Source organism: Chiloscyllium punctatum, chromosome 5 (assembly GCF_047496795.1).
Source record: "Chiloscyllium punctatum isolate Juve2018m chromosome 5, sChiPun1.3, whole genome shotgun sequence".
Taxonomy (NCBI): domain Eukaryota; kingdom Metazoa; phylum Chordata; class Chondrichthyes; order Orectolobiformes; family Hemiscylliidae; genus Chiloscyllium; species Chiloscyllium punctatum.
Genome location: NC_092743.1, coordinates 97,938,455 through 97,992,898, shown reverse-complemented (window position 1 = coordinate 97,992,898; position 54,444 = coordinate 97,938,455). Strand labels below are relative to the sequence as shown.

The following is a 54,444-nucleotide window of genomic DNA, read 5'->3' as shown; positions in this document are numbered from 1 at the left end:
GGTGACTCATATGTCATTTTATCTGTGCCACTTCTGGACCACTGAGACACAGTGTCTAATGTTAAGAGAGTAACTCCAGAGTGCAGCAATCTCTTCTCTAGCAGGCTTGATGATACATGGAGTATTGCTCCAAAGCTATGTCAAGACAAGTTTAAGAAGTGCTCGTTGAATTCATTGGACCTAGTAAGTACTTGTAATCTAAAAGCAGTGTTTATGTTAATGATTTTCGGGAAGGCAGATCCTGCCACCTGTACTTAATACTTTAAATTTACTGCGTGAAAACAGAGCTCTTTCCTGGCTGTAAGAGTTACATTCATAGCCAGGCATTAAAAATGAAGGGCTGCTGGCTGTGCATTGATACTGTAGCTGCTGAGATCAGTAGCTACTGTATAACGACAGCCTTAGGGTTTATGACATCACCATGTCCTGTTGATTGAATTACAGCCTTTTAATATATACAAGTTACTTTATCTCTTTGCATCTTCTGAAAATTATCTCCCTGTAACCTATGCAGTCATTGGTCAGAATGCATAAATTATGTTTCTGTAAGTTTTCCTCCTCTGACATCAGATACCTATCATCGTCTCATACTTGTGACACCACAATCCCACTCCAAGTTATTATCTAACATGATGAATGACATTTTTCACAAAGAAAGTGGGAATAGGGTGAGAGAGTGACTGGGGATAGAAGATGGGGAACTTGTATGTCTGTTGGTGATCAATTATAAATATGCATTGGTGCAAATCGGTGACTGGGGTGCATCTAGTCAGTGGTGGATTTTTATTTTAAGAAGTGACCCACATGGATCTGTCGACCTGCTGGAGCATCTGGTGCTATTTTTGGACAGATATTGAAGGTTGTCGAACAAAGTTTGAGTAACAGAAGTGGTGAGGCTGACTAGAGTCTAGCCATAGTCTAAGCTTGTCTATCGTCCATAAACTTTGTCGCTTTTATGTGTGGCATACAGAATTTGCTCCAAACCACCAGTGCATGTCCAACATGTTTGTAATTTGCTCCTCACTGGTTCCTATTTGACATGAATTTATTCAGCTCCATCCCTTTATTTTGAACAGAATTTCTTCTGCCCTGTCCTTTATTCAATATCTATTTTACAGTGTGATTCTTAATACCATCATATTTTTCCTTTGCTCAAACCTTCATTCAATATGTGTCATGACGGTATATTTTCTGCATTGTACTGAAGGATTTCTCTCCACACTAATTAGGAATCACTATCCATTTCCTGATTTTGCACCACTCCCTTTCTCATCCTTCCACCAATCCCTGCCATGTGTGTTATCTAGCTGATTTATTTGATCCCTGTACCCTTCTCTTTTTAATGTTTATCTCTGAGGCTTTCTTTGCACTGCTCTTTATTCTCTTCTATTCTCTCCTATTCCTAATTCTGCTTATACTTCTGTTGGCTTTATTCATTGTGATTACAACAGGCGTTGAGTGGATATACACGTTTTAAACATGTAAACTAGTGCATATGGATTTCGAAGCAAATGCAAGATTACCTCTTACACGGCAATGCGTGCAGGATAACCAACCATCCTCTCTCTTGCTGGGATATAGCTAACATCTGTTCATGCCTTGCATGACTTCCAACTTGACAGTCCTGCGTTCTAAAGTGTGGGGGCGAAACTGAACTCTTCTCTCATGGGCGACATACCCCATAATGGAGGGCTAATGGACTTTTAGGTGTACCCTGCTTGCCCGTTTTGCCTGGTTTCGATATCAGCGGCGTTCGAGACTCAAGTGTACTCGATACTGTGCCAAAACTGCATGTGAATACATTACAGGGAATTTAGCGACAAGAAATACGAGAAGAGCAAGAGTTAGATCCGTTTGACAGATTCCAGGTGCTGGTTCCAGCCTGCCAGTTGCGTTGTTGCAGGTTTTATCCTGCTCAGTGATTGTCCAAATCTACTCCAATCATGCATTTTGATTTTGCAGTAATTCCGCCCTTGTAGACAAGTGTTTTCTCCCAGAACTGCATTTGTTCCTGACGCATTGAGGCGAGGGTTATGTTCCCGGTCTTCTAAAAGCGTCAGTCCCCACTCACTAAGGGACATCGGTGTCTGGGTAGACTGTGCTCCACTGACATTCAGCTGGTCGTTTCCTCCATTCAGCAGATCTTGGTGCATGTATCAAGAGACAATGAGCGAATGGAATTGGATTAGTTGACCATTGGGAACTTTATTCGACAGCGCCATCCAAAACTGCAACACAGCTCAAAATCCTTCAATGTCCACCTAGTTTTACTGGGCCTTTGAGGTGCCCGTTTTGTCCTGGGAGCCCCTGTCTCTTCTGTGCCATCTTTACGTCTGACACCAGCTGTAAGTGGCTTTCGTTGGCACAAATGTGCAGCAAAATGGACTTCACAATGTTCAGGAAACTCCATCCGCCCCACGCACAATTCGCAACCACAACAATCTTTCAAAGAAAACTGCATGTACACGAGTTAATAGTCAGCACTGGCCTATTCTGGGCGCACTTTCACGCTCTTCACATTTACAGATACACAGTAGTATTACAGCGACAAGTCGATAGGGCGTAACAGTAAGTTTCTTCTGGCGTAAACCAGACAAACCCAAATCCCACCTGCCCCACATTTCTGCTGCAACAAGGGCATAGACGCAAGCAAACAAGTGTACCTTTGCATAATTAGATTGGAGTTGAAAAATGTGGTGCTGGAAAAACACAGCAGGCCAGGCAGCATCCGAGGAGCAGGCGAATCGACGTTTCGGGCATAGGCCCTGAAGAAGGGCTTATGCCCGAAACGTCAATTCACCTGCTCCTCGGATGCTGCCTGACCTGCTGTGTTTTTCCAGCACCAGATTTTTCAACTCTGGTACTCCAGGCATCTGCAGTCCTCACTTTCTCACAATTAGACTGGCCTGTGCTCAGTACGCACGTAAATGGGATCTGGATAGGTAAGGTTTCAAGTGCAGACGTCTGCACTTTATACTTGTCTGCGTGGTCAGATTTCAGACTCCCACCAAACAAAAATCCGCTTGAAAAGTGAAACACGTGCTGCAGGATAGGTTGCACCGACAGTGTCTCTGCTTCATTCCAATACATTCACTGAGTTCTTCAACTCCACCCGAGTTACACACCAGGAGTTCTCTTGTTTGTGGAGTGTGTTCAATATGCATATATTAACACCCTTTAAATTGTCTCTCGTAATGTATGGAAGGCAGCCTGATGTGAGAATGTAAAATCTTTTGTTTGTCTAAAGGAGGCCCACTCTGCACCAATAGAGAGCGTTAAAATGGGGGCAAATCCTGCAAATTAAAGGGCGCTGAAAAAATCCTTGACCAAAACTAGAGCGCATGGACTTAAGGTGAGAGGGGAAAGATTTAAAAAGGGCCTAAGGGGCAACTTTTTTCACTGCAGAGGGTGATGTGTGTGTGAGTTGCCAGAGGAGGTGGAGGAGGCTGGTACAATTACAACATTAAAAGGCATCTGGATGGGTACATGAAAAGAAAGGGTTTAGAGGGATATGGGCCAAATGCTGGCAAATAGAACTCGATTAATTTAGGATATCTAGTCGCCATGGACGAGTGGGACCGAAGGGTCTGTTTTCATGCTGTACAACTCTATGACTCTATAACTGTGACGGAGACCTCGCACACATTGCACTGTTGAGATTACATGTGTGCTGGATGTGAGCCATAGGTAGTACGTCACCTGATTCGAATCCCTTGAATGAACAGTTCTCAATATTTTGAGGAGGCTTGAGGTGCAGTTATATTTTAATAATTGACTTCACATGCAGAGAAAGGATGACACGTAAATTACATTAATCAGGGTGCAATGAAAAATGGTCATTGCGAATTTGAAGTCCGCGTAATTGGCTGCAGTTTTTCCAAGACAATCAGCTGCTGTCTGTATCCTGGACTAGGACCAATGTCAGAATGCTCTCACACTCTCGAAACATTTTGATTTTCGTTTTCAAAAGGCCCTGAAAGTATTTCTAAATTTGTTTTTAAGAGCGAACACCTAACGGGCCATTTTAAAATATAGAGCTTTTTTAAAGTATAGGTGTTTGACTGTGCTATCGATGTATCGAACTCTTCTCAATTGCGTTGGCTCGATTTCGCTTCTCGATGCGAATGCAGTCATTTCGAGATTGTTTTCTGAGCATATATGAAGTGTCTTTAATGTGGAAACGGCACCTCAGCGATGACTTTCAAGGTGCAGAAATCGCTGGGTAAACGAACAAACTGCCTTACAGAAACATTGGAGAACGGGATGGGGGTTTCTAACGCGATGGTATCGAGTTGAGGAAATCGCCTTGTGTCTCTTCCAGCCCGCACGGCCAATCTCTGAGGCAGACCCGGTGGAATACTGCATTGAGGCGCAATTCCCAACTAACCGGTTGCATTTCTTGCAAACGCAGGCAGTGAGCAGGATGCTCCTTCAATCAGATTCCGAATCGGGCTGTCAATTTGATGCTCTCCCTGAAACAAAGTTTTGACCCACGTTGCATTTTGTACAGCCCAAGTTAAAGTTTCTGATTTAACAGTGCTACCTGAGTGAATCAGCGGAAGAGAATTAAATAATTCATATTATTACAGAGTGCACGTTTTAAATGTTCTATTTGTGACTAAATTCGATCGTTTTCTTCAGAATTATATTCACACAATTGTGATAACGAACGTTTCAAACCAAACACTGGGAGAGCCGAGCGGTGAAGTTAAGCTTTCAAAAGTCCACTCACTGTTTCTAGAGCGTGACCCGGGATCAAACCAGATAAATAAAATATGAGCATAACATCATCACTGCAAAACCAAGATATCATCGTGCACATACGGATGATTCCAATTTGTTTACGAAGAACGAAAATTCTATGATTATTAGATCCAATTGCCTTTCATCGAAAGTTATAACAATTTGAGGTGGACTATATTTTAAACAAAAACAAAATCTCCCGTCCCCGATGCACCATTTTCATATTTCTTTGGCTGTCTTCCAGTCCTTCTGACCCTGTGTGTTCCTTGCAGAGTACATATATCACAATGTGCAGTGATGCTGTTGTGTGATTTTTTGAAGAGGAGCCATATTCGCCGATATTATACCCTGTTGATCAGCAATGTTAGAGGTAAACTGTTAAAATTGGTGCAACATTAGCTATGGAGAGTTAGTGCAGCACACAGGTAGCTGAGAATGTCCGTCAGTGTGTGCTGAAAGTTTCTAAGTTTAATTACAAACTTTTGAGCAGGTTGTTCAGTGACTGACGAAGGCCTGGAGAAGACTCTGCTCATAAAATGTAAACAGAGATTCGCTTGCCTGGTTCTTATTCTCCTCTCTAAACGGTAACAGAATAAGTTGATGCCAGCATTGTAATTAATTTGTGAACTGTGCTAATTCTGGTAATTTGAACCAGCCTCAATAATCTGGCTAAGTGCAGGCAGCCCCGGTGGGATTCACACATTTCATGCTTCATTACTCAAGTCAAGCACCTCCTCTCAGTGTAACCTGAATGCGGACTGCTCTTTGAGATGAAAAGTGAGAAAAGAAAATCACAACAGAATTTTAAATTGAAACTTATCTTTAAACCTCCTCCACCACCCCCTCCATCCCCACCAACCGAAATCATCCGATTCAGATAAGATTAGTGATTTTCCATGGAATTTAAGTTCAACGTTACCTTGAAATTATAAAACAATAGGAATACTGCTGGTCGCGCCTGGAAGGTGCATCTTTAAATAACGAGGCTGATACACCTCAGAGGAGGTGGTAACTGCAGATCACAGACAATCCTGCACTCAGGAGGATTTCCAACATGACATTAAGATTGGCCAGAATTTGGTCCATCGTGGCCTGGTCTGTTGTACTTAACATTATAAGGAGAGTAACAGAGACGGTAAATCTATTCCACAGGTACAAATGATTGCGCAAGTGTCTGTTTGCCGTTTCCAACAACTGTCGCTTGCAGAGAGAACGGTGGTTCCCAATGTTAGCCATCCAGCAGTGCGCTGGCAGGCACCTTTTGATATTTCACAAGACTTCCACCAGGTACACATGGCAAACATGGAACGGCCCGAAAATTCCAGTGTACCTCCACTAACACGCACTCCTTGGTAGTGCCACTCGCTTAACAGACATGCACTACAGAGCTAAACCGATCTAAAATAAGTAAGAGAGATAGCGTCGTGAAATGCATTTATTAAGAATTCTGAGACCAACAAGATTCTTGTGGAGCGATTTCCTGCTGCACAGAGCGCATGATCTTGTGCAGTTGAAGTCTGATATGAATATGCTGAGAAGCGTATACATCTAAAACTAGAAGCGTATCATTAAAATAAATATATCTACTGAAAGACGATTAACAATTAACCTCCAACATATACACGAGCAGGTAGTTCACGTGCAGGGAAGGAAGCCATGCAAATATTATCAATACTTTAGTAGTGAGTGGCTGTTTAGTTTAAGCACGGAGGAGATTATATCTAACATGTACACAACAGAATATGCCTGAAAATATACACAAAGACATTGTGCACTGGACATTATTGAGTCGACCTTTTGCATTAGTGCAACAAGTGTCGGTCTGTTACAGTGCAAAGAAATGTAATTGATACTGGAGGGGACTGCTGAACAGAGAGAACAGAATTACAATGTTTCAACAAGCAATCTGCTTAGAGCTAGCAGGCTTTAGTATAAGTGCGGGTACATTATGAGGATATCCCAAGGAATTTCCTCAGAAAGTTGGAAAATAACAACAAAAATTCTAATTGCCTGAAGTCACCAATGCTTCCACTAACCCTAATTGGATTAAGTGATTAAGGGGGATGGCTTTTGCTAAATAGCTAGAGAATCGAAATGTGAGACCTGGGCAAAAAATGACCATTTTGAGCAAGGAGGTTATTAAAGTAGCAGTAACTAACCTTATATTACCTAAACTTTTTTTAAAATTATAAACACCAGGAGACTAACGCAAAGCAATTGTAAAGTTGACGTAAAACACCTGTCGATTCCAAAATTAACAAAACAGTGAACATTAGTAAATAATGAAACATTGATTAAAATGCTTTGAAACCTTATGCATATCCAGACATTGCTTTCTCACTGGATATATAATACTGCTTAAGTATTGCATATCATTTCATGGAGCTGGAATCATCCGTTATCCGCTCCAAACGTCCTCATTGCAACTATGCATCTAATTTCTGACCCTGCGCCTCACAGTGTACTTGTCAATGGTGATTAATTTATTTGGCCGACTTTTATTTTGACATGAGCGAATCCAATCGCAGAAATTACCCGCAATAAGAATTCGATTAAAGTTAACAACGTCAAACAAACGCCGACGCCAGCGCATTGCGAGGAATTAGAGCAAAATCAAAAGGCACGCTGGTTCGATTGTAGAGGAGACCCAGCGGGTCGCATTTGTCCTTTATGTCGCAAACAGGTCCTTTTTTGTTTGTATACAGGTAACACAATACACGAGCAAAAAATGAGCAAAGCAAAGAAAGACAAAAAAAAAAGCTACCCAACCATTCGGTGCATGTCGATTCATTTCCATCTGCCCTCTCTTTTCTCTCCGAAAAGCAACCTCGCCAGTTTTGTTTTTGCATAAATTCCGCCGAGCGTTTGCGCTTTCATGCTGATGCTTTCCATTACCTGAACCGCCCCCCCCCCCCCCCCCACCCCCTCCGCTCCTCCTTCCACAACATCCCCAGTCATTGCAGAAGCCTCTGTCTATTGTAGGCGCCTGGAAGACAAGGAAGCTTCCCCCAAATTCACCGAGGTGTGACTCCTTTTTGTCATGAGTAGCCTTTGTTGGTGTTGTTGGTTGTCATTGAGGTCTGGTTGCCGATGGAGCTTCGTGGTACATGGCTGCTGTAAATCCATCAGTGCTGAGACAGGCGATTTTTTTTTGAAGCTGCTAGGTGCTGACATTCCTGAGGAGTACGCAGGCGCGGACAGGTGGCACCCAACACTTTATGACCAGGTGAGATGATCCTGGAGAGGTAAAAGGAGAAATTACTCAACAGCTCGCAGATCTTTTGACGACACCACGGACAACTCGAGGCGATATGTCAATACTGGGCAAAATGGGGGACTGGCAGGTATGCGAACTTATCTATTAACTGCACTCCTTTGGCATTATTACAGAAGTCCCAGTAGCTATTGAAAGTTGCAGTCTGTTCCAGCGGTGCCTAATGTTTTATTATGTAGATGCAGCTCATTGATAAAGCCAAGGAGTTGGGACAGTTACAATTTGTAAAGCAGTCAATGAATCCAAACTTTCTATCAGTATCTGCATTATGTTTACCTGCATGACGTAACTGATACAAACTCTATAAAGTTTGCGGTTGAAAAAAAAAGATTAGATATCCAATTTACGGTACTGCAGGCGAAACTCTTGGTTTAGTTGATTTGTTTGGTTTGGTTGATTTGTTTGAATGGGCCCTGAAAAGGTTAACTCCATAAATACGCCTCAAACCTTTCTGTCGTTTCCCTTTTGCGATTTGAATTAATTTTCCTGTCAGTTTACTATCGCCACGGTGCTCCAGATCCACATAAAGTAGCAGCCTACTGTAATCATCGCCATGTTACAATTTTTCCAAACTTGGAACCAATCACAATGAGATTAAAAACAAGAAAGATTAGCGTCTAGTTCAACATAGCGATTATATGACTTGTATTGGTCTAACAGTTTCTTAGAACAACACCTTTCTTGGGCAAAACAACTATCTGATGAAGGAGCAGCACTCCGAAAGCTAGTGCTTCCAAATAAACCTGCGGACTATAAAATCTTATGTGAATTTTAACTTTGTCCACCCCAGTCCAGCACCGGCTCCTCCACATCATCGTTTTCTCAGGGCAGATTAAATGATGTTAAATTTCATATTTTCTTTTACATTTCATTTTTAACTACTTTTCAGATTGAGGAATGGCAGTTTGTCTGTCAACTACCTTTTCACAAATACTCACGCTGTTTCAGGTTCTTTGGAAATTTTACTTAATAGTCAATAATTTTTACAACGGGATTGAAATAGCAATGGATTTAACTATGTTTAGTGTGTGCGTTAAACTATATTAACTAATAGAGTATCCATTCAAATATATTTCTGTGAAGTTTATGTACTATTTGATCCGTACAAAATGTGTAACCTAATCCCATTGTTTCATGTTTCCTAGATTTTCTGAAAGATTGAAAGTAGTCTGAAATAATGTGATATTGCTTGCGGGTTCCAATTGAAGAGTCATGCTCTCTGTATAATTTCCCAAACATTTGAGTGTATTTTCTAAACTGGAGTTATATAAGCTAACTTTGTTAAATAATTTAAAAGTTAGAACAAGTTTGACGTACCTAAAGTTTTGAAATGAGAAGGGATATTCTGTTTTAGCTGACACAAAAAGGTGTGCACCAAAGATCGTATTTGTTAGATGCTGATTATTAACGCAGGTATTTATCATATTAGAATGTATTGAAATCCATCGTTCTATACAATAAACATAACGACAGCAGCATTCAATCAAAAGTATTTGCTGTACCGTATGACTATTCTCTAGCTTGTTTATGGTTTCTCCCGCAGAACGAAAAAAAAGTCAAAATATCTAAAGCACACGTATGACCAGGTACTACAACGTTGTAGGATAACTGGACCTTAAAAGTCCTCTTCACCTGTGCACCAAGTATGTGAATGCACAAATATCACGTACTTAAACATTGATTTAATAATCAATGCAGACTGCAACAGGTGTTGAAAAGTTATTTTCTTTTTGCCTATTTTGAAAAAGCAAATCGAGCAAATATTTTTGTTAAAAATCCGTAAGGAGAAGATATTATTGTGGTTGATGGCATTTCTCCTCCCTTCTCACACTTTAACGGAGAGGGCTACATTTATTCTAGTCCACTCTAACAAGACCTTGTGACCAAATGAACAGATGTGAATATTTCCCTCACCGCAAAAAAATCGCTGGCATTTCTAAACGAAGTGAACCTTGTTATGGCTACATGTGTATAGAATTACATTTAATTAAAAGAAGTGCAAATTAGGGAAGGGAGGAGCTGGAATACATTTCACCGGTTTAGGCTGCTCAGAAACTGCTCCACAAAAGCAGAAATAAAATCAGCATTATCAACTCTTCTGATAAAAAGCGCTTCCACTCGACAGGAGCAAAAATTTTAATTATTCATTGTATTTGCTATAGCGATCGATTAGAAGTTAATTTCATACATTATTCTCAAATGAAATCACTCACTATGTTCTTATACTCCATGAGTCTGTCAGCACAGGAATGAACATTAAATGATTTCTAAACTAACTAGCATCAGTTTACCTGAGATCAGCAACGTATCAGTTGATAAAAAAGAGGGAGACCTAACAAATATCTGTTCTTCAAAGTAATCGAGATTTGTACACAGGTAACATAGGAAAGCTGCAAGTTCTTTGATTTAAATCAATGATCATGCAAACTCGTTATCTGTTTTAATACGTTGTTATTTTTAAAAGGTTACATCCCCTTCACAGCTCATGCAAGCAGCTTGTTATGAATAAATACTTCACAGTGGAAAGTGAACAAATTAGGGGGGGAAAAACAAATAATTTTTAAAGGTAAAAATGCTGCCGGACTATTTGCAAGCGCCTTAGGAGAACAGAACGCCATCAAGAAAAAAAAGACATTAGATGCGTGATACTTTAATGTCATTGCATTGATAAATTTAAAAATCCAGGTATAAACAAAATATCTTCGCTCTTTAAGACCAAAGGGTGATTGTGACTCCAGCAATAAAAAATATTTTGTATTTAAATTTCAAAGTGTTCAGCCATTTGGAGCGAGGTGTTCTGAATCGGTTGATATGTCGGGCCATCTAATTAAAGACAATAGATTCTGATGACATCTTTGTCCTAGAGCTCCACCAAAAATGGTAATGAAGATTAGCTGAAGACGACGCCTAGATCTGGTCACCCAGATTACCTGGTTTGATAGTTACCCTTACACACTTTCTCACCTTGAATGAAAGACTGCGATGCAACCTTCCGTCTCAATTCATAATTCATCGTCAGTTAGGCATATATTATGATAATAGCTTTAATGAAGCGGCTGTGAAGAGGTTTGCAATACGACGTTAGGTCAAAATAGTTTGCTTTTAAATTCCCTGTTCATGCATGAATTGAATAGCTACATAACAAACATGATTTCCACCTCAATGGTACCAAACCAACAGTCTACACGCTTGTTGTTCAAAGCCTCCAAATATCAAAGAAAGGTGAATGCCGAAAGAAGCTCTGGCGCACAGAACCTAATATCTCACAGATTAAGGAAAAGGGACTCGGCCACCGAAACAATCTAGTAGTAAAATCATCTGATTATCAATGCAATTCAGCATTACTGAGGTTTTCCACTCTGGTAAGCGTAAACGTGGAAATGACTTGCTGAGGGAATGTTAAAATTGCCCCTACTTTACCCTGAATTTTCCTGAGGAAAGTCAGCAAAAAGCAAGGTTATCGGAACCAGCTCGAAATCGGTTTAAGTACATCCATTGTGAAATGGGTTTATTCTAAACTGCTAACTTAGTAAAAGGGCATATGGATGGAAATTGGGTGCTTGATGTGCAGAGGAATATGAAGTTAACAGTTGAATGAAAATATGGGTAATAATTATGTGTTAATAATTATCGTTATTTAATATAATGAAAATGTGAAGAACATGTAGTTACATAGTAAACGATTGAGTTCGGTGTTTCAGCAAGGTTATTACCTTCATTAGAAGGCACAATCAGGTAATGACAAAACAGTGCATGATCTTTGTGTCTGCTGGGAAAAGAGTTAACCAAAGAAAAAAAGAAAGTCACATCGTATTCTGTGCATTGGTACAATGAAAGGTAAAGGGAGGGTTTAACAAGTAACAGAACAAGTAGCTCCATGTACATTTATTAACTGTTGTCCACCGCCAATGTATTTATGTTGACGTCCATTGCCAGGCGGCAGGGCAAGCTCTCTACCTGTGTCCATTGGAGCAATAATGTGGTTGAATGAGTGTTTGGCTGGCGTTCATATGCTAATTGGGCTGTTATTAGCAAGTTACTAAAGAGCTGAGAGGGGAACACGATCGACCATTAGAGGGAGATCTCAGAGCACATTCAGAGCGCTAAACCAACACACACTCTCTGTACAGGACTGTCCGCTCTCTGAGACATCCAGTCAGCCACTTTTACACCAATCCATGAGAATGCTGTGGAAATTAGCGGACAATATCAAATATGAGGAGTGTGAGGTAAGCGATTTCATATTAGCTTCAAAAGAATTAAAATGCAGCTTTCAAAGCCCAGTCGAATGAAAAAAATCAGCTGTGCATCACATCTCATTTAAACCGAATATTGCAAAGTTTATTTTAAACATTAAGCATGTTTCACAATTAAATATTTTACAGAAAAATGTAGCATGTTTAAAACAAATGAAGCACTAAGGCATTCGGCTTAATAATATTGTAAACTAATGCAAACGCCGATTGCAGTGTGCGTACCTCAGCTCTATTGTGTTGCAATAGCTCACGTTTGTAAACAATACAGGAATCGAGAGTTAAGAAACGACGTCCACTAGATTAAGCATGCGAAACGACAAATGTTTAGCCAACCTGGCTGAAAACTTTCGTATACAAATTCTTAACAGAATCCTTAAAAACGGCCGAACTGCTGGCGATGTTTGTGAGAGTCAAGTCAAAATTAAAACATTAAGTTTGCTGCACTTATTGTCATAGAACGCTGTGGAAAAGTAAAAATGTGGTCAAGCGAGGAAAAGGAGTTTACTTTTGTAGTCAATTATCATGAACCAGTCTAAATTGTATATCGGTCTGCGTTTGTTGCTTAAACGTTCGTAATCCCCAACCCCCACCCAACCCCCTCCCCCAAAAAAAACCGCACATGGAAACATTGAAATCTGCACAAAATTGTGTCTTGGTCAAGATGAAAGGTTTTTGTGTTGTTTTTGTGTGGAAATGGCAGAAGGCGTTATAGATGGTTCTGGCTTAAAGGCCGTGATTGTGCCCGGATTGAGAAAGTTGATCTAGAGTTTGCGAGGTAATATTTGGGGAGTTGTTTTGAAGTTGTACAGCCAGTCAAACGGGTTTTGTACAGCAGGCTAGAAGACAGTTCACACCACGGGCTAAACCAAGCAGCCGTTTAGTTTCACTTTATTTCTTTTTGTTTTGAAAACGCGGCGAGGATATTAGAAAAAAAATCCAAGAAAAGTATGAAGAGTCGGCGGGAGCTTCCGGCGGAGTAGGTTAACGATCAGAAGTGAAATCCGTTTGTTTGGAGCCGGTTTCGAGTTGGGTTTAGACAGGAGTTGTTTTTTTAGGATCGCAGTAGGGGAGCAGCTTGCGTAAAAGTGCGTGAAAACGAATGAGGGCTTTGGAGACTCCATAGTGTCTCTGTCGCTCCCTCTGTCTCTTAACTTTTAACCCATTGCACGATGGATCAGACTACTAGTGACCCAGGATCAGGGCAGCAGTCACCTCCGGATAAAGAGCTGAAAAGGAAGAGAGCTGAGAGCGCAGGTAGTCGCTCACCAGCCAGGAAGCGAGTGGCCGCGGACATGCCTTTGGCGTTTGCTGGATTCTCACACGATAACGAGGTGCAAATTCCTTCCCGCATCACTCTCTTTCTCTCTCTTTTTCCTTCCCCTCTTTCTTTCTCTTCTCTCTCTCCCCCCTCTGACTCTCACCATTCCTTCTCCCCTTCCCTCTCTCTCTCTCTCACTTTCGCATGCCCTCGTTCACTTGAAAATGTTCTCTTCTTCCCTGTGATTCGTCAGAAGCAGCAATGTGTGCCCCTCTATTCTCTCTCTCTCTCTCTCTCTCTGATTAGATACACTGATTCAACGGACGTCATTTATAACAGACACAGCTTTTAGTTGCTTCCTCGCTTCACGCTCGATTTCCGACCATTCTCCCCTTATTAAGTATTCGTGTAATATTAATAGTCATGAATATCTGCTATTATGTGCTGAGTGAAGCCACGGCTCGTCCTTAGAGGAGGAGAAAGAGAGAGAGAAAAAAAAAGTTTGAAAAATCTACCGACGTGACGCCCTGAAACTAGACACAATTCTGATCATTTTTTTTTGTTTGTGTGTTGTTTCCCAATGAAGAAATTGTTCAAGTTCTGATGGATTCGCCTGCCTTCCTCCTGCATGTGACTCCCCGGCGTTGTGATCGTGTTGTAGTTGTATAGTACTGGACTGTTTTTTCCAATTTTCCACCTCTAGGTCTCTCTATTTTTTCCCCCTGACGAACTCAGATCAGACTGCCCGCAGATGTTAGTGCACAGTTTCTCGGCCATGGTGAGTTTCAGTGAGATGACACTAAATTTAAACCGAGCCCCCGCCCCCTCCCCCCCCCCAAAAAAAACTGATAGCACTTTCGATTTTGAAAATAAAAAAACCCTAGCCTACCTCTTAGGAGGATAATATTTTGCTGAATTCTACCCCGTGTGATAATTTACAATGACGAATATCGGCAGTAAAACGTACGCTTACCACCGCCAATGAAAGTGTCATGCCAGTGATGTTTCTTTAAAGAAAATAAAATACTTTTTTTTGTTTTAATGCAACTTTACATGTCTGATTTCGTTGCAGGACCGGCACGACGGCACGAGCAATGGGACTCCACGGTTGCCTCAGTTAGGGACGGTCAGCCAGTCTCCGTATCCGACCGCCCCGCCGCTCTCTCACACTCCCAACACGGACTTCCAGCCACCCTACTTCCCTCCTCCGTACCAGCCCATCTACCCGCAGTCGCAGGACCCCTATTCCCATGTGAACGACCCTTACTCGCTGAACTCGCTGCACCCGCAGCCCCAGCCGCAGCACCCGACCTGGCCTCAGCGGCAGAACCAGGAAGCGGGCATCCTTCACCAGCCCCGCGGGCTGCCCCAACTCGCCGGCCTGGACCCGCGGAGGGAATACCGGCGGCCCGAGGTCCTCCTCCACAGCACCCATGGACTCGAGTCCGGCCTCGGAGATACATTGCCCATCCACAGCATCGCACACGCCATCGAGGATGTACAGGTCGGTTGCCTGCAAACCTTTTGCTGTTCTTACGTTATACTGCTGCCTTGAGTTGCAATTAACTGTTTTCGAATTAGGGGAAATTCTCAACTCCTTCCTCAATCGCACCCCCCACTGCTGGCAAAATCTGCTTTCGTGCACCCTGCATCTGCTTAAGATTTTGAAAATAAAATCGACATGTAGGGATATCTGTCGTATTTGGATCTCTTTTTAAATTGCCAATCAGGCGAAACAACTCTAAATTTATTTCTTTTCCAAATACCCAATATATATCAGCGTTATGTGATAACGTGCATCAAATGAGAACAAATTTGTCGTTTGCGTTGTTAGAAATATAAATTGCATCCTCCCTTAATTAAATCCAGCACTTGCCTTTTAACGCTGTCAATTTCTCTCATTCATATAAACAGTTTGGAATAGAGTAAATCAAATTGTGTGGTGCGCCTTATTCAATATTTCAACTTTGATAAAACAGATTTATCCCAATCTGGACTCTGCCAAGAGCTGCAAAATTGAAATAATTAATTTTAAATATATACATAATGCTGAAGATGTTTTAATTCCTCCCTCCACCCCGCATCCCAACGAGAAAATAAGAAACCGTTTATTAGCTGTGGCGAGTTACAAAGACCTGGTTTCAATGCCTGTGGTCATTGTTGAGTTACAGAAACGAGATTGCAAAATACAAAAGGCATGCGTCCATTTATACTAAATTGTTCGTTTTTCAGCGCCGTGGTGAACTGTGCTTTTGAATTATATTATAATATGAACGGGCTCCTTCAGCAATAATCTGGAATAGTTATTAGTGTGTTATTACTTACCTTGCAAACAAAGGATGCATATTAATGCGGAATGAAAACCATCCGCCCTCTTGGTAGCTGCATTTAAGGCTATGCTCACACCCCCTCCCCAAATGTTACTCTTAATTTCGTTTAAAAAGTGCCGATTTTAAAGCTCTCGTAAAATATTCATAAGCAAGAAACCGTCATGCATTCATTTCCAAACAAATACTCATTATGAATGCTTAGAGCGATTGAAAGCTGTTCAACATTCTACTTAATACCTGCGGCAATACTTCACCGAAATGTGACTGGCTCTTTAACACACACACACACACAATCTGCTGTAAACAAGCTTACAAATGCAGCCTTAACTGTATGATATGCGTCCCCACTACTTTAGGAGAATATTTAACAACAAAGGCATAATCTGCTCACAAAAAAGGTGCTACATAGAGAAGAAGGGGAGAGAATAAAAGTCTAAATGGTTCAGTTTGTTTTGGTGCGACTGTGTTTGTGTGATACCGGAATTAAAAAGTCTTTGCCTTAGTAAAGTATTTGGTCGGTGCTTTGTGTTTCTGTGATGTGTGGGGAATCTGCCGATCTGGTTTTAGAATGCAATGATTATTGATGCTGATTATTGAAACCTCTTTTAACACTCTGGTGTCAATTGTTCAGATTGTCCAAGTGGTGCCAATTCTGTACATCTTTGTGGTGTTGCGAGTGGGTGTTAAACGCTTTTAGCCACCATGATCTTTTATAATACTTGCATAAAACCATGCAGCCTCCCAGATTAAATTATTTTTCTAAAAAAAATACAGACCTGATCTTAGTCATGAAAAAAATCAGAACCCCGACAAATTCAGTCACTTTCCGGGTCGTTTTGAATGTATGGTTGATGTGGACAGAGTGCCAACATTAATTTAAGCAGCCGATTCAAAATTAGTTCGACTTAAAATCAAAAATCACTCGGGGCAAGTTGCGTGTGAATGGTTGAACCACGTTTTGAGAAGAAAGGATAATGGAAACTCTCCCAATGATGTGATGGGGAACTAGTGCTAGCTTTAGATGCGGAGCATATCATAAATAATAATAAAGAGAAAAATCAAAGCTGCATGAATAATGTTAGATGGGTCGCTGACATTGCAGCGGCGATCTGGAAGTGAGTGTTATTTGTAAATGAACTGATTGTTTTGCAGTGATTGCCAATCGCTCAGTCTCAGTAGAATTCAGGTTCACTTGGCGAACATATTCCGACGCTGTGCTGCATGTTGATGTTAAAATGAACAAACTTGCTTCATTTAATAACAAGGAAAAGCTGAGGGTTTTGTTTTACTGTAAAATATCTGCTAGGGGATGGTCATCAGAACGACTTCCCACCCCCTATACAAACACATACATGCAAGATACATATTATACAGCCAAGTTATCAAATAAATAAATCTCACAACTTCACTTGTCCCATCAAGCCCAGAAATCCATTCATTAGAACAGGGGGGAAAATAGTGTTTCGCCTTATGCAAATATTGGACAAAGAGCGGGAATTATCATTCCATTATGACAATGTATTGTCATTTTTGTTCAGAAGAATCAACCAGGCTCTGAATAGATTCTTACAACTTCTGACATGGCTCAGTTTCATGCAGTTCTTGCCATTCTAAATGTCTGCAGTCTTTATTTCCGCAAGTTTACGGTAGTATTCTTTTTCTAAATTCCGTTTCAGCATGTTGATGACCAAGGTATTAACATCCAGGACCATACCGTCATTAAGAAAGGCAAGTTGCTTTATTTAATCTTCTCATCCAACATGTTTGCACAGGCGGTACACAGCTCACCGAATCTTGGCTGCTTTTCTCCAGTTTATTGTGTGCAACATCTCATGTCAAACTAAGAAACAGCCATGATGGGTTGCAGGAGAGTTGTTTCTGTTGTTATTGGTCTTGGGTTTCGCGAGAGGAAAATATCCTGTCTGTACATCTCAGACTCCGAGCGTTGGTGTGGGTTTAAGGAATTCCTTACAGTCGTGCTCCTTTAATGAGCGAAGGAATTAGGGAGGGTATAAATCAAACCAAATGCCTGAACTTGCAGAAGCAATTATACTGTCGATTGGCGTTACATGCTTTTGAGGGTCTGGTTAGTCATGTGCATTTAGACGTGTATTTATTTCTGTGGGACACTGGTTGGGAAATGTGCATTCTTAACTTAGCCATCCCAAATAGTCTGCTGCTTCCATTGCTAAGTTGCTACGCGGTTGTTTTAATTCTGAGGATATCGAAATCGAATTAATGTGGGTACAGATTATGCACTGTAAATGCGTAGTAATTCATAAAACTGCAGCATACGATTAAATGGCTTAAGTTTCATCTTTCTACTTCTCCAGGTTTTGTCACGTCAAATTACATGTGCAAGGGATAAATCTTAAGAGATGCTCTTTCCACGTCGACATGATAATTGGCTCTTTTATTAGTAATCTCAAGAGTTCGTTTAACTCCTATTGTCTCTATTAGCCTCCCCAGAGCTATTAATGTCACAAGTGATCTATCCGGAACTAGAAGCTCGACGTCTTCAAAGATCCAGAGTAGATTTCCAGTGGCATGCAGAGAAAGCCAAACCAGGGCACTTGATTACACTGTAAAGACCCTTTTGTGTGTGTGTAGGGAACACGTGCAGGGCAATATTTATAGGAACCAAGTACAGAGTCTCTTAAGACATATTCCAGACGGCTAACCAGTAATAAAAACGAACAGTTTCTAAATAATTTGTGGGGGAATTTAGCCAGTCAGTGGACATGTTACATTGTTTAGGTCTCATAGTGCATTGATAATCAGAGCTACCCAGATGTTCATTTTAAGCCTAACCGCACTCTCTTAGCTCTGAACAGTTAGAGCTAACCATCGGCAAAAGCCAAAGCTATTTCACGAAAACGTCAGCGTTAATTTTCTGTGAATCACTATCGCGATTCTTTTTAGTCGATTTATTTTCGCAATGAATTGATAAGTTTGGTTTGGAATTTGGCATGTTGATGTTCCACTGTATATAGTATGCGTTCGTTCTGTAGTCAAAAGCAGTGCTTATTTTACTCGCGTGTTTAGATGTAGGGTAGAAGAGCTGGTGCAGAATGTAACAGGATCGAATTAGCTTGAGAATAAAACAGAATAACATCCTCCAACACGTCCTATTATTGTAATATTTATTCTATTGGGAAATAAATGCATACAAGTATATATTATCTGAACAAATAACTAAGTGTGAAAATGAATACAGTACAATGCAAAGGGATGCTGGGAGTTTTAAAGGGTAACTGGAATAGATTAGAATATGTATTTACTCTTGACTTGTAACATAAAGCATCTACTTGCGTTCCATTGAAACACAAATTTTCTATTACACAATGGAAATGATTTCACTATGACATTAACTGACATTGGCATAGACAGTAAAACGCGCAGTTAACAACATAACTTTGGGAAGACCGTCTTTATAATAAAAAAAGGTGCAATTCGATCTGAATGTCTTATATTTTGCACAAATGATCAGATTTCATTTTATTTTAGTTTTTAAAATGCACAATCTAAAGTCCAATTCAGTGGAGAGGACAGTTTGCAGCAATGTGCGCAGCGATTGCTGCTTATGACGGCCATATATCCTAGTAATGTGACAAAGGCCCCGCTTTATTATCGACTCTTTCATCGAATCTAATCCGAATCGGTCCAATTGAATTGTTTTAATATATCGTGCAGAGGTTGGAATTGTTGAGTTAGCGGGGGCCACAAGTACAGAGAGTTGTAAAGTGGCCATCTATGTTAGCTGATGGACATGGCAGATGTGCGCTTTTCAGGGGATGGCTGTTGATTTGTCTGATGGTTCTGTTTCAGGTCCCATGTCCCTATCTAAGTCTCACAGTGGGGCTGTCACCTCGATCTCACTCAATAAAGACGGGCTCTTTGGCGGGGTTGCGAACCCGAACGAGGTGTTTTGTTCAGTTCCGGGTCGCCTCTCCCTCCTCAGTTCAACATCAAAGTACAAGGTGACGGTGGCGGAAGTGCAGAGACGCCTGTCTCCGCCCGAGTGTCTCAACGCCTCGTTACTGGGAGGAGTGCTTAGGAGGTGAGGGCTACTGGTGCGTTGGACACCCTCCTACACATTTCCGCTTCAGAGATGGATAGGCCAGCACACACATCAATGAAAATTCCTTTTTAATACATCTGATTGTTAAATTATTTTAGTAATGCTACCAGTATTTATTTTCAGTCTTTGCTAATTGTTTTTGTTCTCTATCTAACCCTTAAAGGGCAATTATCACATTTTAGACAGAGTAGTTAACACTTGCACTGCAGATTGCCATTCTTTTGTATTCTATAAACACATGTTCCTTTGGGTTGCCAATATATCAAAGGCACTGAATACTGTAATAAACTAAACATATTTCATTTTTAAAAATTATACATATATTCTTTACAATTTAAAGTAAAATGCTTTTGGGACAGTCTTAGAAAGGACGTGTTCCTCACAAATTGCCTCACAGTGTGGACGAAAGTAAGACCAAACACAAATGTAACATCAAATTCATTCAGAATCTATTAGATTATTCTGAGATTTGGATTGTTTAAAGAGAAAAAAGAAACAGTGAATTTGATTGCATAGCGGAACTACACTCCATTTGAAAATTGCTTCGTAATTCCAAAATGTGAATTTTAAAAATTTCGTTAATGCAAGTCTAGAACAAGAATATTATTAAATATCTGAAAGTAATGTGTAACAGGACGTGCATCCATTTTCAATTTAACCAAGAGCTCCCCTTTTTCTTAATAGGGCGAAATCTAAAAATGGAGGACGGTCTTTAAGAGAAAAATTGGACAAAATTGGATTAAATTTACCGGCAGGCAGGCGCAAAGCTGCTAATGTAACGCTGCTAACCTCACTTGTTGAGGGTAAGTAAACTTTATTGCATTTTTCTCTTATCTAAACTGAGGCGAGCTAATAAACGTGGGTTGTTTCCAGTCTGGTACAAGAGCGGGAATTTGTTTTTGTTTGCGAAGCCACGTGCCTTTATGTAACTCACCAGCACCAGCCATTGCCTCGTGTTAACCCATCAACGTGGCACAGAAATAAACAAGCAACTGAACATTGTACTGTCTGAGACCTAGTATATACATCACGCATTGTGCAAGGTTATTAACTATATAGCCTGGCTTGACCAGACCAGATACAGCCAGAGGATGCTTGTTGTGAGCAATGTGGGCAGGTTGTAAGAAAAAAAACTTTTTTGTAAAAAAAAAGGAGGTGGTTGTATGAATTGATTTAGACATTTGTTTACTAATGACTGAAAAATCTTCCAGTGAGCGAGAAGCTAATGAGAAATCCTAAACCACAGATCTGTTAATTAACATGCTGGATTCAGGATTGGTGAGTAGTGTAAAAAAGACTAGTGTAGATCAGGCATCACAGCAAGTTCAGTACATAGGAATCTTCCATCATCTAATTTGCAGAGAAAGAGAGAGAGAGATAATGAACAGATTATGCTAAAACATTATTTTGATTAGCGGAGTAGAGAATACAGTCTCCCCCATCTGATTTATTTCTGTTTTTCATTGGATGCCTTAAGTCTGGTCTAAGAGTGAAATGCGTGGTTGTATCTGTTTGTAATTGATGCTCATTGTGTGCGGAGTAAAGGTTGTAGTGCCGCCAGAACTGTGTTGAAAACGGTCCTGTGTGTCAGGGTCTTGTGGAGAGAGGTTCTTAAAGAAAATCATTACTTTAATCTGATTATGGTTCTGGGTTATTATGAGCCAGGAGTGGATTCACGCGTAGATGGTTTGCTGATAAATGTGTGACCAGTTGGATTTCTAAGGGGGCAGGCTGTTGGACTGTGTCCTGTTGTTATTGTTTATGATCTGTTCGATTTTATGGAAACGAGTTACTGGACTGTGCCTTTGAAGCACTAATTGGCGCATGCGTCCTTCCGGAGCTGGCTAATGGCAGGAAGCCCTGCAGTAAAACCCAACTGGTTCAGGAAATTAAAACCAAAGGCTTTGAAATCAACAAAAAGACAGGGTTCTAGAGAATGATGTATTCTAACTGTTCAAGAGGAACAGACATATTTTTATACATATATATAATTTGTTATTTGTAAAGAATGCATATCTTTCAAAATGTTCACGTATGCAATACTTGTACTTTGCAAAACCATGCCTTTATTGATTATATTGACCAGCTGATTGCTATTATATATAAAAAAAGTAGTGAATCGCTCCCATTGCCAGTTCCTTCTGCTGGACTGTATTGAACTGCATGGGCACTTAGTTTGAATCGTGTTCCTTTTAACTGATTTTTTATTTGTTATTTTTCTGCCTGGTCAATGGACTGTTTCTATTCTCTTTGGCCGCTGCGGTTGATCTCCAAACCGTTCTTTTATTTAAACAATCGGAACAAGTTCAAATATATCCACACAACTCTTTTTTTACAAAGTGTTGTCCAAGGCCAGTCTAGGTCTTGGGAACCATTCCGATATAATGTTTCCTTATAATGTTTATGAGCCAACATGTGAGAGATTGCAAACGGCCATTGCAGTACTGTATTACCAGAACATGTTTTGGTATTTAGTTGCTTTGGGGTTTACAGAACATAGGCTTAAGTGCAAGAGGATGTTGTAGAGACATGGCTTGGACTGGTACTGAAGGCATGACAACAAAAGAGATATTGTCAACTTATTTGATATTCTATCCAGTTCACTGCTTAGCTCCTCGTAATGTCGTTAAATGACTCACTGGAGCTTTCCGATTTTTTTTATTGCATGCTTCAAATATTTAGTTTGTGACAAATGGTACTATGAGAGTTCCAGCAGGGTACTTTTGAACTATTTCTTCCATTATGATGACTGAAAGAAACCCGGAGTGCAGCATGCGGATGTTAGTTATCCTGTAATACAATCTAAATATTTAAAGAGACATTACCATTTTTTTGCTGCTGGGCAGTACCATGAGAAAAGTGATCGTTTTGAACAAACCTGCAAACAATATGGCTTGCTACCTGCCTTATCTCAGTCATGTCATTAAATTTAATCGACTTAATAAATAGCCCCAACCAAATTTCAATAATGCAAGTAAAAAGGCAGCCATCTTTTATACGGCTATAAAATGGGTCTGAGCCACTTAAAATGTAATATGTCCAACAATTCTATTAAACATTTTGAGAACGGTTGCTGGCATTAGCTCGCTTGTTAAATCAATTTAACGTTATCAAAACCAAATGCGTTTGAAAAAAAAATAAAACCTCTACCTCCATTTTGAACATTGCTCTTCATTCCCCTGCCCAGGTGAAGCTGTGCACCTTGCCCGAGATTTTGGTTATGTTTGCGAAACAGAATTCCCAGCCAAAGCAATAGCTGAATATGTCAACCGGCAACATTCCGACCCGAGTGAACAAGTGACACGAAAAAACATGTTACTTGCAACAAAGTAAGTCTTTTTTTAAATTGAAAACTTTAGCTGAGTTCTTTTCCCCCATGTGGATTTTGCTCTGCTGTTAATTGCTGGCACATGGTGTGCGGGAACAATTCAGAATTGAACAAGGTGAATATCCTAACAGTGACTATTTGTTTTCTGACAAGTGCTTAGAAATAAGTGATAGATGGTAGAAGCTTTAGCTGCGAAATCTGAAACAGTGGTCGATGTCAGCCCAAACCAGGCCCTCACACCTGGTGTATACTTGTATTATCAGTATTAATTGTATGATCCGCTGCTGTCAAAAGCAGCGCCGCCTCAGTTGGGGTCCAGTGTTTTCACTGTCAGAGGATTGAAACCACTGTCATTTTGTGAGGTCACACATCACAGAGAATTACTTAAGCCATAATATTTTGCCGGCAGTTAATAAACATTATTTAGCAGTGGGTTGTAGCCGAACTGCTTGGATGAAAAGGCATGTGTGAAAAGTAAATTATCTGCGACGAAATGTTGAAGGTTTTGTTTTCTCTTTCCCAGTGTTGTTTTCTAGCCTTTAATTAAGAATTTGAAATGTCACCGAAGGGCATTGTGGTGCAGAAGTGTTGGGAGGTTGGTGCTGCAATTTGTACAGAAGGCTGTACGCCCACTGAAATAAGCATTCCTTCAGAAGATACAGCACAAAACACCTAGAAATAGGGTTTACATAATTCTGGCAAATTACAAAACAGACTTACTCTTTCTTTATAATAAAATTTCAAACATAACTAGTTTCACACACTGTACTATCCTCAAAGCTACACACATGTGCACACACGTCTGGTATTACCTCGGTTTGTATACTCCAAATATAAGTGATGATTTCACCCTCATTATACTGATCTTTCTTAAGAGTGGCGTGTTGTTGAGCACTTTTGGACATTACCCCTCTGTATTCGATTTTCCAATTTGGCTTTAATGAATCAAATTGCTGTGTTTATATTATTTTGGGTGGGGTACTCCCAACACATCAGCAACCTGCATGGGAGACAAAGATTACTTCTGACTCTGCAGCTCTGACAATAACTTGATTGTCACACAATTGCGTTCTGGTATGAACATTTTAAACTGGGAGTTGAGCTTCGGTGTACTGAGATCTTGTAACAGAATAGTGGACATAATATTAAATGGCGTGCTGTTTTGTTGCAAGCATGAAAGTTAGATTTGGGAAGAGGGATGTTGATAAGCATGACCACCACTTGTACTTTCCTTGCGCAATTGTGTGTTTCCAGATAACATTTCGATATCGGGCTATTGAAGTGAAACTTTGTCGTGATGAATGTCATTTTCGCGCAGAACAATAGCCTATGGTCCATTCATTTAAATGGAACAGGCTTTATCCAAAACTTGGTTTAGACATTACGTTAAAAAATTGTCCATTTCAATTCGGAAAAGAAAATGTATGTACAAGGCATTGGCGCATGATCAAGGAGAAGCACTTGTTAATTTGTACCTGTGCCATGTTTAACCAAGTGGAAGAGCAGAACTTTTCCGGAAGTTAACTTGAATGCAGTTTAAAAGGACAATTTGCTAATAAAAGCTTGCCGTCCACTCTCCCCCGGAGATGTACAGTATCTTAAACACTACAACTTGTTCTCTTAATATTACAGACAAATCTGCAAAGAGTTTACAGACTTGCTGACTCAGGACCGATCTCCTTTGGGGAATTCTCGGCCAGCCCCGATCCTGGAGCCTGGCATTCAGAGTTGCCTCACTCACTTCAGCCTCATCACACACGGCTTCGGGAGCCCGGCTCTCTGCGCCGCCATCACCGCCTTGCAGAACTATCTCACCGAAGCACTCAAAGCCATGGACAAAATGTACATGAACAATACTCCCAACAACCACACGGGCGAAAACCCCAGTAAAAGCGGAGACAAGGACGAGAAGCACAGAAAGTAATGGGATAGTTTAAAAAAACAAGTACAATTTCGTAAAAAATAAATAAAATAAATAAAAGTTGTCATATAGATGTGACTGTTTCTCCCTCAACCTGGAACCCGGAGCCTTAGCGAACAGTGCAGGCGATGAAGAATTTTGAACTGCTTTTGAAATGACACGAAAAAAAGTTTCTGAACTTTTTACCAAGTTAAAACTTCATTCGACTGCCTCCTGATTGACATAACCCCCCGTTGTTTATCTCTGTTAAGGTTGTAGTCACAATCATTTAAGGAAGGTAACGAGGACACATTTTATCAGTATTGTGAATAAACCTGCACAGTTCCTCTGTCATAATCATCGTTGTAGAGAAAAAAAGTCCTCTAAGGTAACGGTCAACTTGAACATTTATTGCAACTTGCAGTCCGCGGTATAACAAGGGAAACAGTGTTCATGTATGTATATATTTATTTATGTGTAATTTAATGGGAATTGTAAATATGGTGCGTCTGTTTAAGCCTTTATTTTATTTAACTGGTGATATCGTTTACCTCCTGTTAGTGGGTTTTATTCCTCATCAACCACAGTAGTTCTTTCCGTGATTTTTATGGTACTTATTTAGAAAGGTATTGGGTAAACTCTGGGATACACATTTTAGCCCTCTGTAGCATGTCGTGGCGATAAGCAGTTGAACAAAATCCAAGGGGTTGGTGGGGGTGGGGGGTGGGGGGGGGGGGGGGGTGGGGGGCTCTGAGTTTTATACAAGCATCGAAATTAGTTTATAATACCACAGAAGTCCGAATTTTAAAAAAAAAGTTAAGATCTTAAATGAAAGAAGCATCTGCGATGCTTTTTTTTTGTGTTTTAAAATACCCCACGTGTTGTGACAAAGGAATTACCTGACACCATGTCCCCTTCCCTCCTGACAGAATCACAGCAATAAACTGATATTGTCTATAGAACGGTTTAGTATTTTATTGTTGAACTGACAGCATTTGGGACGACCTGATACCTTGTATGTCCGCTGGCCAAATTGGAAGCAGTTTTTAGCTGTATTATATAGAGTTGTGTTGGCAATAGTTTACATGCCTGTCGATGTATCATAGTCCTTTGTTACCCAGATAAATAAATATTTGATACGCTTTATGTCGATTTTTTTTATTCAGTAGCTGTCTTTGCCCAGGCGTATTTTAACTTGGCAGTCTTTTCCTCCAGCCCTTCAGTATGCTTTTGCAGTAATTGGGTTTAACTCTCCCTTGACAATTGCTCCCCTGCAATAAGCAGCTGAACCCATTGTTTCCCTCAAGTATAATAAAAAATCTTGAACTTTCAAGTTAGAGTTGAGCAGGCTCGCTCTGGTAGGTTATTGAGTCATACTCAAAATAAATGATAAACCAGGCTGGGGCGGGGTGTGTGTGTGTGGGGTGAGGGGGGGGGTGGAGAGAAGGGAAGGGTTGGGTGGGTGTTGGTGGTGGTGAGGTGGAGTTGATGTAGAGAGGGAGAGAGGAAAAAATAAGATGTATTGCTAAGGTCTTCAATATCCTGAAATAATGTACCTAATGATGTGACAAGTCAGTAAATAAACCTCGGAGATTTTCGTGATGCTTTACTTACCAAATGTCAATTTGCTGTTTAACTCGTTATCAACCCTACTTCAGCGTCGGCATTAAACAGTTTTGCTTTACGGAATAACAGATAATCTCAATAATGTTAATATTTTCCCCAGGTTTTCCTGAGAGTCGAGCAAATATGTTGTGAAATGTTATGAACCGTTTACAGTGTTTCGTAATAAGTCGGCGTTCCCCAACACACACATTGTTTTGTACGTGCTTTTTTTTTATTGTTATAGTACAGTGCACCCAATAGGTTTAACACAGTAAGGTTGAAAACGGCATTACCCTTTTTATATTGCATTTTTACAGGCTGGATGATTCGTGAATACAGAAATGTACACGCTATGCACACTAATGTTTTCCAGCTAAAAGATGGAATAAGCTTTTGAGATAAGGGAAGTTTAAGAAAATATAAACAATCTGGTCGTTTGGACCATGTTGACTGCAACGTTTAATTATTCTTTGTCAAATGCAAGTTAATTTGACTGTAAATGATAAACACTGAAATTCTAAGCCTGATAAACCAGTTAGTGTGTGTTTTTGACAGAAATGAAATGCACAATACTAGCAGGTGAGGTGAAGCGTTGTCTATCAGGGCTGTTTTTCTTGGCTAGGTCTCAGAATGTGTGTGGGATACTGTACTTACCTCGGGCACAATGGCATTCATAAACAGTGTTTCAAGTCTGCTGTTTATACAGAGAATAGACACAAAGCCCATTTTTTAAAACATCAAAGTATATTTATTAAATGCTAAATGCAACGTCAGAGCAGAGGTGTAAATCCACGGGAAACATATCTTAATTTTAAATAATGCTGAGTTGACAAAACGACAAAATTAGCATCTGTGTGTATGTGTAGTTTAACAGAACGTGACATTTTAATATTGGTCTGAGTTGATCGAAGTGACAATGGCATTTTAAAGAAGTGACAGATATTTTAGTGACTCAATTTTATTATTTTAAAGGGTTTAAAAGTTTTTAGAAGTCTAGCGGAATAACTAGGGAGAATTTCGCCACATTGAAAATGCCTAATGCTTGTTGATTTAGTTCCTGTATGACAATCAGTCGCAAAGGATTAATATTGATTTTTTTTAAAAAACCGTTTCGAATAATCCCGAGCCTGAACGATTCATGGTGCTTTGACGTGGTAAACTTATTTAATAATTTTGCATAATATTTTGTCAATTATATTACTGCAATGCGGACCTGGCACTTGAAACTAACACATTTCAGCTGTTAAAAAAAACAAACAGTTCAGCATTACCCCAGTGGTAATTGTTGGCCCAGCTATTTGTGGTGATCTTCTGGTTAGATTTTCAATGTTGCGAATTACTTTTGATAAGAACTGCGATTTGCTAATGCCTGTTCCTGGTGGAATGATCAGATGCGCCTCTCTGGTAGAAATTTGTGCTGGTTTCATGGCAATGGAAAACTTATTGGCCGCTGTTGTCTTACAGCTCTGCGTGTGTTTATGGGGAGGGTTAGGGTTAATTAGCGCCATTATCAATCATTAATGCTTGCCTAACGTGTCCAAGGTATAATCAAGTTAGAAGGCTGCAGTCAACATCTGCTTCGTTCCAATTAAATATTTTATGCTAAATCATTTATTACTTGAACAGCTCGCCAACCTTCCCCAAAGAGGTTGATTGTTTTTGTATCACAATCATAAAATAAAGGATGCTTAGTCAGTAAAGAGGAATCTCACCCTGAGGGTCTAATCTATACAAAAACCAAATAGTTAGAAATAACTCTGATATTTGTTTTGGTCGTTTTCTTCAGCCAACTTTTGTATTTTTTAAAAAATGAGAATACATAAAGATCGCCTGGAAGGAGCTGGTCCATAGTCAGTTATTGGAAATGGTGGGGTTGTGGGGTTACAGTGGCGAAATAAGTCATTAACGTTAAGGGTGTTTCAAACGCAACTAATTCAGCTCGGCAACACTTTCAGGGTCAATAAGCCTTACAAGCCAATCCTCCTAAACCCCTCCCCCACTTCCATTGAGGCGTACGAAACAAAAAAAGACGTCGCTAAAGTGTGGCGAAGTGGAAAGAACAAGCCCTCAAAAAAAAGTTGCTCCTAATTCTTTGTAGGCAATTTCACTCAGGTCCCAGGATGAGACACTCGTTAACAAGATTTCAAATGAAAGACAAGGCAAATAATTCAATGCATAGTTCGATAAGAGGTGAATTATTTCCGGGTGTTCAGCTGTGTCACCTTTCCGCAATCGCATGGTTTCTGTAACAAATAATCCCGAATTACTGGGACCTAGAACCATCCGCATAGCCTAAGAGGCGTGGCGCTGTGGTGTCTATCTGTCAAACTGTGTCGTCCTCATGCTTATGCTTAATCAGCCCTTCCTCTTCTGAGACCGTGAGAGTTAAATTCAGTGAGTCGTGAACTAAATAGTTCAAGGATGTGAGAGAATTAGTTAAGATTTCGGGTGTGTATATTGTAATCTGAGGAAGACTACACACCCAATGTGGTAACTTGCCTTTTCACTTTCTAGATGGAGACTGGTTTGCTAGCCATTTCCAGCACGTGTTGTTTCTGGTTCCATGTTTCCCAACATTTTCAGCTGCCCCTCTTTTCAGTGTAGTAAAGGACTATTATGAGGACGCATCTTATCGCAATGTAGATGGGACAAAATGCACGGTTACCACTAGATTTCAATTGCTTGCTATACTTCCACATTCGCTGTCTTTCTGAAGTATGTCTTCATTATTGTTACTTTGAAATCAACCCCATTCCTGATTTAGTATTGTGTGTAAGGTGTGCACAGACCCTTGTTCTGTGCACCTGCCAATGTGAGCATCGCTAACTGGAGGGAAGGGTTGAGAAAAGTTCATTTCTTCCAAGGGCTGTCAGTGCTGCAGAGTAATATGCCAATATTAATTGTACAGGAGTGATCTTTCTGAGGTGTTCAGTGTGTAACTTGTCTTTCTTTATTTGTAGGTACAATGTTCTGGATACAGGGTAGGTGCAACTGATTTTTGTTTTTGCCAAGTGGATTTGTAGTTATGGTTAAGACATATACATCGCCTCTATTTGGTGCTACGTTTTCATTCGTTAACTTTACCGCTGTTTTTACTGTATGAGTTCGGGCTCAATTCAAACTCCTATTTTAAGGTCAAAACAGTCAGATTCATTTTTTAAATCAACGTGTCGCGCTAGCATGGTGTGAACGTGCATTGATATTTTACAGTAGGCGGACCCTTTACTCTCAGAGGCGAGCTTGTTAAACGAAGACATGCATGTAGATTGACCTGCTCCCTATCATTTGGCAGTGAGTGCTCTGAGGGCTCGGGTCATTTGGGGTCTTCCAACTGCTAACCAATCCTATTTGTCACTTTGAAAGAGGAACAGGATAAAGAAGTGGCTGAAAATAGGGAACCCCCTCCCCCCCTTCCACTGAACTCATATACTAATGTAATATCGATGGAGTTAATCAGTGCTTAATGATGTCATTTCACAGAACCCAAGAGGACTGAGGTGATAGATTTGTGAGAGTTAAAAACCTGCTTTTAATTGATAGTTAAGATTTCGGGTGTGTATATTGTAATCTGAGGAAGGCTACACACCCCATGTGGTAACTTGCCTTTTCACTTTCTAGATGGAGACTGGTTTGCTAGCCATTTCCAGCACGTGTTGTTTCTGGTTCCATGTTTAATTGATAGATCTAGTTAATGTAAAAATTGCTCCACCCATTTACCAGCCAAACTATTGTTCGACCCTTCCCAACATGACCCCGAAAATGTTTTGTTAAACACAGGTACTTGGTGAAAGTAGGAACGCCATCGCGAATTTGTTGGAAATGTGTCCCGTTAACTAAACAGAGAGTACTAGGTCGAACAATTTCATTTTCACGCGTACCTATGATGATGGCCTCTTAGTGGTGATCGCTCGAGGGTAGGAAATCCTATGAAGTCTCGAAGAAGGGCATGGCCGAAGTCAGGAGCAGAAAAGGGCCGTTGCGGGATACCCGGTCAGTCCCTGGAAAGTCAGTCAGTCAGCACATTGAGATTACATTAGAAGGAGTAGGATCTGTCAGTCCACTGGAACATCCTTTCAATATTACGAATGCGTATCTGCTTCCATTTCTATGTACCCATCTTAAAAATAACATCAGTATGAAGTTGAACAGTTTAATTCCTACATTACTGGATCCATTGCGGTGTTTGTTATGGTGTAAGGAACCTCGGTGAAGTCTTCCTCTGTATGTGTAGGGAACAAGATCAGAATATAATTCGTTGAGCACAAATTGACCTTTTTTATTACCTCTTTTTTATTTCCAAGTAACCCATGACGAGATCTTCTCTGCTGATTGGAAACTTAATGTGAGTCAAATAAATTGGTCCCAAGGGCTTTTGCTTTATTATTTGAGGAAGTCATATACATTTCGGACAGAATTTGAGCGTACTTTATTTTTAGTGTCCCCGGACTCAAACTAGAAAACATGAAATGAGTCTAAACGTCCAAGATGATGCCTCGCTGGAGGATTAGAGCACATTATGTCAACCGAACGTCCAGGCAAGGACTGAGCCATCATGAGTGATGTTTATTGCTAACAATGAGGTCTCTTCTCCCCGTCTCAGGTGAATATTAAAAAAAAACATCCAAAGAGCATTTGGGACTGCATCAGTTATGGGAGACAACATGTATTCCTTGCCCAACACTTTAAAACCGTGGAATGGAAGATCTATATTAGACCTGTTGGTAGGACATATTGGCTGTAACCTGACAGCAATGGTAACGCTCTGAAAGTACTTCATTGCTGTGAAGTGCTGAGGGACCTTCAGGGGCTGTGAAATGTTCTGTACCGAGTCTATATTCTGTGGGTGGTGCACTATGTCACCACTGACATAGCTTGTCAGCCGACCTTCTTGGATTGCCATTCAGTTGAAATTGGTCGACTGTACAGTTACTCTATCTCTTCGGAGCTGTTTAGCCCCAGGTATCTTTGATTACTGGACAGGTAGAGCTCATAGAGGTAAAAACAATAACTGCAGATGCTGGAAACCCGATTCTGGATTAGTGGTGCTGGAAGAGCACAGCAGTTCAGGCAGCATCCAACGAGCAGCGAAATCGACGTTTCGGGCAAAAGCCCTTCGTCAGGAAGCTCATAGACTTACTATCTCAACTTCGGATCATGTTGGTGATATAGGTTTGACATTAGTGGCTGCTTTGAACAGTTTTTATGTTGGTGAGGTTTTGATTTGGAATCTGAACGATCAGGTTCAGTCAGCTTGCGCTTGCCGTTTACAGTCCTGCCCCGAGTCCAGATCAGTTTACACTGTTCATAATCTTGAAGAACCATTTTTTTCTGATTAGGTTCCAAGTCTGCCTCTAGGGGAGCAGGGGACGAATCTTGTAAGAATGAGGTTGTATTTATATAGCTCGTTTTGTGTTTTTAGGACATTTAAAGGGTTTCACAGCCAATTAATTACTTTTAAATTACATCACTATTGTTATGTAGAGAAGATCACATAAAACTCGAATGAGATGAATAACCAGTTAATTTATTTTGGTGTTAATCAACAAAGGAATGTCTGCCTTGGGCACCAGAAGAATGCTCTGCCTTCTTTGATTAGTGACTCAGTTGGACATTTCTTTAGAAGGATGGTGCCTCTGATAATGCCACACTCCCTCAGTACTGCAGTGAAGTGTCATTCACATTACTGCTAGACTAATGGAGTTTAGAATCCACAGCTCCTAGAGTCAAAGAGTCATAGAGATGCAAGGCACAGAAACAGACCTTGTGATCCAACTTGTCCATGCCTACCAGATATCTAGTCCCACTTGCCAGTACCCAACCCATATCCCTCCAAACCCTTCCTATTCATATATCCATCCAAATGCCTTTTAAATGTTGCAATTGTACTAGCTTCTGCCACTTCCTCCAGCAGCTCATTCCATACATGTACCACCCTCTGCATGAAAATGTTGCCCCTTAGGTCTCTTTTATGTCTTTCCCATCTCACCCTAAACCTATGCTCTCTAGTTCTGGACTGCCCCATCCCATCCATGTCCTATCCATGTCCCTCATGATTTTATAAACATCTATAAGGTCACCCACAGCCTCCCATGCTCCAGGGAAAACAGCCCCAGCCTATTCAGCCTCTCCCTATAACTCAAATCTTCCAAACCTGACAACATACTTGTAAATCTTTTCTGAACCCTTTAAAGCTTACAACATCCAGAATTGCACTCAATATTCCAAAAGTAGTCTAACCCATGTCCTGTACAACCGCAATAAAACCTCCCAAATCCTGTACTCAGTGCTCTGACCAATAAAGGAAACATAACAAATGCCTTCTTCACTATCCTATCTAGCTCATTGTGGCACTCCACTGGTCACAAGTCTCCAGTCTGAAAAACAAACCCCCACCACCCTCTGTCTTCTACTTTTGAGCCAGTTCTGTATCCAAATGGCTAGTTCTCCCTGCATTCCATAAGATCTAACCTTGAGAACCAGTCTCCCATGGGGAACCTTGTCAAACGCCTTACTGAAGTCCATATAGATCATGTGCACTGCTTTGCCCTCATCAATCCTCTTCGTTACTTCTTCATAAAACTCAATCAAGTTTGTGAGACATGATTTCCCACACACAAAGCCATGTTGACTATCCCTAATCAGTTCTTTGATTATAGACAATAGTCTTACAACAACTTTAAATTGTATTTATAGTACAAATTTAGCATGGCTAAGAAGCCACTTCAGTTTCACATAAACAGTTGAAATGTAAATGTGGAATTGGGGCCCAAATGGATCCTGGGGTAAGTCCCACAGAAGGATATATTTTTACATTGCTTCATTTAACACCACATACAACGTAGATCAAGTGCAAGCTCCAACCTGATTTGTAAAGTGCTGGAGGGCTGTATTGGATCCTTGATCCACTTGTCAACATGCACAAATCAAATTCTCGCAGGGTAGACAGTCTCCTGTCCTTACTCCCTAAGCATTTCGTTTTCCAAAACTAGGAAAACAGGCTCTACATATACATGTATCAATGCATATGCAGAGCTCTGTCTCAAAACTGGTTGGTTAAAGTTTCAACAAAAAGCCAAAAATGTTAACAATATTCAGAATGGCTAGAACTTAAACTGCAACAACAGTAGCTGCAATAATTGCACTTGAAGAGTGATATGAATTTCTAGCTTGTAGTTACAGTGTCCACTTTCATTGGTCTGATACTAGGCTGGGGTGAGGATTAATAGAGAAACAGAAGTCTACATATGTAGACTTAAATATAAATGCTTTCACATTTACAAGTGCTTTGGAAATTTTAATGTAAACTGACAAGCAAATCCACTTGCCAAAGTTAAAAATGTAAATGTGTTCCAACAGACTGCCTGGGAATGTTTGAAGCATTAACATGAGAGATTTAAAGATCACGTTGCACCAGTTGCACTTGTACCATAACAACTGTATAGCCAAAACAATGTTAGACTATATCCTGGAAATAGTCTCAAGTGCAATTCCAGTACTACTTTTGCATAGATTTTAAACTGCTTCAACTTGCTAAAATGGAAACATTGGAATGCAACTCACTTGTCCCATTAATATGGGTTGTCATGAATAATAAAGTTTACAGGAAGATTTTCATTCACATGCCATCTTTCAAAGCCATATTATCTCCCAAAACACTTTATAGTTAATTATTATTTTGATCTGTAGTCATGGTTGTAGTATAGGAACCATAGTGCCAAATTGTGCTCAGCCAGCTCACTCATACAGCAATGTGATAATGACCAAATAATCTATTTTTAAGTGTCAGTTAAGGTATTAAATGTTGGCCAGGACACCAAGGAAAACTCACTAGCTCTTCTCAAAAATAGTGCCATGGGATCTTTTACATTCATCTGAGAAAACAGATGGAGCCTCTGTTTAACATCTGATTTGAAAGAGAGCAGTTCCAACAGTGAAACACTCCTTCAATATCAGCTTAGATTTTGTGCTGAAGTCCCTGCATGGAATTCTGAAGCCACAACCTTCTGACTCAGAAAGAGGAGAGCTAACCACTGAGCAGCAGCTGATGCCATGCAATTTTATACCATCTGCAGGAGATTGTTGCACATTGCTTCAAACTCACTTTGCCATAATATTGCATCAATGTGCTGCATGGAGGGTTTTCGAAAACTATTGTACAAGGTTTTTGCAATGTTTTGGAGTGGATGCTGGTATTTTGATATTTATGTTGAACTGACCGTGTGAGTAGCATTTGATTGACTTCAGTATGATCTTCACAACTGCGAACTTTTAGAATAAAATTCAAGTGAGTCTGATACAGGAAAATGCTGTGTGTCACAGCAATGCTGCTGTGAGACAATGGACCTAATTTTTAACCCTGTTAGTGTGGGTGGCTTCGATTGAAAGAATTGCCCTATATCTGAAGCCTTAGTTTTACTTGGAAATAATACATTTGGCTTCAGTTATACCATGCATCTTGGAACATTTACGAAAGGGATTTAGGAAACCTCAGGATTACAGATTTATTATTACAGGTTTATCCTTGATGGTTGCATGTTGAGATCAAATTTCGCAAATTGCTTCAAATATGTCATCCTGATGTAGGAGGAAGTTTAATTGTAAATCCACAGAATGTGGTATGAAATTTTAACAACAATGCACGGGACCCAGAGGATGTCATTGACCATAAAATTGAAAGTTCAACTTTACTGAGTAAAGGCATTTTGTAAAGTTATATCATTGGCTTTTCATGTATTTGAGTTTGATTTTTATGCTCCTGATTTTGTTATGTGGGTTGACTTTATATGCTGCCAGGATATTTACAAACATGTACATTATACAGTGAGGCATTTGCCAGAAGGTTAGTGTGATGGATAAGGAGTAGGTCAAAATATGAGGTTGACATGAGAGGGCATGGTGAATTCTTTAGAACTTCTTTATTTGTGAAGTCATGCTTCATTGCATACATATGTACAACTACTTTCATAATGTATAAAACAATTGCAATCCTCATAAACCACTATAGGCTGTATTCTGGCATTCTTGAATACAATTAATAAATCGGTCAGGACATCACTATGGACCAACTCAACAGAAGGTTCCAGGCAGTAATAGCTGTTGTGACACCCACAAACTTAAAAAAAAGACTTGCTCTGAAGCAATATTTTAAATTTATTTATCATCACAGATCTTTACAATGTTCAATAGATAACAAATAATGAATGAATTGAATTGATAACAATGAAAATAATCTTGACGCTGGAGTTAGATAATAACAAATCATCTGAGTGGTTGGCTCATCGTTCATTACGGTGGTAAAAACAATGACTGCAGATGCTGGAAACCAGATTCTGGATTAGTGGTGCTGGAAGAGCACAGCAGTTCAGGCAGCATCCAAGGAGCTTTGCACTTGACGTTTCAGGCTTTATTCCCGATGAAGGGCTTTTGCCCGAAACGTCGATTTCGAAGCTCCTTGGATGCTGCCTGAACTGTTGTGCTCTTCCAGTACCACTAATCCAGAATCATGGTTCATTACATCATTTGAACTTCCACAAGATATTTTTCTTTACTTTTCTGCCTTTATATTCTATGTTTGAGTTTAATTTTCTGTATTTTACAATGGCGCTGCAGAATGGCAACACTTTATATAACAAAATATACGTGACAATAAACAAGTAAACCAAAATAAAAAAAATACCTTTTGCTAATTGTTGCCATTACTTATCATTTTCTATGTAAAATATTTTGGCTATGTTAATTTCCACTTACTTATCAAAATTGTTGTTCATTATGTTTCTCGTGATTAACTCACAATTCCAAAGTATTCAATCGAACTGATGCAGAGCAACATTTTACTGACAGTTAATCTGTCAGTAAAATGTTGCTCTGCATCAGTTCGATTGAATACTTTGGCTGTGGATCAGACCTGACCCACAGTGATAACAAAATGGAACAAAAACAGGCTAATACATCCCTGGTCAATTATGTCTGCTCTCTTCAACGTTAATGTTTTACATTGATAGGCTGGCCAAAAGTACACACAAGATGTTAACTCAATATCACCTCTTTACTTTTGTAGTGTAAGAATCTACCTACAAAAACAGCACAATTTCTATTCCCCTTATTTAGATAGATTAGATACCCTACAGTGTGGAAACAGGCCCTTTGGCCCAACAAGTCCACACCAACCCTCCAAAAAGTAACATACCCAGACCTGTTTCTCTCTGACTAATGCACCTAACACCATGGGCAATTTAGTATGGCCAATTCACCTGACTTGCATATCTTTGGATTGTGGGAGGAAACTAGAGTACCTGGAGGCAATCCATGCAGAGAACGTGTGAACTTTACACAAACAGTCACCCAAAGCTGGAATCAAACCCAGGACCCTGGTACTGTGAGGCTGGAGTGCTAATCACTGAGCCACTATGCCACCTCTTTTATGCCCTTATTAACTGACACTCAGAATTTCAGGAAATCACCAAGGTTAAAGAAGTGGGAGTGGGTAGGGAAAAAATTAAAAAGTAGTGAGCTGGCACAAGTTTGGATTCTAAAGCCCTTATGATTGGAACACTGGGAGAGGGAACTAGTAAACCAGATTTTTTGCTCTTGGAATGTTTGATTCCATTGCAGAAAGAACAATACACCTGTAATTGTAGTTCATTTACTGAGCCACAGATTAGAAGTTTTCTAACCGTCTTTCACTGCTGTATTTTGAAAAATTGCTTTCTTCAGACAGGGGAGTCACTAGTGAGGCAGCCATTTATTGTCCATCTCTGGATGTCCTTGAAAAATGCATTTTCAGCTGATCTTTCAAAGCTTGCTTCAAGGATGCCAGTGAAATCGTGTATTCTAATATACCCCTGTAGAAAATGACATTTAAAAAAATAAATCATGGGAGATTTTATATATTGTATTTCAATTTGGAGCCTAAATGTATGACTTTAATAAACTCAAGTTAACTCCAGAGAGAAATGGCTAATAAAATTCACCTGAAGTTCTGTCTGTAGAGACTGTTCTTTTTTGCCTGTATTCCCAATACCCTTGAGATGCTGATGATGTTCCCTCTTTTCATGATATTGTTAGTAGTTTCTTTCCCATGTGCCAGGTCCTAATACTTAAATTCCCAATCTCTATCTCCAAATTCTGATTCTTAGTCCTGCTGCTACAAGTATCTTGCTCTCTTTTCTTCTCTCCTGTGTGAAAATTTTCCATTTGTGACAGAGATGTTCTAGTTTCCTTTCCTTGAACATGTGAGTTTAAAAACTGCTTTTTATTTTTTGCATGACATAGCTTTGAAATCCATAATCTAGCTTTACATTTTACCTAATATTTCTTCTTCCCTGCTCTCTTTAAAGTAATTCATGGATGTGGGCACCACTGCCAAGGTTTGCATTAATTGGCCTTCCCTAAATAGCCATGACTTAGTGGTTTGCTAGGGCATGTTAATCGACAGTTAAGAGTCAATTGTTATAGCCAGGCTGGGTGAGAACAACAATTTTCCTTCTCTAAAGGACAATAGAACTACTTCCAAACAGTTAGAAATTGAAATTTAAGGGAGAGAGAATGCCTAATCTATGTGTTAAGGCATGTTTAATAACTATCTGGGGATCCAATGGACCACACAAACACTTTGTAAATAAGATTTGAAAATTCTCAGGATCTATGCTAAAATGTCAAACTGAAGTGACATAAGACCATAATCTTCCATAAGACTGAGTCTAAAACCTTTATATGTCCTGATTCCAGATTTGCAAAGCAAGATGTGCATCATAGCGAAATCACTTCCTGCTGATTACATCTGCATCATGAATGCAGCTTAAAACTATTTTTCTATTGATTCAATTCATAATCTGGAAATTAGATTGAGGGAGCCAATTCTTGAGATCTTGCAATGAAACAATATTTAGATGGTCACTATCACTGATAGTAACTTTTAATTATATATTTACTTATTAACCACAGAAGACCAATTTAAATGTTGGGATCATTAGTCTATACTACCAAATTACTAGTCACAGGGTATAAACATTATGCTATCTCTCTGCACTGAAAATATCATGGGAAGTTTTATTTATATCACATATTGACGAATAATTAGATGACTTAAATCTTCTTCTTAGTGGATCCTTGGAATTGAGGATGTTTTGCTTCCACTCTTTTACCATTATTTCTAAAATTGATAATAAATCCAATATACCATTTGAAGGCTCTGCCATATGCAAGGCTTGGGTGTGTATGTGTTTTGGAGGTTTATGCCCTCTCTATGATCTCTTCACTTGGCCTCTGCATGTGTCCCACAATGTCTCTTAACATGTGCAGTGCTTTTCTAAATTAACTTTCTCCATTTTGGGTTGATCACAAGCCAGGGCCTATTATGAGTCAGTGGAGATGTTTGACCTCTTGACTGGTACTTTGAAGATATCTCTGGAACATTTCTGTTGGCTTCCTGGCAGTCATCTGGTGAACTGAGTTCTGAGCACAGCAGTTGCTTTGGGAATCTGATACATACAAATGACGCATCCCTCAACCAGTTGTGCTGGTTTTGATCCTCGCCTGTTGGCTTGGGAAAGGACACTATGGTTGGGTCACTTCTCTCACCACTAGATTCAGAGGATCTTGGAAAGGCACTGCCTATAGCAATTCTCTATTGGTTTGAAGTGCCTGCTCTATGTCACCTGAGTCTGTGAAGCATATAAGAGGATGGGGATCATATCTGTTCAGTAAACCATTACCATACTCTCAGTTTTAAAATACCTGCTCGTCAAATATCCTTTCCCTCGGTTAGCTAAGCCTGCTTTGGTACATTTGTAGCAATAATGCATTTTAAAACTTAATGGCTTTAATATGCTCAAATCAACTCTTATTTACCTAAATCTTCAGGCCCTAAGAACTATCTTGGATTTGAATCAGAATTACTATATATGTGAATAATTATACTTGATCTGATGAACTTATTATCCATTTCCAACATTTACTCAGAACTTAGTCAGAATCCCTACAGTGTGGAAACAGGCCCTTCAGCCCAACAAGTCCACACTGACCCTCTGAAGCATAACCCACCCAGACCCACTCCCCTACACTATATTTACCCCTGACTATTGCACCTAATACTATGGGCAATTTAGCATGGCCAATTCACCTGACCTGCACATCTTTGGATTGTGGGAGGAAACTGGAGCACCCGGAGGAAACCCACACAGGCACGTGGAGAATGTGCAAACTCCACACAAATTCTGGAGTAAAGCGATAATGTATTTTAATTGATATCTAACAGTGATCAGTTCCTATTTGGTTCCAGGGTGCTCTATTTAAGTAACTGATTCCAGCACATTTTGATGTTATGTATCTAACTACTCTAAATTACATTCACAATATCAATGTTGAATACTGGTTTACTCTATTGTTCCTGCGGAATAAAAAATATGCCCATCTTTTATCCACCAGATTTCTTCTAGCTGTGAATCAAATGATTCAGATCAAGTTCTCATAAACAGGCATATATGAATCCCCACTGATTTTATGTCCCTTCTATCCCGCGCAGCACATGTGCCATATGATAATTTGACAGAATTTAATGTATATTCTGTTTCAGGGACAGCGTTGCATGTAAATACTTGGAGAGATCAAATTCTTTTCCGTTTACCAGATCCTAACTGAATTTGATTGTTTCTGTAAAGAATCTTTCTAATACCTAAAGTAATGGATCTTTAAAGAAGTTTTTAATTTCTTTGCTTCACCTCTGGTCCTGAGTGCTATTCTCTGAGGTGTTTTTTGGTAAACTTGACTTGGTAAACACATAGTCTTTTCTAAATACAAGCTCCACACACACAGTTATATGGTGCAATATTATCATTTAAAAAACTGATTCAAAGACGCTTCAAATGTAAACTCACCTTTTTGGTCTGCCCTTCTTCCCTAACTTGTCTTTCTGAGTAAAGGGACTTGATCTAGACACTCAATTTGTAAAATATTTTAATGTTGTAGCAGTCATTTCCTGTGTTTAGTGCAGGCCTGAAATGAAGTTAGCAGGGGAAAAAATATGTTGTCCATTGTTCTGCAGTTTTTTTGTATGAACTGCTTCTTCCTATTATTCATAATCAAATATCCTTATTTGTTATTTTAGTAATGCAGTCAACAATGGTCCTACATCTAAATGCCCTCAATCTAATGCATTTATCTGGAAAAGAAATAGATCCTGAAAGGCACTTTAAACTGTAGTCTATTTTTGATTAAATCTTCTCTGGCCTTTCAAGATCCAGTTTGTTCCTGATATTTAAAGATATACAGAATTCAATATAAATTACACCAGCGAGATCTGGGGCTTAGCTTACAAAGAGACTTAACTTGGCAACTTATGGCACAAACCAATATTTAAGTATTTTTCTCAATTTATCTGTCATAACTCGGCATGAGAAATATAATTCTGAGAGTTCAACAGTGGCAGGTTCTAAATACAACTCAGAAGCTGGGGCTGGTCCTGTACTTGGGATTGTTATGTGCCTGCAGTCCCAGGTCTGTGTCTCCTCTCTCAGCCTGATCACTCTGCCGCAGCCGGAGGGAGTCTTGCCCCAGGCCAAACATATGCTTCTTTCCAGCAAACTAATACAAATTCACCATGGAGAAATAATTGCTCGAGTGAACATTTTTTCTCTCAGCTTTGTCATTCGCTCACTCAAATCGGCGAGGCACACGCCATTTAAATCAGGGGCTTTGATGCTTGTCTCTTTTTTAATGAAAACCTGGGCCCTTGTAAATGATGTGAACGTTTAAAAAGGCTTCACGGTTCTCCATCAAATGCGTAACTGTTTGGCAAATGGATGAATTCAGACAGAGAACTTTCAAAAACAACTTCAGTTGGGCTGATTGAAAAATGGTCCCAATTATTGTGCCGATTAGGATCCATTTTTTTCTCTTCTTTAACTTCATTTTTGCTAAAATTGATTCTCTTCCTCACCTCTGTCCTCCCCTGTAAAAACAAATGCTTCATTTTTTTAAAGCTTACTCTTTCTTTCTTAAGGCCCACTGAATCAATCATTCAATGTTTGCTGTATCATTCTCTAATTTCCACATTGAGTGTTGTCCTATTTTGTCCTTTTTGCTTTTGCTGTGTTGCAATGTCCATTTTTGTTTCCCTCACTGCCTCTCTTCTACACACAAAGAAATGCTGCAACAAATATGAATAAGAATAATTGGAACAGCAATGTCTCCAAAGCACTCCAGAAAAAAATATTTTTAAAAATGAAGAAAATCAAAAGCTTATTCATAAGATTGTACAAATATTTTTATTATTTCAGCGTTGGTGCTTTAGTTTCCAAAATAAATTCATGCGATAAGCATCATGGTACAGTATCAATTCTTTTTACATGCATAGATACATGAAATTTGTTGACAGTTCTGAGATACGATTTTAAGTATTTAAGATTTCATAAAATCTAACAAGCAGCTCAATACAGCTTTGCTTTCTTTCTGGAAGCGGTTTGTTAAGTTTGTATTTTCTAACATTTTGAACAGTCCACCGTCTGCTTAACATGAAACAACTGTTATGCTGTAAGCTAATCTAGAATTAAATAAACGTTGATGGCTTAAGACCACACAAATATATTTACAGATTCAAAATAATTATGTTAATATAGCAAAGATGGTGGAGTGCTGTGGTAATGGATTGGGTGACAGCACTGAGTTGCTGCTTCCTCATGGTGATGGTTTATCCAGCAGAGACTCCAGATGCCTCAAGATTTTTTTCTAAAGATAAGTGCATGTCTGTAGCTAGAAAAGGAATTAGAAATGGAGCCATTTTGGGTTTTCGTTTTCAAGCTTGTGGCTAAATGCTGATGGTGTAGAATGGAAAAAAGAAATCAAAGAATATTTGCTGTAGTAATTCAGAATTGACTTGTATTAGGAGACATAATTCATACGCATAAAAGAATGTGATTGTTAATGATCCTTATTTGCATCATATTGTAGTATATTCGCCTCTTACTGAATTTGAGATTTTCACTTGCACAATCCTGTAATGGGGTTTGATTTGACCTGGCCCTTGAAGGCAATAACCTAGATTTCTGACCATAACATTGCCTTGCAATTCTGTTTTCACTGCAATATTTTATGCTTGCTTGACACTCTGGGAACCAGAGCTCATAAAGGAAATTCAAGCAAGTGGGAGTTTTACGAACATCCCAAAATAGTTATCAGCATTTAACTCGGATATCCATCATAGGTATTTAAAACAAACATTCAAAATGTGTTTCCCAACCAGTTTCTGAGAGTATCAAAATTATGTATGAAAGGCATACAAATTGATGCAAACAATGTTTCTTTTCATCTATTATCATCTGGGCTGCATTTCCCTCCATGATGTATACGCTGTAAGAAGGAAGGCTCTTGGCTTTTTACCAGCTGATGCTTCATCCAGAGCCATTTTCTTTCCTCAGTGGTGGATTGACAGTGTTGTCTGCTCCCAAGGGTAGAGTAAGGAAGCAGGTCTAAAGTCTACCTCAGCTGGAATGAGAATCAAACCCACGCTGTTGGTGTTATTCTGAATTATGCACTAGCCATCCAGCCAACTGAGTTAAGTGGCCACATACAATGCTCAGTTCTTCCATAAATTACAGCTAATAAATCTAAATTTAATTTCACAAGGTATATCTCATTATTCATCACTTAATTTATGAGGCAGTGCAAGGTTACAGTTACCAACATAGCCAATATACTCATTGTCATTTTCCTAACCCAAGCTTTAATCCAACTGACAGATGCAATTGCTTCAGAATGAATGACATTAGTATAGAAGCAGTCTTAAAATCTTCATTGTAGTTTACTTGTGAATTTTTACAAGGTAAGTCCAATATCTTATTATTTCCTTATGACCTTTTTCCCATACTCCCATTCTTTTAATTTAGATAGAAATAGAGGTGGGAGACTCATATGTCCTAAACCTTATCAAAACGCTTTTATCAATAACTCCAGTGTTTGCTGACTAGTTAGGCCCCACTTGACTTTAAAACTTATATCCTTGTTTGCAAATCCCTTGTGGCCTTACCTGTCCCTATCTCTATTGTCGTATTGAGCTCTACAATTCCTGTATTTCTCTAATTCAACCTTCTCGAGCATCCCCAATCTGAATTATTTCACTATTGGTAGTCATGCTTTCTGCTGCAAAATTTCTATTGTCTGGAATTCTCTCCCTGAACTTTTCCAATCTTGCTCCATCATTTACCTCCTTTAAGACATTTCTTAAGGCCTATTTCTTTTGGTCAACAGACTTCCTACCATCTTGGCTCAATGTTATATCATGCTTTATGAGCACCTTGGGAAAATTTTATGTTTGTCACACTATATAGTCAAAAGTTAGGACAGTCGCTGAATCTCTTTTCTTTTTTATCAAGATGTGCTCTTACAAACAAGTGAACATTTTTATTCTCCCCATCACCAAATTATCTGTGGTATTTTCACATCTATTAATCACCATCAGTGAATAACCCACATTTTATAAATGATTAATTCACATGAAAAACCTGTGAAGTGCAATGCACACCACCAAAGGTGAATGAGGGGTAGGGACAGAGGGAGGGGGCTAAATCAAAATGAAGTTGGAAGGGGAGATAAAACAAATTCCCTATAATTTCCACCTCTCTCCAAAGGCCTGGAGAATATTGAGAATATTGCTCTCTCTCTCCAAGAATGGAAGAGGGGCAGTCAACTCTGACACCCTTCACTGCCCACTGGACCTGTTAATAGACAACGTGGCATGACCCAGGAGCAGATCCACAGAAGATCCTCTGACCAGCTTACACCCCTCCACACCAGATGCCCTAAGATCAGGAGTGGAGTCTGAAGTGCAACCAAAAGCATAACAAAAGATAAAACAAAAAACAAATAACCAAAAAGGGGGTGCAATCACCCACAACCAAAACATACATGATCCACAGATTTCAAGTTGGAAATCAACAGGTACAGATGAAAGTGGGTGCTGGAAAAGCACATCAGGTCAGGCAACATCTGAGGAGCAGGAAAAGTGACATTTCGGGCAAAAGCCCTTTCCTGATAAAGGGCTTTTGCCCAAAACATTGATTTTCCTGCTCCTCAGAAGCTGCCTGACCGGCTGTGCTTTCCAGCACCACTCTAATCTCCAGTATCTGCAGTACCGACTACTGCCAATTAACAGGTACAGACAACCACCTGTAGAGGGGGGTCATATCTGCTGACTGCCAGGCCCTCTTCCATGGCTATGTTTGTATCTGGATGCCTTTGGAGAGGGAGCATGTGGCGTCTCCCTTTAAAATGGGCACCTCAGGGGATACAGTGCTTTATCTCCCCATCCAAGTCCATTTTGATTTAGCCCCTTCCCATTCTCCCTGTCTCTCCCTTACATATGATGGTTTGCATTGTCCTTAATGGGATTCACATGTAAATACTTCAAGTTGCTACACGGATAGTTGGTAAAACCAAAAACAAAAATGCCATGGCGACTTGGTGATGGAGGAGATAAACGTTTAGTTGTGTGAAAGAGAATTTCTGGATATAAAAAAACATGATAAAGTAATGACAAAGGGGGCTCTTGTGATGCAGTGGTACAGTCCTTCCCTCTAGCCCAAGTGGACCAGGTTCAAGTCTCACCTGCTCCAGGGATATTTTAAAAAATGGTAAGGTAGACTCAAGGGCACATATGGTGCAGTGTAGTGTCCCTACCTCTGCAGCAGAAGACCCAAGTTCAAGTCCTACTGCTGAAGAGCTATGAAATAACATCTTATCATAGACTGATTAGAAAACAGAGAAGTAGACCCAGGGATGGGTCTGCAGAACTGTCTACTAGAGGCCAGGACTAGCCTATGCTCATCACAAGTAGTGGCTCTATTTTAATGTTAAACAATAAATGACATACCTGAGTACATAATTTCCTGAGTTATTACAGTTGGAAATTGTTTTAATCCAAATGCTACCTTGTGAGGAAAGTACATTTGTATCTAAATCCAACCTTGAAGGTTTTAATTTCTCCATGAACTCTAAAGTCATTTATTACTGTTTCCCCTTCCAGAGTAAGTGATTATAAAGGCTTAAACTGTAAAAGTTTTTTTTTGTTATTACAAATTTACTTGCTTATGTTTTCAATGTGCTTATCCACACAAATCAATGACGAAAAGTTATTGGGTTGAACTTTGCTGCACAATTTGGTGTTCCAACTTCACAAAGAAAAGTCAGCCCTAAGGCTGGATTTGCCAGCTGTGAGAATTGCTGGGCAATTTTACCACAAATAACTTCCTAACTGGTTATTGGCAGGCCTGTCATCCAATTAAAAATGGTGAGCTCAGCCCCTTGAAGTTGTCCCAATCTGAGAAATGCAGGAGATTGGGATCTGAGGTAGGTCAATTTCAGGAGAATATTAATTTTTTAAAAAACCAGGGGAATAAGGGAGTTCAAGGGGAATTTTATCCAAGGAGATAGTTTGAACGATGAAGGCTACCTTCCTTGCTGCATCTTTGGACCATTTAGCCTTTGGTTCTGATATACTATTCCACCACATATATACATACACTAAAATAGGAACAGACTAGAGTACTCAGTCCATCAATTCAGCCCCATCATTCAATGAGATCACAGCTGATATATTTGTGTTTTGAATTTACCCTGATAACCATTGATTTCCTTTCCTAATAAGAAACTATCCACCTCTGTCTTAAAAATACTGAATGGCATTGCTTCCACCACCTTCTGAGGCAGTCCGTTCCAAAGCTATGCAACCATGTGAGAGAAAATTATTCTTCTCATCAGTGACCCCTAACTTTAAAATAGTGCATCCTAGTTCTGGACTGACTCACAAGAAAAAACGTGTTTTCCACATCCGTGTTGTCAAGACCATTCAAGATCTCAAACATCAGTCAAATCATTCCTTGTTCTTTTAAAATCCAGTGGAAACAAGCCCAGCATGTCCCAACCTATCCTCATAAGACAACCATTAATTCCAGGTATCTACACACACAACTGTTAGTGCAACTGCATCAGGGAGCCATTCCTCAACATTTTACTCACCCAGCCTGTCATTTACAGGCTAGTAAAATCCTAAAAGAAGCTTTTTGTATGAGTACTTCCAGAATTTCTTATTTTTGTATCAAAATAAATATAAATGATGATAATACTGGAGAAAGGAGCATTTTCTGTTTTGGCCAGTCAGTAGAATGCCACAGAACATATCACCCTCCAGCAGAGACACAGTGGATTGATGACCTTATTTTTGTTGTTTCCTTTTACTATTATATCTTTGTAATAGTTCCCATATCCATTATCCTGGGAACTCGCTCTGTAAGAGTGTCAACTAGTGCCAAATAAGAGTTGTTTATGTTTTGAAGGCCGAGCAGTTAATTGAGACTGAGCAGAAGTTTTGCCTAGTTACTTGTATATGAAGTTTTCACTAGAATGGTATCATAAAAATTTTGTTTTAAACTGTCAATTCAAATATATTGTTTACACATGAATTAAGTAACAGATTTATGCAGTTGATGGTATTAGGTGTGAATATGTACAGTCAACTCATAGTAAAAAAAATTTGAATATTCGGTTAAACAATTATCAAACTGGTTTCCTGTGGTATAAATTGTTGTGATCATTTGTAATTTGGCATTCTTGCATTTGTCCTATTGAATGCAACTTTACAAACTTTGACAACATGCCTTTCTTTTCAGCAATAGATTTAGAAATATTGATTTGTATTACATTTGATCCTTCTCAACATCAACAAAAGTAAACCACTGCTTCAGATGGAATTGGAATAACCCAGCATTATGCAGTACAGGGAGGTGTAACATGAATGGAAATCTCAACCAGTCCAGTTAAAACTGCAGTTAAAATAATTTAAACTTGGATTAGTACACCCAAACAGATCGGTCAGCTAAAAACAAACAATACCTTTAAAATTATAATACAATAAACAGATAAGCATAATTTACAACTTAAATTGATGTAAATTACTTATGGACCAAAAATATGAACCCTGTTAATGATATTTATAAAATGTTGCTAGAAAATTCCAAAGAGTATGTATGCATCCAATTTAAATGGGAGATTGCACTTAACGAATGATACGTTCAGTTAGATTTTGATATGGAACTACGATGGTATCAGTAACCTTTACATGAGCTAGTTACAGGTGTGTTTTGCTTTTACTTCTTGGGTATTGATTGGTACTTTTTTCATTGTAAGCTCAATTCAGGCAAAGTTGCAATGGGTGTCCAGAGTTAAACTCTACCTGGTATTCCTATCATTTGCTATTGAAGTAAAATATGAACTTCAGTTTCTGCAACAAATGAATAAGATTATCCTAAACTGCCTTCTTGCTGTTGTAAAGGGAGCTCTATGAGGTTCAAGATAATTAGAACATCATTCTGCCTCCAAACTACAACTCTGCTGTAACAATTGTCTACAGGTTGTGTATGTTGTCTTGGAAAGAGAGACTTTTCTGTGATTCAAAACTTTACTTTCATTAGATTGCATTTTGTTGTCTATTATGAACTTTGACTTAAGTAAGCAAAGTAGAAGTCAGTGGAGAATGCCAATAGCAAATCTGTTGACCCAAATGACATTAAGTAAAGTTCTGTTGATATTTGATTGCAATCTTTTGATTATCTTACTGGAGCACACCTCAACCTTATACTCACATACAAACCTGTTTTTCTGAAATATAGTTTATGACTCATGACAGAATAAAGTCTCAAGCTAGACTTAAGTTTATCTGTTAATCGAAGTCATGTCTGAACATGCACATTGCACATTTAGTGTGGCATGGGTAATGTAGTTTTACTTTTATATAGTGTCTCAATGTACAAACTTTGCTATGGTCTTTTCCCGATATGCTGTAAGTTATCTTTACGAACCATTTAAATTTCATCTTGTCCTGTTGGTGACTCTGTCAGAGTTCATGCAACGTCTCAACAGAAGCAGTGGCATTTAACTCATTCACTGCCAAGCAAGCTGCTCAGTATTATTGTTGATGCAGTTTTTGGTTCTTGAACAGCTGCCAGTTTCCATCTTTTTCACAGATTTAGATTTAAATGGCAGAAAGTGGTAACTCAAATAGTAACAAGAGGCCAATGCTTCCTGTTGCGAAACCTCAAATTAAATGTGTCAAGAATTTTGGATAACTCTGAGGGTGATAACATGAACAATTAAAATGTAGCTGGCATCTGCATTTTAAGATTGAATTACAAATCTTTCGATACAATTACCAATATAATGTTTTCTAACCAAGATTACCAAGGGTTACGGAGATGAGCTTGGTGGATGGAGTTATAACAGTGAAATGCAGAGCTGATAGATCGGAAGTCATGATGTAGTGAAATCACTGCAGAGGAATTTACTCCCAATGTCTGCCAGGGATGATAAAACACAAAATACAGAGAGTTAGGAATGGTGATGAGACAATATTCTTGATTAAGATTTACTAAGATAATAGGGTTACATGTAACTTTGCATGGTAGAACAGACCCAATTTTCATCCTTCTGATCTGAATGGAACCAATATGGAGCCAATTCTACAATGTGCAGACAACCTATTGTTCATGGATATCATGATAACATGGAAAATTAAATCTCCCACCACCCACTTCCTCTCCAGGCTCATTGCTGTCCATGTCATCTGAAAGGAAGAACACACCACACAGCCATGCATCATTTATATTGCACTGCTGTTAAGAATATATCATAACTGTAACTTTTAAAAATTGCTGACCATTTCAAAATAAGAGTGTACTTTAACATGCTATTAAACATCATGAGGATTAGTTATTTCAGTTGGATTGATGGAAGTTTGCAATACAGACAGATGCCAACGACATGGGTTCAATTCCTGTACTGGCTTTCACCATGAAGGACTTTCATTCTCAACCTCTCCCCTCAGCTGAGATGTGGTTACCCACAGATTAAACTCACCAGCAGTTGTCTCTCTCTAACTGGAGGTCAGTCCTATGGCTTGGAAAGTCAATGGCAACTTTATCTTTACACACCAAGACCGCATTGTGTAAAATGTTCTCATTTGAGAATGGTAACACTTAGTCTGTTGTGATCCATCCCATACCTTACATGTTGTAAATAACATTTTATAATGCTATGTATACATGACTCATGATCTGATCATTAGAGGATTTTAAGCAAAGTTTGCACTTTCTTGCTTCCAAGGCAAATTGGAATCATTGTTATGGATTGGAGATGAATGGTAACACTGTGATTCTGTTACACAGGCCTACGCATCCTATATATTGAGATGTGCAGACTGGGTAAAAAGAGATGCTGAGTGAGTTTTCTCCTTATTCTAGGAGGCTGCTGAAGATCAATAAGGAGCTAGTTTACAGTCACTCTGACTGGGGTTGTCAGTTGATGTAATACCATCTGGAAAATAAAACGGGAATCTTTATCTGATAAATGACATTCTACTGCCCATTGGGTGAAGACACAGAGACATTCATGCACTGAAATGAGTAGTCACAGCTTCTTGAATAGAATATCAGGGATTTCAAGAGGACCGATGAAGAAATCTGCTATTTAACAGAATAAAGGCAGAACTAACCCACCATTTGCTGTGGGTGAGTATGACGCTCAATATCAGTGCACAGTTCATGTACTACGTATGTGCTCTTTAATGTCCCACATTGGTGATGAACATACCAGGGCCTTTGTCCACCCAAAATGCTACCAAATCTGATTTGCAATGTACTCAAGGGGACTGGTGGAGCTGCAGGTTCTTTGTAAAAGTGACCTGGGTTTTTAACTTCAATGTTTCGAAAGTAGAGATTTGCAAACTTTCAAATTTTACAATATGAACATTTCTCCGTACTAGGGATAGGGCTCCACTCATGCCTGGGCACAATGCTCAAAACAAAACATGCAGCTAAATGGAACAATTAAAATCTAATACACCTTGGACTGTCTATTGTAGCAATCTGGCCATTGTTGACCACAGGGCTGTTATGTCTGAGCCTAATTTCTGCTTCATCTACCCCAATCATACTGAAAATTCAAAGATAAAGGACAAATCTCAGAGGGATCTGAGCGACATATGGGCTATCATGAGATTTGTAGCAGAATGAGATGAGAAGTCCACCAATGCTGATCACAAACTTAGAAGTATCTCACTTCATTTTATGCTTTTGAGATGTGGCACAGTGAGTTTCTCACTAGGCAGCAGTGAGTTGCCACCTAAAGGGGGATTATTACTTGTTAAATGCCTTGTTAGTGGCCCAACTCACCTCATTAATGTTCAGCTTGCTACCTTACCGAACAGGATAGATATTAAGAAAACTGTGTGTACCTCATGTCCATAGATACTGGCATCTACCATGTGACAGCCTCTTAAAAACCCTCAAGGCATATCTCTAATCAACTAGTGAGATGTTTCTACACTTCAATGCTGCACATTGGGCTGCAGTGGCAACTCTAATCATTATGCTGCAGCAAAGACACGGTGTGTTCAGGGACATGCACCCAGCTCATGAATTGCACAAGGCTGTATCTTGGGGTTTTTTGCTTGCTGTCATAGCACTCACTCACCCTGACCTTACCTGGATGTTCACAGTATCCCTGTCATGTCTTGCCTTTTTACCTTTTGCCCCTAAGCTGAAAGTACCAAGCTGATACTACTTCTGTCTTGCCTTGCCGATTAGCACAGACACAAAGGAAGGAAGCTTGTCGTGGTTGTCAGATGGCTTCAGCCTTGTCAATGGGATAGCCTTCACACAGGTGGTCAGTAAATTAAGTGCAGCTTCAGATACCAGTCCGGAGGCTTGGAAATGGAAGTCAACCACTTGGGATGGTTAGAATCGATGTGCTCTTCACTTGAGGAACTGAATGTTGGGCAGTCCACCACTCATCTTGACTCTGTGCACTGTTTGCCTCCTGGAATACAACAGAGGCAGACATTAAGGGAGACAAAAGTGTGTGGCATAGCTGTTACTGTTGGGGTCCATGGAGATGTGTCTCCAGTAAGTGAATAGGTAGCACAGAGGGTATTGGGGGTGACAGGGAGTAAGGACAGATGTTGCAGGCCATGATGAGAGCAGTAGAGCATGAGCCTTGGTGAGAGGTAGGTCCAACACCAGAGGGAAAGTGAGTATGAGGTATTGGAGATAATATGATGGTACTTATGCTGGAGGAATTCTTTCTACTCTGCTATGGATTTCATCAGATTGCTGAGATTGCAATGATTCAAGTGGAAACACAGACAAAGTTGGCATCGTCTGGAGTTGCAGCCACTACTGCTGCTCCTGGGGGAGGAAGAAGACTGGTGCCGCACAACCCCATCAACAGAACATGAGGACTGTTCCTGCACAATGAGGTGCTAACTTTTCCCTGTCTGCCGTGTCAGGAGCAATTATTAGGGACAGAGCAGGGCAGGACCGGACTGCCCAAGTACACAATAGGCTTGTGTCCAACTACACAATGGCAAATTAAAGGTAGTGTGGCATAAAGGATGCTAGTTAATTTTATGATACCCCACTGAGCGGTGAGTTGCTCCAGGAATGATGGATGGCAATGTGGGTCTGGAATCAAACTTGACGGATGCTATAGTGAGGTAGGTAGCTAATGATGTGAACTTGTTAAGATATAGTGAGAAAGAGATCTTGGAATGCAGGTTCATAGCTCCTTGAAATTGGAAACTCAGATAGATACAATAGTGACTAAGGCGTTTGGTATGCTTGCCTTTATTGGTTAGTGTATTGAGTATGGGAATTGGGACATTATGTTGCAGTTATACAATACACTGGTTTGGCCACTTTTGGAATACTGTATGCAATTCTGGTTTCCCTGCTGTAGGAAGGACGTTGTGAAACTTGAAAGATTTATAAGGATGGTGCCAGGGTTGGAGGGTTTGAGCTATAGGGAGAGGATGAACAGGCTGGGGCTGTTTTCCTTGGAGCGTTAGAGGCTGAGGGGTCATCTTTTCTTTTAGATTACTTACAGTGTGGAAACAGGCCCTTTGGCCAAACAAGTCCACACCGCCCTGCCGAAGCGCAACCCACCCATACCCCTACATTTAACCCTTACCTAACACTACGGGCAATTTAGCATGGCCAATTCACCTAACCTGCACATCTTTGGACTGTGGGAGGAAACCGGAGCACCCGGAGGAAACCCACGCAGACATGGGGAGAATGTGCAAACTCCAGACAATCAGTTGCCTGAGGCGGGAATTGAACCCAGGTCTCTGGCGCTGTGAGGCAGCAGTGCTAAACCTTGTAGAGGTTTATAACATTGTGAGGGGCTTGGATAGGTAAATAGAAAAGATCTTTTCCCTGGGGTGAGGGACTCCAAAACTAGAGGGGATAGGAGTAAGGTGAGCGGCGCCTTTTTTACACAGAGGGTGGTGCGTGTATGGAAGGAGCTGCCAGAGGAAGTAGTAGAGGTGGGTATAATTACAACATTTAAAAGGCATCTGGATGGATACATGAATAGAAAGGGTTTAGAGGGATATGGACTGAATGTTGACAAATGGGACTAGATCAGTTTAGGATATCTGGTTGACATGGATGGGTAGGACTGAAGGGTTTGTTTCCATGCTGGACATCTCTATGCTCTATTGCTTTAATTTTGCACAAATCTATTTCAGCCTTTTCCAATCTTCATCTCTTTGCACCATATTATTCAAAATACTCAGTGTCTATTCCATTGGGCAGTTTATTTTATTTCATTTATTTTCTTTTAATTTCTTTTCCTAACAATAGTTTAATTGGCCACCAATCCACTCCAACACTGAGTTAGAAAGGATGAGCTGGGTTGGTAATGGAACTTCTGACAAAAACGCTATTATAACAAAGGGCCCAAACTGGTAACATCTTGCTTATTCTCTCTCCACAGATGCTGCCCAAACTGCCGAGTGTTTCCAGCACTTATTTTAACCTTTTCAGAATCTGCAGCATTTTGTTTATTTTTTGTTTAGCAGATTAAGTGCATGCAAGTTTGAAGCCCTTCTGTGACTGAAGGATAGTAAAAATACAGAACAATTAAACTTTCAATGAACCAGGACAAGCATAATGGGTTAAATGGCCTAATTCTGTCCTTTATGATTCTAGAATAGCACCTCGATATATATGCAGAAACACCTGTATGACACAAAATCTACCATTTGTATGTGTCTACCTCAAAGCAACTGAGCACAGATCACCACAAAAATGAATACCCAACATTACACTCATACTAACAATATTAAACTCCATGTCGCTTCAAGATTATTTCAGCCCAAACTTACCCTTTGATATGAATTGTATATTAATTGTAGTTGATTATATGTAAGTGTTGGATATTAACTGGGGATTTACTTTTCCCCTTCGAAATAAAGAGACTATAATTATAGTTTTTGGCTGAGGAGGTGCATGCTTGTAATGGATATCTCTGCAAATAAACACTTATAAAAATGTGTAAAGCTTGGCTCCAGTTCTATCCTTCATGGCTTTCTAGCAAGTAAGTGCTAACACATTTTTTTCTCATCAGATCCTGCAGAACCAGCCTTTTATTTTCTATTTTTGAATAAGTTTGCGTTTTTTTTCTTTGAGCTTGGGTTGTGTTTGGAGTGAGTCAAAAATCCCACATAATCTTATAAATGTGGGATTAAAAACACTGTATCCCATTTAATTCAGGGCAGTTTGCATTCTCCCCCCATCTCTGAGACATCATTAAGCATAGCAAGCACTCACTATACCACTCCCCTAG

The 54,444-nt window shown here is 39.7% G+C and overlaps 1 protein-coding gene across 8 annotated transcripts; it reads left to right on the top strand.

The window, feature by feature from the left end:
- The first annotated feature begins 7,739 nt into the window (after positions 1–7,739).
- On the top strand, positions 7,740–25,881 carry tfap2a (transcription factor AP-2 alpha). 8 transcript variants are annotated; one of them, XM_072570822.1, is made up of 9 exons: positions 7,740–8,087; positions 12,148–12,246; positions 14,235–14,309; positions 14,604–15,035; positions 17,538–17,589; positions 19,690–19,921; positions 20,627–20,745; positions 23,130–23,271; positions 24,903–25,881. In XM_072570822.1, exons 1-9 carry the CDS (start codon positions 8,055–8,057, stop codon positions 25,192–25,194), a joined length of 1,476 nt encoding a protein of 491 aa, XP_072426923.1. In that variant the 5' UTR covers positions 7,740–8,054; the 3' UTR covers positions 25,195–25,881. The 8 variants fall into 8 exon arrangements, with proteins under 8 accessions (XP_072426923.1, XP_072426926.1, XP_072426928.1 ...); XM_072570825.1 differs by lacking the exon at positions 14,235–14,309; XM_072570827.1 differs by lacking the exon at positions 12,148–12,246 and having other exon boundaries at positions 7,741–8,087.
- Positions 25,882–54,444: the final 28,563 nt, after the last annotated feature.

Excerpts from the sequence above, each read along its gene's own strand:
- tfap2a (XM_072570821.1), top strand. The coding sequence starts at position 13,443 with ATGGATCAGACTACTAGTGACCCAGGATCAGGGCAGCAGTCACCTCCG. Across the intron at positions 17,590-19,689 it reads CCATACCGTCATTAAGAAAG|GTCCCATGTCCCTATCTAAG; the intron begins GCAAGTTGCTTT and ends GTTCTGTTTCAG. Across the intron at positions 23,272-24,902 it reads AACATGTTACTTGCAACAAA|ACAAATCTGCAAAGAGTTTA; the intron begins GTAAGTCTTTTT and ends TTAATATTACAG.